At 35.6% G+C, this 72,089-nt stretch overlaps 6 protein-coding genes across 6 annotated transcripts in view; 4 read left to right on the top strand and 2 right to left on the bottom strand.

Moving 5' to 3' along the window:
* Window positions 1-1,130, bottom strand: part of LOC132190399 (4-coumarate--CoA ligase CCL1-like) — a 6,636-nt gene extending 5,506 nt beyond the window's left edge. The window contains exon 1 of the mRNA XM_088510313.1: window positions 36-1,130. Within this exon, the coding sequence (XP_088366439.1) occupies window positions 36-1,016 (981 nt within the window). The 5' untranslated portion in view covers window positions 1,017-1,130. The remainder of the gene's footprint in view (window positions 1-35) is intronic.
* A 15,346-nt stretch (window positions 1,131-16,476) lies between these two features.
* LOC132189115 (Galactosyltransferase family protein) lies at window positions 16,477-18,355 on the top strand. The gene is made up of 2 exons (XM_059603647.2): window positions 16,477-16,812; window positions 17,741-18,355. The coding sequence occupies exons 1-2, from the start codon at window positions 16,477-16,479 to the stop codon at window positions 18,353-18,355; spliced, it is 951 nt and encodes a 316-aa protein (XP_059459630.1).
* A 23,186-nt stretch (window positions 18,356-41,541) lies between these two features.
* LOC148583862 (uncharacterized) lies at window positions 41,542-43,362 on the bottom strand. Its single transcript, XM_088510799.1, has 3 exons — window positions 43,084-43,362; window positions 42,316-42,543; window positions 41,542-42,084 (listed from the first exon to the last, which is right to left on the bottom strand). Exons 1-3 carry the CDS (start codon window positions 43,360-43,362, stop codon window positions 41,542-41,544), a joined length of 1,050 nt encoding a protein of 349 aa, XP_088366925.1.
* Window positions 43,363-44,663: 1,301 nt separating this feature from the next.
* Window positions 44,664-53,966, top strand: VDAC4 (voltage dependent anion channel 4). Its single transcript, XM_059605068.2, has 7 exons — window positions 44,664-44,754; window positions 46,526-46,606; window positions 47,918-47,985; window positions 50,287-50,397; window positions 50,571-50,657; window positions 52,009-52,217; window positions 53,509-53,966. Exons 2-7 carry the CDS (start codon window positions 46,558-46,560, stop codon window positions 53,816-53,818), a joined length of 834 nt encoding a protein of 277 aa, XP_059461051.1. The 5' UTR covers window positions 44,664-44,754; window positions 46,526-46,557; the 3' UTR covers window positions 53,819-53,966.
* Window positions 53,967-54,865: 899 nt separating this feature from the next.
* Window positions 54,866-57,966, top strand: LOC132189822 (protein YIP4a). Its single transcript, XM_059604625.2, has 3 exons — window positions 54,866-55,440; window positions 57,135-57,209; window positions 57,461-57,966. Exons 1-3 carry the CDS (start codon window positions 54,949-54,951, stop codon window positions 57,719-57,721), a joined length of 828 nt encoding a protein of 275 aa, XP_059460608.1. The 5' UTR covers window positions 54,866-54,948; the 3' UTR covers window positions 57,722-57,966.
* An 8,191-nt stretch (window positions 57,967-66,157) lies between these two features.
* On the top strand, window positions 66,158-68,344 carry LOC132189498 (AAA-ATPase At5g57480-like). The gene has a single exon (XM_059604241.2). It carries the CDS (start codon window positions 66,624-66,626, stop codon window positions 68,142-68,144), a length of 1,521 nt encoding a protein of 506 aa, XP_059460224.2. The 5' UTR covers window positions 66,158-66,623; the 3' UTR covers window positions 68,145-68,344.
* The last annotated feature ends 3,745 nt before the right edge of the window (window positions 68,345-72,089 follow it).

The raw sequence follows: 72,089 nt of genomic DNA, 5'->3' as shown, positions 1-72,089 counted from the left end.
AGTGGAATTATATATGTAAGAATAAAAGGAATTACCTGACCAAGTTTGGCATTAGGAAGCTTGGCTCTAACGGCATCCTCTAGTTCTTTCCCCATCGGCGCTGCTCCGGACATCACCGTCCGGATCGACGACACGTCGTACCATTGGACGTCTGGGCTCTTGGCGATTGCCAAAACAATCGGAGGAACAAACGGCGCGATTGTCACCTTGTATTGCTGAACCAGCTCCAGCAATTTCACAATCTCGAACTTCTGCATAATCAGAATCGCCGCCCCGACCCGCAACCCGCAAAGAAGAACCGAATTCAGGGAATAGATATGGAACAACGGCAAAACGCACAGTATCACATCCCCGCTGTGAAAGTACAAGTTTGGGTTTTCACCGTCAACCTGCTGCGCCACGCTGGTGACCAGCCCCCTGTGCGTCAACATGACTCCTTTTGGAAGCCCGGTCGTGCCCGACGAATACGGAAGCGCCACGACGTCGTCCGGGTTGATTTTCACGGCCGGGATATCGTTCTCGTCGGCCTGAGTCAACTCGGAGAAATGCAAAAAGTCGTCCAGGGGAGAGTCAATGCACATGACCTTCACGCCGTTTTCTTTCGCGAAGTCTTTCACTTTGTCGGCGTACAAAGCTTGGGTAATGATGAGTTTAGCGTTCGACGCCTTCGCCTGCTTCGCCACCTCCGCCGGCGTGTAAAAAGGGTTCGCCGTCGTGCTGACGGCGCCGATGTACGACGCGCCGAGGAACGCGAAGGCGAATTCCGGACAGTTTTGGAGCAAAAGCATGATCACCTCGCCTTGCTTGATGCCGAGGTTGTCGAGGCCGGCGGCGACCTTGCGCGCGGTGAGCTCCACGTCGGCGTAAGTGTATGTGAGGCCGTTGGCGCCATTGATGAGACAGGGGCGGTCTTTGAATTGGGAGAGGTTTTCGAAGCAGTAGGTGTGGAGTGGGAGGTGGTTTGGGATGTAAATGTCAGGGAGCTTCGACCGGAAAATGAATTCTTGGGGCTCCATTGATGTTTGGTGGTGGGAAAGCGGAGGAAAATAGAGATCAAGGTGAGAGAACAGGAGAAGGTGAAGGTTTGGTTGAAGTTTGGGTTAATCCTTTCTCTCTTGTTTGGTTTGAGTTTTGGTTGAGAACTAATATATATACAACAAGCAGGTGATGGTAGGAGGAGACCATTATTATTTTAAACGATCAAAATGCTATTTAGTTAGTAGTAGATGGGTAAATGATTGAGATTAGTGGCATTAAAAATTAAATGTTTAGTAAATCTTTATATAACTAATATAAATACAACCAAGATAACACGTAAGTGAATGGAATCAACCATTTGATCAATGCTTGTACAAAAACAAATCAAGTACTAATTTGCATTCTCACGTCATGTTAATTGTGGAGGACATAAATTAGTTACCGATGGTTTATAGTTAATTCATACAAATCAGTCTAATAAAGTGACATGTGTTCTTAAAGTATGTGAATAAAAAAGCATGTGTTTCTCATATGCTTTAAATCATTTTATTATACTATTGGACATAAATTTTCTTCAAACCAAAAATTTTATTCAACCTATCTCTATAAGTGACAAGTGTCATCTCTCATATATATTTTTTAAAATATTTTTAAGAGTAATTTATTGACATTCTACTAATCTAGGAACCTAAACATTAATTTTTAATAAGCCTTAAAATGTTGAATAACATTTTTCACTTATTGAAATAGGTTAGAGGATCCATCAAGGATGGTGGTTCAATGGCCCAAGAAAATTCCTAAAGTGGTTAGGCATGTACTAGGGCGTGAATTCGAATCTCCGCAATGGAGAATCCGTACCTATTCCTGATTAGTATTAGTCACCTTAGTTCTCATTGATATCCTGGTGGAGCTAGGTCAGGCTATGACTTAATCAGATTTGAGGGAGCGCATGCGATTTTCACCGTTTAAGCCCATCTTAGGCGGTTCCTAGTGGATAAGTGCTATTATGGTCACGTCCAAATAAGATAGGCTGAATAGCCACAATTAGTCTCCCCAACGAGTTAGTAACTAATTTATGTTCTTAGGTTACTAAATAGCTTTACTTTTTGAGTAATTTTAAAAATCCTTCTTGTATCACTCTAAAAATGATATAGTTTTTAAAATTATTATTCGATCAAAATTCAATAATAATTAATCACAAACTTAATGATAATTTTAAGAGCCAATTCATTAGAGAGGAAGTTATAGTTTACCATGTCTAAAGGGTAAAATAGGAATAATGAGGTCGTACTGCGATGGGCTTCGTCAAAGCAACTGAGCTGTTCCCAAGAAGTCCTCGACGACAACCATTTATTATTTGACAAGTACACAACTCTTGGCCTTTCACTCACATTTATGTTGCCCATTTGCTTGGTCCTGCAATAATGGATATCATTATCCTGGATGGTGGTGTCTAATAACTAATAAGCCCTCTGTGATTTTGGGCGTAACCTAATCTTCATTCTTGCACGTTTGGGGTTGCCGGGTTGGTGAGGGATAAAAATAATTTGGGTGGTGAGGAAAATTTTGGATTTGGTTTGAGGAAATCTGGGTTTGACTGAAAGCCACAATTGCGTGCCACGTAAGATTCTCCACCTAACATAAAAGGCATTACCCCGTTCCCCAGCGGGTGATTTTAGTAGAAGACACCATTCACCTACTACAGCTGCTAATCAGTTTTCATGCATAATTTTTGTTAAAGCGTGAAGTGACGTCCCAGTGAGATCAACTTTGGCTTGCTTGTTGGTTTTCGGCTTGGGCTCTTGGCGGCTTAAATATGCATGGCTAATTTTTTTCATGAGTAAGGTGTACCTGAAATTATTATTCTATTAAAAATAGACGAAGTTTAATGAAATAATTATTCTTATTTATTGAACCGATCCACCTGGGACCATCGAAAAAGTTGGCTCAAAAGCTTATTGCCAACTAAGCCAAGCCAGCAAAAGACATGTGGCATCACTATCACTTTCACCGCCCAGGTCCACGCAAGCAAAACGTAGCATTCTCACCAACCCTACCCACTATTGCAATTTGATAAGCCTACGGTGGCCTCCAGTTTTTTTAATGAGAAATGCTTTAGTGCAGTAAAAAAAATTATTTTTAGATTATAAAAGTTTTTGATGGTAAAGGTTATAGGCTCTATTCATAGTTATTGTGGCTCTACCTATTGATAAGCTTATGAACTCTTGTCATCTAAGACTTTTATGGGGCAAAAATAATCTTTTTATTTTTTATTTTTTGAAGGAAAATTGTTTTGTTATTGCGCTATAACATATCTCTTTTGTAATTGCCATGAAAAATGGGATCCGGATCCCTGGCAATAGTTGGGAGTTGCCCATCATTTTTTTTTTTTTTTTTTTTGGCCTTTGAATCTCATTTAAGGGTCTACAAGTCACCACGTGTCCCAATAATTAAAAAATTATATATATATAAACAAAATAATTAAAATATTAAGAAAAAAGTATGGGGTGGCCGAAGCCACTCCCATGGCCCTAGGGATTGGTTCAGCCAATCTCAAGGGCCAAACCCAAAAATTCCAAAAATCAAATTTTTATTTTTAGATTTGGTCATTGGGGTTAGGAATGGCCAAAGTCACCCCTATGGCCCAAGGTGAAGGTCATGCGAGGTGGCTCCATGAGTGTGATTGTGTGAGCATTTGGTGTTAGCAGCATTGTGCGGTAGTGCACAGTTGTGTGAGGTGGTGTTGTGTGTGGGGTTCTGCTATCGAGCGTTGTGATTATGTGGGCGATGGTGTCTATGTGAGGTATTGTTATGTGAATGGGACTAGGAATGTGTAACTAGCCTTAAAATAGGCAAGGTTGCAGGATCGAATTTTCTTGAGCTTGCCCATGATGATAATCAATGATAAATATTTAGATGGCGGTAGGATAATTCGAAAACCCTAAACTTTTCGAAACAACTTGAGAGTTGAAATACTAAATACTTATATTATTATTCATCATACTCCTTTAAAAAAAATTTTCCTTTTCCCCCTCTCCCGCTTTGAATAATAAAAAAATTAAAAAATAAAAAACTCCTTTTTAAATAAGGGTTATAAGACACTGTTGATAATACCAGAGTAGAGGAATTGCATTGAGTGTCTATTAATTTAGGGATTTATACTACTTTAGTACCTAATGAGGATTGAGGAGACACCCTCTTATTATAGAATTTTTCCAAGGAAGTATCTTCTCATTCTTGGAGTCCTACAACATGACTACTCTCCACTCTCCATTGTCGAGGCTTAAAACCTGCAAAAGAGTTTCTCTAGGATTTATACTTCACTAAATGAGCATTTGGACTTGAGTTTCCTCCGCTAGGAACATCATGTTGAGGCTTATAACCTGCAAAAGAATTTCTCTTAGATCGATACGTCACTAAAAGAGCATTTGGAGTTGGGTTTCCGCCGCTTTGAATATCATGTTAAGGCTTATAACCTGTAAAATAATTTTTCTTGGATTGATACGTCACTAAAAGAGCGTTTGGGCTTGGGTTTTCGCCGCTAGGAACATCATGTTGAAGCTTATAACCTGCAAAAGAATTTCTCTTAGATTGATATGTCACTGAAGGAGCATTTGGACTTGGGTTTCCGCCACTAGGAACATCATGTTGAGGCTTATAACCAGCAAAATAATTTCTCTTGGATTGATATGTCACTAAAACAAAGTTTGTGCTTGGGTTTCCGCCGCTAGGAACATCATGTTGTGGCTTATAACTTGCAAAAGAATTTCTCTTAGATTGATACGTCACTGAAGGAGCACTTGGACTTGGATTTCCGTTACTAGGAACATCATGTTGATGCTTATAACCCCCAAAAGAATTTCTCTGGGATTGATACGTCACTGAAGGAGAGTTTGGACTTGGGTTTCTGCCACTAGGAAAACCATGTTGAGACTTATAGGCTTTAAAAGAAAATTTATGAGATTGATACGCCATTGAACGAGTGTTTGGATCAATGGCCAGACCCGAAGGAAATAAAACGATGGTAATAACGGCAAGGAACAATGTTTTGAATAGCTCCATTGTTCTGCAATGTCCCTAAGGTTTATTTGACTTGTGCAATGTTTCTAACTTGTGACAGATTCATATAATATATATAAATAGAGAGAGAGAGAGCGAGAGAGAGAGAGAGAGATCACATGTCTTCTATGCAACAAAAGAGTATAACTATTTGTCTTGTCTATTTTATGGTAAGACATTTGAGCAATAATGGGTTGAAATGTTTTTGCTTTAATACTCTTTAGTGAAAGATCCTTTTGGATGCTACCTCTCATTTTACATTAATGAATTTCCACAAACTTCATGATTATGGTACTTAAATGGCTTATAAAATCCCATAAATAAAGCTGCATATCAACCAGTTTGTTTGCAAACTCACCAAGGATTGGCATGTATGAGCTCAAGTGTGGCTTATTTACGTAATATATGGGTCATTCTTAAAGGACATAAATTTTCTCTAAACTGGTATGGAGAAAATGGATTCGGCTTAGGTGCAGTAGTGCAAAACTACCGCACCATGCAGTAGTCCAAAACTGCACCGTTTGGTGCAGTTTTGAGAAGGAAAAATTCAAAACTGAACCAAACGGTGCAGTTTTGGGCTGGGAAAAAATAGGTTTTTTTAAAAAATATAACAAACAATTATTTAAGAATTAAAAAATATAAAAAATTAATAATTAAAAATAGTTTTCATTTTGGCCAAGAGGTGGCTCCACCCCTTTCATTTTTTTTTTCTCTTCTATTTTTTTAATACTTTTAGTTTTTAAATATTTTTCTTTTTCTTTTTCTTTTTCTTTCTTTTTCTTTAAAAGAACTATTTGTTTATTGCCCAAAACTGCACCAAACGGTGCAGTTTTGGACTACAGCATGGTGCGGTAGTTTTGAACTACCGCACCTAAGCCTTGCCCGGAGAAAATATCCTCCAACCCATGTAAAATAGTGTCAAATGTCTATAAACATTTAAAAATGTATATTAAATTTAGTCTAAAATAATAAACTGCTATTAATGAGGTTAAGAATTTAATGTGCATTTTAAATGTTTATAGACACTTGACACTATTTTACATAGATTGGAGGATATATATTTCCTCCATACCGGTTTGAAGGAAATTTCTGTCCATTCCTAAATACAAAATTATGTTCAATTATTAAATAAAATATACTTATTAAGTACTTATTAAATATTTGATAAGTACCAAACTTACGAAGATCCCTAATTATGGTAATTAAACAAGTAATTAGATAATTAAAGCATTAATATCATTTGATTCTCTTAAGAACTTAATTTAATTCAATAACATTAAAACCTGATTCTCCAATTTCCAACGTTTCATTCTTGAAACAAGACAAAAAAGTGATCACATATAATCCGTTGCGGTAGACAAAAAAAAAAAAAAATGGCCAAGATTTAACCTAAACAATTTCTAACTAAACTATGTCATATTATTTCTAAAGCTAACATTTGATTTTGACGCCGTCTAATTCTGGTTGATATCTCCTCTAACCTTCTTTTCCAGAGCTTCTCAAAACTGAGCAGTTTCATTGATCTTCTATTTCTTTCAAAATTTATCATGCAAGGCCAAGTTTTGGATTGTCATTTTCAAATTAATCTCTATCCAGAGATCGCCGGAGGGATGGTGCCCATCAGCCCTAGAGATTTCTCTCTTACCACCTCCCCTCTCTTCTCCCACTTTCCTTCATATCTCTCTAGCTCTCTGAAACCTCCCACCCGGCAACCACCGTTGCTCTAGGTGGTGCAAACAGTGGCCGGAGTTGCCGGCCACTCTCTCCTCCCTCAATCTTCTCCAACTCTCAACCCATCTTTTATCTCTTAAATCTCTTCCTTTCTCTCTCTAAACTCATTATCTCATGCTTCAAAATCCATTCTCAAATCATGACCAAATCAACACCCATCACAACAGAACGACAGAATACAAAATCACAAAAAAAAAAAAAAAAATTCTTTTACCTTGTTTCTCCTCTTCACCTTCATCTTCTTCTTCTCTCTCTCTCTCTCTCTCTCTCTCTGATTGAAAGGCAATAGAAGGAAATGGGTTTTGCAAGACAGACGGCATTAAAGAGTGTTAAATCTCAACCTTTGTTTTTTTTTTTTTTTTTTTTTTCTATTTAATCTCAACCAGCGAGAGATTGAACAGAGATTAAACAATATTAGATTCATTATTGCATTAAATGCTAAGAAGATAAGAAAAAAAGAGAAATGATTAACATTTTTCTCATATTTTTTTTCTCCATATTATCATACAAAATTATAAATTTAATAAATCAACTATTAAATTTGTGGATCTACCATTAAATTTGTATCCGCTTCACAGAAGTTGAAAAATATAATGGCTCATGGTTTTTTGATACTACATGGTCAAATCTCATTGGGTGAGATTGGGTCTATTTCAAAGTTGCCACACCACCTTCTAGAAGGGTTTTCAAATTATATTGCCAAGTTTGGGCATGGGTTGGGCTATATGGGTACTTAATGGGCTTTGTTTTACCTCATTGTAAGCCTTATTTTGGTTTAAGAAAATTCCTATTGGTTCCAAACGGTCCCTTATTTTTTGGTAAGCCTAAAATTGGTTCTTAAGTCTCATATGGTGCAAAAATTTTGTCCAAAACAATTATGGGTCGAGAGAAATTAACCATTAGATTTTTGAACTTATGTGAAGCCCATGTCATACTTAAGCCCATGTCAACTTAGATTTTTCAACTTATTGGAAAACAATGGTAAGTTTTGGAAAAATCATTGGCTTTTAAGAGAGATAAATTATAAATTCTATCATGTCATATTTAAGGCTTGTAAAAATTATGAAAAATCACATGTTCAAAACATGAAAAATGAATAAGGTCCAAGGTTTACCTTAATGAAGATAGAACAACACCTTCTCTCTCAAAGATTGGGATGGTTGAGGTGCATGGGATGAACGAGGCCTAAAGGGGCATGAGAGATGTATTTATAGGAATGTGTGGAGTGGATAAGATTGAATGACGTGGCTAATAGGTTGAATTTTCTTTTCATGCTTTTATCGAACGTTCGGTGTACGGTTCTATGGTTTCACCCGAACGTTTTAACAAAAATCGAACATTCGAGTCTATGGTTTACTTCGAATGTTATAGGGGGACTTCAAACGTTCAACCAGGGTTCACAAATATTTTTAAATAGTTTTGGGATTTTTGGGAAAGACATTTCGTACGTTTTAAATTAATAGTGTTGTTTTCTATATAACTTGATCGAGTTGGATTAAATGTATTTTATTCTACATTATTATTTCGAGGTATTACAAGCCCGCTCCTTTTCGGTGGCTTGATCCTCTATAACCATTTTCCAATTCAATTAGAGAATAATAATCTCCAAATCAATTATGTAATTCTCTCCAAAACAATTATGTAATTCTCTTTCCATTTTATAACCACAACCAACTTGTGTAAAATGCTCTAAATCTATAAGATGTGTGTGCAATCAAATTCTATTAAATTACCTTCTTCTTTTTTTATTGCAAACTATTTAGTGATGGTGGAGAGCATATTACGGATGTTGGCAGAGATGAAAAAACAAAATTTGCAATCCGAAGCCAGCTTTTTAATGACAAGGATTGTGTTAGGAAACCCAATTTTTATTCATTTTATTATATTTGGAGGTTGATCCACTCGAAGTGATCATTTGGAGCCTCAATGCCATAAAAAAAATGATTTATCTATTTATATTTTGATTTACTGATTTTCTAGCAATTGAATGTTGGGATTGCGTAAAATTCAAAAAATTTACTTTACACAGCGGAAACAAGAAAATTCCCAAGACCTTGAAGCTTTAAAAGAAACATGGCAAAATTTAAAACAAACATATAAGTTAACGTTACTTAAATGTAGCTTCTACCTCTCCTAGGTGTTGGGGCATAAGACTGTGCATCCATTTTTCAAGAAGTGCGGCTCATCCCATCGTGTTCATCATCTTCCTTGTGTTCTTTGTGTTCTTGGTGAACATGAAGAACTTCTTGATAATCTTCATAATGTTCTTGAAGAACATCTTGATAATCTTGAGATTCTTTAAGAACTTCAAGATATTTAAATAATTGAGAACACAATTCCTCAATTAGATCTTCTTCTTGATGACTGACTCTCTTGTGGGGGAGTGGAAGTATATATTGCTTCACTATGACACCTCTATATATAATACTGGAGTCCTTGGAGAAGTAGGAGAGTAAACCATGTAGGATTGTGATTAGAAATCCCAGTCCTCATGGAAGTCGGCCAAGGAGGGTAGAAATTACTCCCCTTGCCAGTTGCCACTCCCAAAAACCGGTCATGGCCGGGGAGAATATTATCTCTCCATGCTCCTAGGGCTAGGGCTTTAGCCCAATGCTCATTTGACTTAAGCTTAGACCTGTAGAATTAATTCTATTGAGCTCAAAGCTCATGCCTAAGTCTATATAAGAATTAAAACCATAAGTCCAAGGCTCCTTTTAATTCTTAATCCTACATGAATTAAATTATGGGCTCAAAGCTCTATATAATTCCCCCAGTCCAATTTTTTCCAATTAGCCACTTAGATTAATAAATCTCTTTGGCTCATGTTTTATTAAGTAAAACATCCCAAGTAAATAAATATTTAACTAAAGCCAAATATAAATATTATTAAATTTACATTAGCTCAAAGAGAGACTTAAAAGAAAAAGAAAGGAAAAGAAAAGGAAAAAAAAAAAAAAAAAAAAAAAACCTATTAGCTCTAATATGCCTGAGACCATGTCTACATCAATCATGTCACACGACTCTATTTAATCTCAATTAATTTCACTAAATAATTGTAATTACACTATAATAAGTATTTTTTATTTAATCAATTAATTCTCATGATGTACTTATTTATTGCATGCTACCCTTCCATAAAATCATTCTGGTTGAACTAAAGTCTATGTACTGTTACTTTGTTCGCTACCTCTTTTCCTTGTGTCATTGATTTAAATTCATATCATCTTTATATACCTTTGTTAGAATACATTTTACCTTGTACATATATAAGTTTCAGTATACCCATTGAAACACTCAAACTCGAGTTTCACGATAATCTTTTTCATTAAATCTAAAACAAGGAGAATATTCCTTGTCACTTTGTTATTTGACAAAGAATTTGGATTCCTTCTCGATGTGAGTGTTCCCACAATGCTACATACGATTATTCAACATATCGAGTTTATTTCAACTGATGATAAGTCTCACTTTTTGATACATCAAAGTAACCTATATTTCACATCTGAATTCACGAACTCTTCAGAATTTAGAGTAAATGGGAGCTATAAGTTATCATGCACGTACATCATTCGTTATAACAACATTTATAAAACAATGACGACTCACTTGGTCTGTTTAGTGGATGGCACAACCCCGCCAATACCTCAATATATCAACCCGAAGCTAACCCACTTCTCCTAACCAAGATAGGTCATTAAGGTTCGATATGTTATAGTCTAAATGAAATTCCCAATTGCATTTACAACTACAAATATTTTATTTTATGGGCAACTTCACTTTAGGCCCATGAATTATCACGCAATTTGACAAGCTCTTCCCAAACTTCAAAGCTTCTCAATTTAAACCTTAAACTTTCAATTGCAATTAATTTAAACCTATTCGTCAAATTTTAAACGTTAAAAGTGAGACAATGAAGTTTTTACCCCTAAATTTTTTATAAAATTTTCAAATTTACCCTTAATTCCAAATAAAAAATAATAATAAAAAAAACGAAAATCATGGATATTTTGGTCTTTTTAGGTATTGCCGTTAGAAGTTAACAGCTAAATCTGACAGAGTTCAAATTGACTGCAATTGAAAGTTTTGGAGTTCAAATTGAAAAGTTTTGAAGTTTGGAGGGACTTATCAAATCACGTGGTAATTCAGGGGTTTAAAAGTAAAGTTTTCTCTTTATTTTATAAGTTGCAAGAACTTTTGACTACAATCTTATGTGTGATAATTCCCTTTTCCACACTATAGCTTAAATACAATGCATTTTAGACATCTCACATCCATGTAATTGAATAATACACAATCATATATATATATATATATGTGCGCGCGCTATGTAAGAATATAAGTATATATATCCATTGTTCAATAATAATAATAATAATAGTCAAAGAGTAAATAATATCTATCAAAACGGTTGAGGAGTTCTGGACACACCAACTCCAACAAAGAAAACCTTTAGTCCTAATCATGGTGCTGACAAATCAGTTATCGTGTGGTGTAGTAGCAATGTGATGATTATTGCACTGTCTGGGGGGATATTAGGTAGAGTGTTAGATTTTTTTAAAACGGAAATTTTTATTTAAAAAACGGTTAAATATTCTTTTGTACTTTAAGGTTTCAACACTTTTTTTATTTTTTATTTTATTAGAGTTTCATTTTTATCACATGACGTATTTGTGACTTTTATAAAAATTAAGATGGTACTTCCGTTAAAATTTCGTCCAAAACTTAACAGAATACCATATCAACATCAATTAAATATTGTCACGTATCATATAATTAATTTTTGTTAAAAAAATATTTTTAACAAAAATTAAAAGATTAAAATTTATATTTTTTCTTAAAAAACAAAAGAAAAGAAAACTGTAGCCACCCTCGGCCATTTGGGGGTGGCCCAAGGAGCCCAATCAATCTCCAAGCGTTGGCACTTTAAGACACTGATGTGTCTGGTTCTATACTGCCTGAACTTGGACTCTGTTGAGCTGAGGAAATTGTATTTGCAGATGAACAAGCTACCTGGTTCAATCCCTCCTCAAATGGGAAAGTTGCAAAAGTTCACAAGCTTGTTTCTTTGGGACAATTCACTGTTTGGACAAATCCCAGTAGAGCTTTCCAATTGTTCATCGCTTGTGGTTCTTGATGCCTTTGCCAATGGTCTTTCTGGAGAAATCTCGGGTGACTGGTTGCGGCCGTTGCGGGTGGACAGACCAATTTTTTATTTTTTATTTTTTATTTTTTATTTTTTATTTTAAATATATATATATGTATATAATTTTTTAATCTTTTTAATTTTTAAAAAATATTAATTATATGACATCTAGCGACATTTGATTGGTGCTGACGTGGTATTCCGTTAAATTTTGAATAGAATTTTAATGGAGGTATCATCTTGATCTTTATAAAAATCACATGTATCTCTTATGAAAAATGAAACCCTAAGTAGGAAAAAATTAAGTGTTGAAACCATAGGAGCAAAAGAGTATTTAACCATTTAAATAACTTATAAAACAAAAATTTTTAAAAAAAAATCTTATAAAAAGGATTTTTTTTATTTTATTTTAATTTTGCCACTAGTTGGATTTTTTTTTTTAAAAGGATTTTTTAGAAGTTTTAGATCATGTTTGGGATTGCGTTTGAAAAATAGAGTTTTCAAGTCAAAAAGAGCTTTTGGGCAAACTTCATTTTTAAGCTTTTGCTGGGTTTTGACAATTTTTAGGCATTTTGGACCCTTAAAAATGCTTTTAATTTTTTTTACCAAACGAGTAACTTTTTATTCAAACGAACTTTTAGAGTGTTAAAAGCACTTTTAGGCCCCTCAAATGTCCAAACAAGCCCTTAGTATTTTTTGTTTTTATTTTACTAAGGGTAGTTTCGTCAATATGGGGACATTGACAATGTTTTGGTAGTTTGAGAGGGACATTGTGACAAATGAAAGTTTGGGAGAACATTGTTAATTGAGTGGTAGTTTGAGGGGGTATGTGGACTTTCCCCTACAATTAATTTGTTTTAATCAAGATCCCTAATTATGGTAAACAAGTAATTAAAGAAAGCACTAATATCATTTGATTCTCTTTGGAACTTAATTTCATTCAATAACATTAAAAACTGATTCTCCAAGTTCCAAGTTTCATTCTTGGAACAAGACAAAAAATGTGATCACATTAAATAAGATAATCAAACAATATTAGAATCATTCTGGAATATTGCATTAAATGCTAAGAAGATGAAAAGAAAATAACAATAATTCGCGTTAATATTTTTCTCATATATATATATATTTTTTTTCTTCATATTATCTTACAAATTCAATAGATCAACCACTATATTTATAGGTTTGCTATTGAATTTGTGTGCGTTTTACATAAGTTCAGAAATCTAATGATTAATTTGTAAGAAGAGATGAGAAAAATATGGAAGAAAAAAAAACCATGAATCTTATTTCCACATTCAAAATGAGGAAAAAAACCAGTAGCATTAAAAACTGATTTTCTAACATTCCATTCTTGAAACAGGGGTAAAAATCCAAAGCATTAAATAAGAGAATCATACAATATTAAAGCCATTTTTGAATATTGGATTAAATGCTAAGAAAATAAATGTTTTGAGAATATTATTTTTAACCCATATGAGAAATATGAAAATAAAATCTAGTATTTTTGCTTATTTTGCTTAAAATGTTCCACGCTGATTTGTCAACTTCTCATTGGAGGACACAAAAGTTTTAGTGTGCTCCCAAGACCTTATGAAAATTATGTCCTCCCGAATTAGGCTCCCTCTTGGACTTGCAAGGAGGAGAAAGTGGGTACCTTTACGTATAACTAGAAAAACTTTATGGCTAATGGTTTTTTTATACTACATGGTCAAATCTGATTGGGTGAGATTGGGTTTATTTCAAAGTCGCCATACCACCTTCTAGAAGGGTTTTCAAACTATATTGCCAAGTTTGAGCATGGGTTGGGCTATATGGGCCCTTATGGGCTTTGTTTTACCTCATTTTAAGCCTTATTTTGGTTTAAGAAAATTCCTATTGGTTCCAAACGGTCTCTTATTTTTTGGTAAGCCTAAAATTGGTTCTTGAGTCTCATATGGTCCAAAAATTTTGTCCAAAACAATTATGGGTCGAGAGAAACTAGCTCACTATGGTCATAAACTAAGGAAAATTGGTTTTTAATGGTTATGTTCGGTTCCAATGGCCCAAAAACTTTCCTTACAAAATATTCTCTATAACCTCATAAATAAGTTTCACAATTTTATGAGCCCATTTAGTATTCTTTCTCTAATTTATTCATTCAATTAGGTTTTATGAGTCAAAAACTTTCATTTTATTTTATTTTTGGTTTGATGATAATATTTCGTTCAAAACTCACTTTCATGAATTTTTGGATTATATATATATATATTTCAATTCAACGAAGACCATTTTTAACATGTTTTAAGTTTTGAAAAAACAAAAATAAAAATTCATGATTAGTCTAAAATTCTAAAATTTTCTTTTTATGGCTGAATATGTAAAACATCAATAGCTAATTAAAGTAAATGCACCCAAACAATGAGGAAGGTTCATGACAGCTAGGGCCGACAATTTTGACACAATCCGCGAACCCGACACGAACACGACACGAAAAAACAGGTATTGAATTTTGGCTAATCGGGTTTGGGTCGTAATAGGGTCTACCCGATTAAGACTCGAAAATTTCGTGTCTGACAGGTCGACCCGCTAAACCCGGTTTTTATTTTTTTGCTGTTTTTTTCTGCCTCGTGTCACGCGTGAGCACTACTGCACTGAGGAGTCAGACGACAGACTCACGTTTTCACTTTTCAATTACTTTACCAATTGATTCTTTGGAACAAAAACATTTGGTCTGTAAAGCAGATTCTATTTGATTCAATTTCTCTTCTACCAAAATTATCTCTCTTTTTTTTCTTTTTTGTTTTAATTGTTTTCTCCCCCTTTTGTCTGAAGAAATTTTTGGAAATATTGTTATTGGCACTCAATCCGAGTCAATCCACAAGCAGATCTAATAACCAGTTAAGTACTACTGTGAGAAGATTTTCCATACTCTTAAGGCCATTTGTGCACAAACAGATGCATATATATCAAACTTCAAAGGAGTTAAGTACATAATTACCAACAAAAGAGAAAGCCAACAAGAAAATTCCAAATGAGTAATTCTATTCATCAAGTTAACAAGAAATTCTGATTTTCATTGTTTAAATTAATTTTTTAACACTTTTGTTACATGTGGGACTAAATAATAAGTGAACTATTTTAATAAATGAACTTACTTGTTGTTTTAACTTTTAACTTTTAAGTTTAGGTGAAATTATGGGTTTAGTAATTTCTTTTGGAGTACAATTTGTCAATTACGGTCACTTTCCAATTTATTTATTTTTTCTTATCCATTATTAAAGCCTTTAATCTCTTGGAACTCAATTTTTTGCATTAACTATATTGATGTATTAGTATTATTATTAATTTATTACAATTTTGAATTTTAATTTTTTTGAATTTTATAGTTTAGGGTAATCGGGTCGTGTCTACCCGATTAGACCCAGTTAATTTAAACGGGTAAAACGGGTCGTGTCGGGTTACCCGGTTATTTTCGTGTCATAATCGTGTCAAACCCGATTACCCGTTTAGCTAAACGGGTCATGTCTGGGTATAAGCTAATCGTGTAACGAGTATCCGCGGGTCGTAATCGGGTCGGGTCAGGTACCCATTTTGCCACCCCTAAATTGACAGCCGATCTCGATCTAGATGAATAATAGAGACATAACTTTGGTCTAATTTTTCTTTTATGTGATCATTTAAAAAAATATATATGAAGTAATAACATCTTATGTGGTCCTTTTTTTTTATATATATTTTTTTTTAAAAAAAAATGGTATTTTTCTTGAGAATAATGATAATTTTTTTAAAAATAAAATAAAATGACTATTTTTAAAATAAAATAAAAATACAATTTTTGGTTTGTGTTTCGAAAAAAAAATGATACATAAGAGAAAAATTAGACTAAAGTTTACTTATTCTTGATTCAGGTTACTTATTCTTGATTCAGCACATGCAATCACCCAATTATGGCGGTAAAAGTAGCGATACCTTCTTCTTTGGTCAACGCGGCATTTGCTTTTTGTTCAAGAATGGTGAGCATTACGCAAGCTGAAGATATTGAAACCATTCGCCAGGTTCATGCAAAGATACCTAATTACCAAAAGTTGACCAAATCACTTTGCCAATTTGCAAGTAAGACCAGAAAAAAAGTGTAGCAAAATTAGGCCCCAATCCACCATTTATCTCTCACCTATTTATTTTCGTATGCCCCTGTATTGGGGAAATGATGAAGGCGTTAAAAGACTTGAAACTCCTTAACTCGGTTTTCATTGAAGCCATTAAAGAAAGTGCAGATTTCTCCTTTTCTTTTGTTTTTTGTTTTGCCTTTTTTTCCGGCTGCTTACAGACACACCAGCACGAACCCATATTGCCCTCCGTGATGGATGCAACTTCTACAGAAAGGACACAATAGTAAATACAATACAATCACTTAATGCGTTTTCCCCCATAACCTTCCTTTCAGGAAGAAAAGTCAAAATGGTTTTCTCAATACCACGAAATTGACAACTAATGCGTTTCCTCTAAGGAAGCCATGAATTTATTAATAAGCCTTCTTGCACACTCTCCATAGCTCCCAAGGATTGAATAACCAAACTGGAATCATGAAGAGCGCAAGGCCCGACCGGCGAAGCTTTATACTTTCTTCCTTCTTCTTCATCTTGTTCCTCTGCGTCTTAGCTTCCATCAATGAAGTCCGATTCGATAGCCTGCTCAAGTTTGGCCAGTGTGCACTATCCAACACGCCTTCATCAAATAATTCCTCGCCCTCCGCTAATTCTTCCCTGGACGACATCCGGATACTCATCGGCATCCTCACGCTCCCGGACCAGTACAACCGCCGCCACTTCCTCCGCCTCATTTACGGCACCCAGACCCCAGCGGGCGCCAGAGTCGACGTGAAGTTCGTCTTCTGCAACCTAACAAAAGAAGACCAAAAGGTACGTACCATACTTACCATGTTAAGAGCATGTTTAAAATTATATTTAAGAAATATAGTTTTTAAGTCAAAAAGTGTTTTTTAGCAAAAATTTTATTTTAAAGTTTTTGTCAAAAATGTATTTTATCTATTTTTAAGGCATGTTTGATATTGCATTTGAGGGGTCTAAAAGTAGATTTAACACTCAAAAAGTTAGTTTGAAGAAAAAAAGTACTCTAAAAAAAATTAAAAGCACTTTTAATGGTACAAAAAACCTAAAAATGCTCAAAACGCACTTTTGGCAAACGCTTCACTTAAAAGTTATATTTCTCAAATGCAATCTTAGAGCATTCCCAATGGAGGAGTCAAATAGTACTTTTATCTAAAATGACTAATCAATTTATAAAAAACCCCCCAAATTGGATTGGCCAAAAAAAAAAAAAATGCAAAATGGATATTTGATTAGATTAGCCTAAAAAAAGCTACATATAGCAGCACTTTTAAAGTGAGTCAATTTATTTTTTATTGTTTCTCTCACCTATTTTTTTTTTTTCCCCAAAACTTTTCTCACTTTTCAATGGATCATTCTGAGAATATTTTTTTCACAATTTTTAATAAAAATATATTAAAAATATATTTAAATGATATAGATAAAAATATAGCTAATCGGATATAGGAGACCTTTAAAAATTCATTAGTTAAACTAGATAAAGTGAATTTTGATGAGCTATTTTGCATAAAAATTTAGCTCCTCCATTGGAAATGCTCTTAGGCTTTTTAAACCCTTAAAAGTGCGTTCAATTTTTTTTATCAAACGGGTATTTTTTTAACGGATTTTTTTAATGTTAAACACACTTTTAAGCCTTTCAAACATACACTAAAATATGCCTTAAATCGTCGCTTATCCGAAAAGCTTAAACTGAGCATTTAATTTACATATATTTTATTAGGTACTCGTCGCGTTAGAGATAATGCGTTACGACGATATCATAATCCTTGACTGCAAAGAGAACATGAACAAGGGCAAGACTTACACATACTTTTCAAGCTTGCCAGAAATGCTGAGAGACACAGATGAAAATAGCACTACTCCTTACCCTCCATACCATTATGTGATGAAAACGGACGATGATTCTTATTTTAGGCTGAATAATTTAGTGGATTCTTTGAGGGAATTACCTAGAGAAGATTTGTACTATGGCTATGTAATCCCATGCCCTAGCATGGATCCTTTTGTGCATTATATGTCAGGAATGGGGTATTTGATTTCATGGGATTTGGTGGAGTGGATAAGGGAATCTGAAATTCCCAAAAACCACTTGGAAGGGCCTGAGGATAAGACTTTTGGGGATTGGATCCGGGAAGGGCATCGTGGGAAGAACAGGTTCAACGCCAAGTGGTCGATGTACAATTATCCGGAGCCGGCGACGGGGTGCACGCATGAGCTGTGGCCGGACACGATTGCGGTTCATTTGTTGAAGAACCAGGAGAAGTGGATTCGGACGTTGAAGTATTTCAATGTGACTGATAATTTGAAACCATCGAAATTGTATCATATACCTTGAGTCTTGAGGATTAATTAATATACGTATACCCTACAATTTTTATTCTTTTATTTGGAGAATTTAATTTATACAAATCTGGTGGGTGTAATATGATTTTTGACATTTCATGTGACTTTCACCAACCATTTTATTTTATCATGTTTAATGGGAAAAATATTTCATTAGTTTTGTGTCCCGAATTTTTCAAATTAATATATATATTAATTTGCGCCTAGGATGTAACTTTTTGGGGTAATTTCACTTTAAATCATTGAATTGTCACGCGATTTGACAAGCCTCTCAAATTTCAGAACCTTTAAATAAGGGCATTTTAGGAATTTCACACCCTTCCGTTAGGATTTAACAGAAATTCCTAAAGGAATGTGGTAACTGAAACGAAACAAAAGTTCGATACACCAAAATGAGAGACTTTGAAGATTGGGAAGTGTTTGCAAAAGGCGCGTAAGTTCAAGGGGGTAAGTGAAGTCTCCCCGAGCAATTTTATCAATCACCTCTTTAGCTCTTGAAAACTTGTCTCGCACTCGTTCATCCAAACATAGCGAGCGTTCCTTCTAGTCGCCCTGACAGCTTCGAGAAACCTTCAATGAAGCGTCGGTAGTAACCAATGAGTCCTAGGAAACTCTAAATCTCAAACACGTTGGTTGGCCTGGTCCATTCCACTACCGCCTTGACCTTCTCCGAGTCCACTGCTACACTTTCACCAAAAATCATGTGTTCGAGGAAAGCTTGTCCTTTTTCTTTACGAACAGAACCGGCGCCCCCATGGTGTTGAGTTAGGGCGAATGAACCCCTTCTCCAATAGCTCTTGAAGCTGTTTCTTCAGCTCCTTCAACTCTAACAGTGCCATCCTATATGGTGCCTTCGATATAGGATTGGTGCCTAACACGCACTCAATTCCAAATTCCACTTCCCTTTGCGGCGGCAATCTAGAGTACTCTGTTGAAAAGACATTTGGGTAATCCCGCACCACAGGGATATCTTGAAGGTCCTTCTTCACTTCCTTCGCCGGAGCGATAAGGAATGCCAAAAACGGTTGCCCTCCTCCAAGAATGAGCTTCATGGCCCAAACGGCCGAAAATAGTGGGAGGTAAGGACCTCACTCGTAATCCAACGTGCTTAACTTCTCCTTCTCCCCATGCTTTGAGCGTCACTTGCTTCTGAGAGCAGTCGATAATCGCTAAATGCTTTGCCAGCCAATCCATCCCGAGAATAACATTGTAACTATTCATAGGGAGAATAACTAAGTTTGCGGGAAGTACTTTTCCACATATGCTGACAGGGCATCCGCAAATTACAAGCTTACAAACTACAGTTTTGCCTACCAGGGGTTGTTACGGCAAGACCAGTTTCCCCGACCCATCCTACAGAGTCCCCAATAAACCCTTTTGCACTTTTGGCACAACACTGGCATCTGACCCTTCTGCTGCTAAGCTTGAGTGGTGTTCGAGGTACGTCATTGTGATCTCTAAGGTGGATAACTTCTCACTACCATCCTCTTAGCTGGCTCGGCTCCTCCTGCCGAAGTACCAAGTCCTTGAGCCCTCATCTTTTGGTTTGCATACTCTACCGCATTCTCCTTCAAACTCTCTTCATAGATCAAAGCCCAATCAACCAATTGGGAGAAATCGTGGATGTCAAAGCAAGTCATCATGGTTTGAATACGGGTGTTCAGACCCAGCTCAAACTTCTTGGCCTTCTTCTTCTCATTCGGAATGAGGTACATGTCGAACCTTGACAGCTGAAGAAACTTCGCAGCGTACTTAATCACCGACATACTTCCCTAGACCAAGTCCGAGAATTCTCGTGCCATCGCTTCGTGTACGACTCTAGGAAAGAAATGTCGATTGAACTCGTGCTTGAAGATGTCCCAAGTAATGGCAGTCTCTGAACCTAAATTACCAGCAAGCACGACCTTCTTGTCTTGCCACCAGCGTTTAGCCTCCCAAGTTAGCATATAAGCAGTGTAAGCCACCTTTAGCTCATTGGTGCACCCAATAGTAGTTAACAATTCCTCCATATCATTCAGGCAGTTCTCCGCACTGATATGATCGCCCCTTTCATCAAAGCTATTCGAATTATGACTACATAAGTCCTTTAAAGAACAACTAGGTCCTACAGCTGACTGCCTTGCGACCTTATCTTGATCTAAAGCCGACACCAACCAGCCAATCGCATCCATCACTTGATCTTTTCTTGGGGGTGCTGCTTCATAAATTGGAATGTCCACTAGTTCAAGATGAACATCGTCTTCAGGGTCCCCGATCTTTATCGCTTTAGGTCCTATTGCTGGGTTCCTTCGGGGCAGCATCATCTGCAACGAAAAGCAGAGTTAGAACCGACTCGATTAGAACCAAGCGACCAACCTATAAGCTAAGTCCTAACAACTTTCTAGCTTATACTCTGGCGTGATCATTGCCTAGGCTTTCTTTTCCTTTTTATCCTACAGTCCTTTCAGAGCATAAGGCTCTGATACCAACTATAATGACCCCAACGAAAAAATCAATTAACGAGTAATTGATTCCACAGTTCATCTCCCAGCCCTATCCTTCACGGGACAAGACTCATGGATCTTAACCTCTCGTAGACGAGATAATACAGCGGAAGACTTTTAAAATATAGGAAGAAAAAGAAACAACCAGATATCACAAGTAAAATCACTAGAGTAAAGATAAACCTCATAACATAAATAGATCATCAAATGTACTGATCAAAGACCAATCATCAAAATACAGGTTACAATCCAAAATATAATCATTGTCTAGAAATAAAACAACTAAACAGATTGATTCTTAATCTTAAGCAATGATAGGGAGATAAGAATCTCGATCATGTCTGCTCGCACGGTTCCTCCATCATTCCACATAGTCTTCAACGACACCGGGTCCTTGTCCTAAAAAATAACTCTAATCAAATCCTAAGCTATCACCCAAGTCTGGTCCGTAGGCATCTTCTATACTAGCTAAACCGCGCAATTATTCATAGTGGGGGGGGGGGGGGGGGAGGGAAACATAAAAGCAAATGGGTAAGTTCAAGGATCTAATAAAAATTAATGCACATAATACACATGCCATTATTAGTGATGAACTCCGTTTGATAAAGAATACAACAGTTTAATCGTGACAATTATCCATGGATGCAGTATAGATATAGTACATGCTTATAATCATGAGTAACAGTGATAGTTCAACAATATGGTATACCCGAGATATTACCCATTCTCAGCAGGGTTTGCACTATCCCAAGGAACCTGTAATACAACACCGATGCCTTGGATATTGTACTCTATCGTCCACATACTAACAGCCCAACCGAGTCCGACCTTGGGTGGCACACGCTACTAATGATGTATATCCTGTAGTGACCGCTCGTTAAGGTTATACCGATCACGAAACAACCATTAGATCGAAGGCCCATATATCATATACACATTTGGCCATAAAGTTAACATGTATATCCTGTAGTGACCGCCCGTTAAGGTTATACCGATCACGAAACAACCATTAGATCGATGGCCCATATATCACATACACATTTGGCCATAAAGTTAACATGTATAATAGGCTCATGGCCGTTATCCCACACGTACCGGTGTACCATGTCATATGGTGCAATTAATCTTGTCTGTATTTTACATGCATGTTTTTACAAGTCTCGATACCATTATCTCGTTAAGTAGCACATTTTCACAAATAATGGAGTTCATGTGCAACAAGCTGTATATCGTGAGAGTTGTAAATATGCATGTTTTGGTACACAAAATAGACGTGTAATTTTGGGAAAATAAATTGCGAGTATTATGTGAGTTAAAATTTACCTGAGTCGAAAGATTCTCCGAGTATCCTTCTACATGGTCCGGGTTCTCCAAATCTATGGAAAACCTACCATTAGTCCTAAATCCAACTAAAATGAACCTAGAGCGTGAAAACAGAGGCTATCGGACGTACATGCGCACAGAAAGTTTCAGGTGGAACATCATTTGTTCCAATGTCATCCTATCCTCCTAAACCGGCTTTTCTAGGTTACCAAAAGGTTTCAAGGACCTCCTATCTCAAAGTGATACCCCTATGCACAAGAAAAATCCATTGATAAAGGAGAGATACTAAATCAACTCAAATAAAGGCTAAAGGGAAACTACATAACTAGAAACTCAAAACTATAACAAAGCTAGCTATGAAAAGCATTTAAACAACATAACAACTAAGGAACAAGTTGCTTAAGGATATTACCTCCTTAAAGCAAAAACCTTCAAGAATCACTTCTCATTCACCAAGAATTCACAAAACTCACAAAAAGACACTCACACAGGGTGATTTAGAGAGCCTGGGGGGTGGAAATAAAGCTTAATGGTCACAGGGAATGGGGTATTTATAGGTGAGAAAATTAGTGTATGTACGGTACTATAGGGGCGTACATACGGTATTATAGGGGCGAACGTATGGTACTATTTACCCATGGTCCAAAGGTTGCATTGTACATTCAGGTATTATCCAAAAAGCAGCGTACGTATGGTACTATTGGGACGTACGTAAGGTGAGAAAGTCTGTAATTCCTAAAATGCTCATTTCAGCTGTCCCTAGTTACCTAAAACCCAAATTAACCCACCTAAGCTTAGTTAATTATTTGAGTCACTACAATGTCAATTAGAGCCTTAACAGGTGATTTAGTAGAGACTACATTGTCCACAGGAGGGCCTGCAACGAGGATTCGCCCTTCGGATCGGATAGCTGGTATTTGTCATTTTGATCCCATAAAAAACACTGGCCCAATACACATTGACCTAACTTAAGATGAATGTCCAACTAACACTGCTGTAAGAAGATGGCCATTAACTAGGGGTGGTGCAACTGTAGCAACTAGAAGTAGGGGTGGTGCAGCCAGATGTGGGGCAGTCAGGGGTTGTGCAGCCAGAGGTGGGTCAACTAGAGGTGGTGCAATTGCTTCTTCATCATCAGCCCAGGAGAAAGGCAAATGCATTGTTACAACAATCCAAAAAGGAATTGAAATGATAGAATTTACGAGGAAAAGACTAAATCCAGATTTGAAGCCCTAGCCAAAGCTATGTTAGACATGTAAATTTTGGAATGTTTTAGACTTATAATTATGCCAATGGTAGTTTTAGTATGTTTTGCGTTATGTAAAATGATATGTAACTTTATAGTTTTGGTATGTTTGGTGGTATGTAAATATTCATGCAATCTTATAGTTTTGGTATGTTTTTGCAGATTTTATAATATTCAGTAAATAATTTTGTAAACACATATTCTTTCTTTGGATTGGTAAATCTTAACTAAAGATAACCAAATAGATTGGTAAATCACTACTAATATTAATGAAGCTAGCTATTACATACTCCTTGGAAGGTTGTCTACACATTAATGCAAAGTAGGGTCTTTAAACAAAATAAATCCCACATAGGACTTTTTTTGTAACGCCCTGAAAATTAATTAACTAGTAATTAACTCAACGGTTCGTCTCCCAGCCTTATTCCTCACGAAACAAGACTAAGAGACCTCTACTCCTCAAAAAGAGAGGATACTAAGCAGCGGAAAGTATTAAGATTCAATAACATCAATCATTACAACCAGAGTATCTACCAAGGATCATCAAAGTAGCTGAAATCACACTATACAAATCGTCTTTACAAAGGATCTCTGCTATATCTTAATATGCAAGCATGCATTAAAGCTCTTAAGTCTACAACATAACCCAAAAGTACTAATTACCATGAGCACCCGCCTAAGCTCGCGATATGTCCTCAAGCGTCTCCCAGATCGAATCCTCCAAGATAATCAGATGCTTCGCGGTATCCATTTCCAGCTAAACTATCTATAACAGCATAGTTGTACATATGGAGAAAAAGGAGAAAGAATACAAGGGTAAGTCCAACGACTTAGTGAGTATAAATGCACATGACGTACCCAGCATTAAAAGGTGAACTCAGTTATTTATCAAGCACATGCAACATTATGAGATGACCGTTTATCATGGATGTAATATAGATATAATATATGCTTATAATCATGAGTAACAGTAATAGTTCAACCGTATGGTCTACCCGAAAGATTATACATTCTCAACAGGGTTAGCGCTAACCCAAGGGACATGTACTACAACATCAGTGCCCTGAATATTGTACGCTACCGTCCATAACATTAGTGGCACGACCGAGTCCAACCTCAGGTGGCGTACACCACTAATGATGTACGTCCTGTAGTGATCACCCATTTAGAAATGGTTGAGCCTGGTCATGAAACCATTGGATCCAAAGGCCACATACACACACATTTGACCACAAGCCCATGACCGTTATCCCACATATACCGATGTACCATGTCATATGATACAATTAATCTTATTCGTCTTTTACATGCATAGTTTTACAAGTCTCATCATTATCATATTAATCAACATACATTTTCACAAAAGAGTGTTCACAGTAGTTCCAAAATGTATTTTAAGAGAGTTGTAAAATATGCAAGTTTGATATATATAAAATAGAGGTGCAATGCGGGAAAAGTAACAACAAGCATCCATGTGAGTTTGTACTTATTTAAATTGTAAGGCCCCTCTATAAAATTTCATTCAGGCTCCATAACATCGAATACTGAGAAAAAACCCATCATTAGTTCTAAACCCGAGCTAAAACAAACCTAGAGCAAAAATAGGGCGAGCGCTCGACTAGAGATGTTTAGGTGGAACCTCATTTGGTCCAACGATCCCCTTAGGCCTCCTCAACTGGTCCTAAGGCCATAAAATGGGGTTTCTAACACTTCCTTAATCAAAACAACGTCTCCAAATGACAAGATTAAGCCTAGCGAAAAAAGGAACGACTAAACAAGTTTAAAGCTTAAAACTCTCTACAATAACCTAGTAAGCTATTAGAAACAAGAATCAAGCTAACAACCTAATAACTTAACGAAAAGGGTAGAGATTACCTCAACGAGCAAGTAGCACCTCCTTCCTCACCAAAAGCACACAAAACCTCACAACACTCACAAAACCAAAATGACAGAGTTTTCCTAGGCTTCTAGGGTGTAGAAAATCGAATGGGGTGGGGTGCTATTTATAGGGGATGAGTTTGAGGGCAAAATGGTAAATATTTGGAAAGCAATGATCATTCGGTATACTATAGGGTCGAGCACTCGTGTACTGTTCACAACAGGCCAAAAAATGCTTTTCAGGTGTAGCAAAAGAATCTCTGAAAAGATGCGAACGCTCGGTGTATTATAGGGGCACGTGCTCGTGTACTGTAGCTCAGAGGGGTCAGAGTTGCAGGTGGCACGCGCGGATAAAAACTAGCGGTCAACAAAAAGTCAACGAGCACTCGGCCTGGTCCCCACACGAGTGTTCGTGTATGACTGTTAAGCGAACGGTCGTGTGTGGTCCTCCACACGAGCGTTCGTCTATTGTAGTTCCGAAATTCAAAAATACCATAAATGTTTCTCCAAGTGTCCTTAGTGACCTAAAGTCCAATTAACTTTCTAATTAAGTTGTCCTAAGCCTAATCAATTATTTGGGTCACTACAATTGTTACACAAAATAAATATCACATGGGACTATTGTCTTTAAACAAAATAAATTTCACATGGGACTAATGTCTTTAATCAAAATCATTCCATATATGACTACATAATGTAAGCAGGAATAACAACTTCTAGTATACTACATATTGTTTACAAATACAACACAAAACCACAACAAAAAACTACAGCAAGATCCACCAACTCCACCATGACGGGCAACCGCATCACACGGCCTACTTTGCAAACATGGTGAAATTTAGTGGTGTATCAGAAGAAGAACATGCACAATGCAAACAAAATTAAGATCCATGAACACACAATGATTGTCTAGTAATTCTTCTTAATTGCATATAGTTTTATCTCCCCAATCTCGATTTGTTTATGATACTGGGATATTTCATTCACCATGATGTGGTATTTTTGTGACAAAAAATATCAATAATAAAATTACCACTCGCAATAGGACGAATCTTTGTAGGATACGGCTATAGAGAGGGTGTCGAACCTCAAGGACTGCAGGGGTTTTATTATCAAAATTTAAAAGATTAAAATTAACTTAATTAAAAAGAGATTTGTTTTGATTTTCTTTAAAACTAGAGTGCTTGAAAATAAAAGAGATTTAAAATAAGAGAGAGAGTGTAGGGTATTGACTTCACCTCTATCCGCACAACAATGGCTAATTATAATTATTCCCAGAAATTCATTCTATACATGTTATAAATAAACAAGAAACTACCTTATTAAAGAATAAGCATAATCTATCTTCGGTTGGCACGGATCGTCCACCTAACCACTAAGATGCGGTACGACCCGTCTTTCCTAGGTATAAATTATCAAAATCTTTAACAAGATACATACAATCAATGAATAAGTGTAACCCATCTTCGGTTGGCACGGACTGTCTACCTAAATTACACTAAACTAGGGTGTAGTACAATCCGTCTTCCCTAGGCATGGCCTATCAAATCCTATTGATCATATGTCAATTAAACCCATTGTATAACCATCATCCTCATAATCACAGAAAACAAGAATGATTTGAGATCAATAAAAGTAAAATACTTTCTAAGACAAGAGAAGAATTTCACAAATATTGATTTTGGAATTTAAGAACAATTGCATTTAATATGAAGAACAGAAATCAATTGTAGCAATCCTCATAGTTATACAATCAACATGCATAAATTGAAAATCTAGAAATTAAATACAATCAAACCATTGTGCTTGGATAGGGTTACATCAATACCCCACAAAGGGGTTTAGCCGCTCATAGGGGTGCTAGGATGGCCTCTTGCCATGGATTATCTCCTCTTCAACTTGTCAAGCCTCCAAGAAGATTTTTGTATCTAAAACTAAGCACACCTTCTCTTGAAGGTTAAGGGTCTATTTATAGGGAGTAATTCAGTCCTAGAAGCCCTAGGAAACCTAGAAATTTCGGAGATTTAAGTCCAAGTCCAATTAGAATAAAGAAAACCTAAGTCCAAATCGGAATAGGATTCGCCCAGAATTGCGTTCCAATCTTGCGGGGCGATTTTGGCATTGCGGCACTCCGAATTAGGAAAATGCTATTTCACAATTATTTGTAGAAATTTGAGTTAGGTTTCCAGTGCCGCTTGAATCACCTCAATCGGATATTTGAGCTGAAAGTTATGGCCAAAATACCGAGACATATGCAGAATCCAAAATTGAATCCAATCCGATTTTGACTCCAATTTGAGAAATTCCGAATTAATCTCTTCCTTTATTTGATTAAACTTAACCATGATTGGTTAAGCTTAATCATATCTTCTAGGTCTTCTCAAAGTGTGCTTTTAAGCCCAAAATGAATGGAATTAATTGCATCTTTATTTATAACCTGAAAACACAAAAACAAAACAAAATCAAACAAATAACAACGCTAAGGAATTAACATATGCAAATTAAGGGGCTTGAATGTGCAACATTCGGCGCTTATCACACCAGTTCTGCCTTCATTTGCCGAGCTTCAATCTCCATTTCTGTCTTGTGCTACCCAGTGTTTTTCTCATTTTCTCCCTTCACCTTCCCAACTTCAACCTCAACCATTGTTTCACATCGTTTTACTTGAACCTCCAAAAATGCATGCCTATGTCACAAACGATGTGCCATCGTCTTACCAAATTTACACATTTCAAGATCAAGCCATTCAAAGAAGCCACAATCTTGGTTAATCTACAAAACACATTACAACTAATAATCACCAACCTAAATAAACTAAAAAAAATAAAAAACAATGCACAATGAAGGTTCATATCCTGATTGTATAAAATATCAAGTGCTTGCCTTCCAATTTTCGTAACTTACAAACCTCCTTCCAAAGTTTTTCTCAGTGTTGGTGGTTTTGACAACAGTGACCGCTCGCAAAAGCAAAGGCATTGCATTGAAGATGAAGCACCGATATGAGCTAAACCAAAAAAAGCTTGTACCTTCATTTGAGGTATCCATTATGTTCTAATATTATGTTCATATAGAGGTAGAATGTCAATTATCAACCATATCAAAAATAATATTACTACGTATAGAGGTATAGAGGTATTATGTTCAGTGCTATTACATGTTCAGTGCTATGTTGAATGCACTGAACATAATTAGTCTACTTGCACATTGATTAAGAGCAAGTCATTGTGATAGTATTATCATCACTATTCTTAGATATGTAAAATATTATGGAAGTGTACAACATGGTCACATGCTGATATTGCATGATGTTTGTTTTATGAACCTGTATTACCGCTGAAAATGGAGTACACATATGTGCTTCAATTTTAAGATCATCTTTTGAATAGTTACATAATTATCTAGATAAGATAAGAAGGATTTCTGTTAAAAAAATTGTAGGGTAATTTTCATAGAGTTTCTTCTCAACAGTTTTGGCAATCACTAGAAGCATCATGTCAATTATAATATGTTGCATTGTTAGGTTAGGATCAACAATAATAATAACGATTCACAAATTTTACTGAAAAACTTGCTGTAAGGACAAATTTTACAAATTTTACCGAGTACTATTTGTTTTATTGTTGATTACATTTAAAAGCAACCAAACTACCATCATTTATCAACGTCACAGAAAGCCCAAAAATATACAAGTAATTTCACAAATCGAAATTCCAAAAATCAAAGGCAAGTACTAAACTATACAAGTAATTTAAGAACTACACAACAAAATAAATTACAAGAACCCACAATATCCCCCCAAAACCCTCAATTTTACTCAAAACCCTAACTTTAACTATTGCACGAAAATTACACGAAAATGAGGTGATTATAATGTCTTGGGCATACCTCCTAAGAAAGCCAACTTCACGACAATTTATGTACTCTTGGTCGAAGAAAGATGAGAACCACAAAGAAGAAAACGATGCTTTGTCCTCAACTTGGGTTTGTTGTTGTCATCGCTGTCGAGTGGGTGTTGTTGTGTGGGTGGGTTTGCAAACATACGGAGCTTCACAACTTTATTAAAAATAGGCATGGGTTTTATGAGGGGGACTGTTGTCATTTCATTCAGTGGGTTGGGTACAATATGGGGAGACTCAGCTTCAAAATATCATGTGAGACGCACGTGATGTATTTTTTGACGGAGGGTTTTAATTGTAAAATTTTGAAACATTAGGAGGATACATTGTAAATTTTTTAATATTGTGGTTCAAATTGAAAAATACCTTAAACTTTAGGGGGGTAAAGTGCATTTTTCCCAAAAAATTTATTAAAAAATTACAAATGGAGAGAAAAAGTTCAACCATCCAACACAAAAAATCGGCATTTAATTTAATTTTTTTGGCATCACTTGCATTAAACAACTTTAATTTATGTTGTTAATGTCGTTTATTGATAAACTACAAAAATTTAATGTCGTTTACTTATAGCATTCATTGTAGCCTAACCAAAACTATTTTTTTGTTATTTTCGTGAGGCAATTTAGCAAAAGTGACTAAAATCCTCCATTTTCAAGCTCACCATTTTATCCGAAAATAAATGGTGAGTGGACAATACTCATTATCTTTAGTAAGTACTATTCACTTACCAAATGAATAAAAAATAATATAAATTTTCTCACTCCTTCCATATTCATTGAAAAAGTAAAAAATAAATATAAAGAAGTATTTGAAAAGGAATATTTAAATGGAATAGTGAAAGTTGATAGTTAAAATAGTGAGACTGCTAAGTGTGTTTCAAAAAGGTAGGTAGTTAAAATAGAGAAAAATGTAATAAGTGCTAAAAAAAAATTGATTTAATGTCAGTTTTTTTCTCAATGTTAATATAAACAACACATAATGTTAATGTTTAAATCGTCTTTTATATATGACATAACAATTTTCATTCTTTAAATAAAAACAACGCCATTAAATCTCTTCTTTTACAAGGACATTAAAATGTCGTAAATGCCTTGAGTTTACGTCGTTTGGTTTAAAGGACCTTAAAATATTATAAAAAATAGTCTTTTTTTACTGAAACGCGACTCTAAAAAAAAAATCACTTCAGTTATTTATTCAATTTAGGACACTAAATTCTGCAAAAAAAAAAAAAAAGCGTAATTTACACATTAAAAAAACGACACATTTTTTATTTTTATTTTTTTTGAAAAAACGTGTTGTTATGCTCTTATTTTTTTCCCTTCCCCACTAGTCCTTCTCACTTTATACATCAGTCTCTTAAAAGAATTGGTCTCTCGCTCTCTCTCTCTTTCTACCGGTGAGTTCCCAGCCTTCTCACTTGTCGTCAAACCTCCATCCAGGTTCTCTTTCTTTTGGAAACTAAGTATGTGTGTGAGGTTAACATAAAGGTGGAGGGGAAATCTAGGGTATGAATCACGGAAAGAGCCAGAAATTATTTTGGGTAGGAGAGGCCAAAACAATTTACTGCTAGGGCCAATACCTTATAAGTTTTTTTTTTTTTACCTTACAAATTTTGTGTTAATTGGAATTGAGTTAATAGTGGACTTCACAAATCTAAGAAGTGATCTATTAAATTTATAGAAGAATATAAAAATATATATATGGGCCAATTATATTGACACCAATTATTTCGTAGGTTTAATAACTCATCAATAATCATCATACTTTTTTTTTTCCCGAGCAATTTTTGCCTGAGTTTAAAGCGGTGAAGTTTTCGAGACATGTGTCATTTGGAACTTTCCGCAGTCTTTCTCCAGCAATTGGTTTGCACAAATTGTCAATATCCTCCACTCACATGATGGTGACCTAAGTAATTGCCTCTGTCCAATCAAAACTAAGTACTCGCTCGCTTGTGAGCGATAGAATCAGCGCACGAGTCCACCGCTTTTGACACTTTTTTTCCTAAACACCACACACACGCACTCCTTCTCTTTAGCATAGGCGCGCTGCCATATATAAGGAAACATAACATAGCTCTCGCCTAAGGTGGTCGCTTGAGCTGCATTAGGGTTTTTTTTTAATTTTTTGTGGGCGTGATTCGATTCAACTCGACAACTCCCTTCTTCCAAAAACTACATAATTCTTCTCATTTCAACTCATTTACTTTCTCCTTTCACAAAGTTTTATTTTGGTTGTGCCTATGCATTTTGATTGTTGCATAAATATCGCTTTTGAATTAGATGGAGTTTGAATTTCTGTTTTTCTTTTGATATCAGTAGTTTGGAGCTAGTTAGATATGTGTCATTAATTGAATCTATTGTTTGATTTATTGAAGTCGAGTTGCTTGTACGCGTATAGAATAGGAGAGAAAGGTAGGAGTAAACCAACTGGTTTATGGTTGCTTGGTCAAAGAATACCAATCAATGGGGGTGCCTTTCTGTGATATGGAAGCTTTTTCTGATTTTAATGTATTGTTCTTTATTAAATTTCGTGTTCAATATAGATTTGGTGTTGAATTTTGTCCAAACGAATAGGACTATACTTGGGGTGCTTGCTATTTCGGCCTTTCATCTAGTATGCTTATACATACATTACTTCTAGTCAAAATTTTTTCTTTTATTGATTTTAGAGCATATGTTGTATTGCTCTTGGAAAACGAAAGGGTGTATTTTTGTTTACCATTTTGTAAGAATGGTAGTTAAAAGTCAGAAAACATGAGGAGAATGTTAAAAGAGTAATGGTACTCTCAATACTCTTTATCACACCCAGACATAAGGGTATGTAATGTTGTAGTTTTTTCCTTCTAGGCGGTTGCATGTGTTTTCGTCTGGGATTTCCTTTCCTTTTTTTTTTTTTTTTTTTTTTTTTTTTTTTTTTTTGCTCATTTTTAGGTGTTCCTTTTATATACTTTATGTGTACTTAGGGGGTGCCTTACAATTTTAGTAACATTTGTCAATAACTTATCAAAAAAAAATTTACATCGACAAACAAGGGCGGAACCAGGAATTTTGTCTTGGAGGTCTCAGGTCCGAACAATATATATGTAGATCCTACATAAGTTAATAGTTGACCTCACAAATCTAATGATTGAGCTATTAAATTTGTAAAAGAATATAAAAAATATATATATGAGCAAATTATTTCTCATGTTTAATAAATCATCAATAATCATACAACAAATTTTTTTTTTTTTCTTTTTTCGGATCAAGTTTTGTCTGAGCTTAAAGCAGTGAAGTTTTCGGGACACTAGTGCCATTTGGAACTTTCTGCAATCTTTCTTCGGTAATTGGTTTACACAAATCGTCAATATCCTTCATTCATATGACGGTGACCTAAGTAATTACTACTGTCCAATCAAAACCAAGTACTCGCTCACCTGTGAGTGATAAAATCAACGCACGAGTTCTCCTCTTTTGATACTTTTTTTTCTGAGCACCACACACACACACTCCTTCTCTCTAGCATAGGCGCGTTGCTATATATAGAAAAACATATCACAGCTATCGCTTGAGGCGGTCACTTGAGCCGCATTAGGGTTTTTTGTTTTGTGGGCGCAATTTGATTCAACTCAACAACTCCCTTCTTCCAAAAATTACATAATTCTTCTCCTTTCAACTCTTTTACTTTCTCCTTACACAGAGTTTTCTTCTGGTTGCAACAATGGGTTTTGATTGTTGTATAAAGATCGCTTTCAAGTTGGATGGAGTTTGAATTTTTGTTTTTCTTTTGATATCAATAGTTTGAAGCTGGTTGGATGTGTGTCGTTAATTGAATCTATTGTTTGATTTATTGAAATCGAGTTGCTTGTACGAGTATAGAATAGAAGAGAAAGCTAGCAGTAAACCAACTGGTATGTGGTTCCTTGGTGAAAGAATACCAATCAATGGGGGTGCTTTTTCTGATTTTAATGTATTGCTCTTTTTTAAATTTCGTGTTCTAGATAGATTTGGAGTTGAATTTTGTCCAAACGAATAAGACTACACTTGGGGCACTTGCTATTTCAGCCTTTCATCTAGTATGCTTATACAAAAATTACTTCCAGTCAAAGTTTTTTCTTGGGGAAAATGCAGTTTACCCCCTGAAGTTTCAGGAGTTTTTAAATTTTAACCGTAAAGTTCAAAAATTGGCAATCTATCCCCCTGAAGTTTCAAAAATTGGCAATTTATACCTTCCGTTACTTATTTCTGTTAAATTGGAAGGAAATTTTTTTAAAAAAGCCTGAAGGTAATGATATAATTTCATTTATTTCCGTCCATTTAGACGAAAAAATTAAACGGAGGGTTTAAATTGCCAATTTTTGAACTTTTGGGTTAAAATTGAAAAACCAGAGGGGTAAACTGCATTTTTCCTTTTTTCTTTTATTGATTTTAAAGGATATGTTGTATTGCTTTTGGAATACGAAATGGTGTATTGTTGGTTACCACTTTGGAGGAATGGTAGTTGGAAAGTCAGAAAGCATGACAAGAATGTTAAAAGAGTAATGCTACTCTTCATGCTCTTTATCAGGCCCAAACATAAGGGCCTGTAACGTTGTAGTTTTTTCCTTTTAGGCTTTTGCAGGTGTCTTTGGCTAGGATTTCCTTTCCTTTTTTTTTGGCTCCTTTTTACTTGTTCATTTTATGTACTTTATGTGTACTTAGGGGGGTGCTTTACGCTTTTAATGATATTTGTCAATAACTTATCAAAAATAATTACATCAACTGACATGGCTTGTTTTAAATAGCTTTCCGTGTCAATTACTTAAAAAACAAAAATACAAAAACAAAACCACTAAAAGCACCCCAAATCAGCCGTTATGAAGTGGTGTGAAAAGTAGCATTACTCGGAAAAATATTAGATGCTACGGAATGTTCGGAGCATGGCTCATTTTATGTATCAAATTACAACTTTTGACTTACTAGGTGTAGGTGTTGATGACATGTTTTCTCATTGGTTTTAGACTTGACTCATACCAACTCCTATTCGAGACTTCATAATGTGTTGGAACCAAAGATGTTGATTTTTCAAGGGTAAATTCTTATTGAGTGTTGCCCCCTTTTGCTTTATTGTGGTCTAGGAGGGGGAGGCTTGGATCATGTGATTACCATTTTGGTGTCTCAAATTTCCAAGAAAACATAATTGTATTTCTCATAAGGACTAGACCTTAGGGCTGTATAAACGGTACAGTTAGCGGTTATTGGCTATAACTGCTAACCACAACCGCCTTGGGCGGTTATCAATTTTTAATAACCACAACTGCCTAGGCGGTTAGTGGTTATCTTTTAATCGGCAGTTAGTGGTTTGGTTAGTGGTTATCTTATAACCGGCGGCTAACGGTTATTCAAACCAATAATCGGTGGTTTTATAACCGTTTTTTTTTTTTTATATGGACTTTTGGGCTTTTTAAGTGTTTTGAGCTGTCATTGGGTCTATTTTTTAGGTTTATTTTAAACGCTTTGGGTCAACGTGTTCCCAAAAAGCTCAATTCTTTTAAGAGACCAAAGTATAATGATCAGTTTGACAAACTTGTTGGGTGATGTTTCTCCCAATTTTTGTTCTCCTTGCTTCTCTAGAAAGTATCCTGTTGAGCCAAGAGAGCTTAAGGCGAAAGAATCATCATCAGATATTTTGAGATGAAACCATATTTGCATGAGTTTCGTAATTTCAGATATTAGCAATTAGTAAATGAATTTATGATGTGGCAATATGTTTAATAAGAAATTATTGGTGTCAATATTTTGCCTGTATTTCTCTCATATCAATGATAAAATCTTACAAATCAACCATTAGATTTGTAGATTTATGTAGACCCCACATAAGTTAATGGTTGACCTAATAAATCTAATGATTGAGCTATTAAATTTGTAGAAGAATATAAAAAGATATGAGCAAATTATTTCTCATGTTAATAACTCATCAATAATCATCCAAAGAAATGTTTTTTTTATCTTTTTTTGTTTTTTTATTTTTTTTTTCTGAGCAATTTTTGTTTGAGCTTAAAGTGGTGAAGTTTCCGGAACACGATATTATTTGGAACTTTCCGCAGTCTTTCTCCAGTAATTGGCTTACACAAATCGTCAGTATCCTCCATTCACATGACAGTGACCTAAGTAATTGCCATTGTCCAATCAAAACTAAGTACTCACTCGCCTGTGAGCGATAGAATCAAATCACACAAGTCTGCCTCTTTTGACACTTTTTTTTTCCTAAGCACCATACACATGCATTCCTTCTCTATAGCACAGGTGCGCTGTCATATATAAGGAAACATAACACAACTCTCGCTTGAGGCAGTCGCTTGAGCCGCATTTGGGTTTTTTGTTTTGTGGGTGCGATTCGATTCAACTCCACAACTTCCTTCTTCCGAAAATTACATAATTCTTCTCCTTTCAACTCTTTTACTTTCTCCTTTCACAGCATTTTCTTTTGGTTGCGCCTATGCGTTTTGATTGTTGTATAAAGATCGCTTTCGAATTGGATGGAGTTTGAATTTTTGTTTTTCTTTTGATATCAGTGCTTTGGAGCTGGTTGGATGCGTGTTGTTAATTGAATCTATTGTTTGATTTATGGGGAAAATGCAGTTTACCCTCTGAAATTTCAGGGGTTTTTCAATTTTAACCTTAAAGTTAAAAAATTGGCAATCTACCCCCCTGAAGTTTCAAAAATTGACAATTTAAACCTTCCATTTAATTTTTTCGTTAAATTGGATGGAAATTTTTTTTAAAAAAAGCCTGAGGGTAATGATGTAATTTTATAGATTTTCGTCCATTTAGACAGAAAAATTAAACGGAGGGTTTAAATTGCCAATTTTTGAACTGTGGAGTTAAAATTGAAAAAGCCCTGAAACTTTAGGGGGGGTAAACTGCATTTTCCCTTTGATTTCTTGAAGTTGAGTTGCTTATACGGGTATAGAATAGGAAAGAAACCTAGGAGTAAACCAACTAGTTTATGATTGCTTGGTCAAAGAATACCAATCAATGGGGTGCTTTTTCTGTGATATGGAGGCTTTTTTAGGTTTTAGTGTATTGTTCTTTATTAAATTTCGTGTTCAAGATGGATTTGGTGTTGAAATTTGTCCATACGAATAGGACTACACTTGGGGTACTTGTTATTTCGGCCTTTCATCTAGTATGCTTATACATACATTACTTCTCGTCAAAGTTTTTTCTTTTACTGATTTTAGAGCATATGTTATATTGCTCTTAGAAAATGAAAGGGTGTGTCGTTGGTTACCATTTTGTAGGAATGGTAGTTGGAAAGTCGGATTGCATAGGAGAATGTTAAAAGAGTAATGCTCTTCATACTCTTTACCACACCCAAACATAAGGGTTTGTAACGTTGTAATTTTTTCCTTCTAGGCTTTTGGAGGTGTCTTTGGCTGGGATTCCTTTCCTTTTTTTTTTTTTTGGCTCCTTTATAGGTGTTCCTTTCATATACTTTATGTGTACTTAGGGGGTGCCTTACGCTTTTAATGATATTTGTCGATAACTTATTAAAAAAAAATTGCATCTAATGACATAGCTTGTTTTAAGTAGCTTTCTGTGTCAGTTACTTAAAAAAAATAAAATAAAAAAATAACTAAAACAAAACCACTAAAAACACCCCAATTAGCCGATATGAAATGAGTGTGAAAAGTAGCATTACTCGGAAAAATATTGGGTGCTATGGAATGTGTGGAGCATGGCTTAATTTATGTATCAAATTGCAATTTTTGAGTTAATAGGTGTGTGTGTGTGTTGATGACATATTTTCTCGTTGGTTTTAGACTTGACTCATAGCAACTCCTATTCGAGACTTCATAATGTGTTGGAACCAAAGATGTTGATTTCCCAAGGGTAAATTCTTAGAGTGTTGCCTCTCTTTGCTTTATTGTGGACTAGGAGGGGTATTGCTAGGATCATGTGATTACCATTGTTAGAATATTTGATATTATTCTATTATGTTGCCTTATATATTATAGGATTTAGTCTAGGGTTTATTATTTATCACTCATAGCCTTTCTATATATAGATGCCTCTATAATCACATATCACATCATATCATTATCAATACAATGTAGTCCATTGTTTCCTTCCGCTTTCCCTCTTCTCTCTCTTATGCTTCCGCTCCAATATATTCACAATATATTTAACATGGTATCATAGAAATTTTCTGTGGCCTCCAATAAACGTCTTTGACGTTTTCAAGTGCTCCTTCCGTTGATCTCCCTTTTTCCAGTCGTTCGCGCGCCGCCAAGTGGTCATCCGCTCAAAATCTCTTCCATGCCTTCATCGTAGTCTCATATGGGAAAATTAATCCCAGATTCTAGCTTGCGAGGCACATATCTACGGATCTGTGGAAGATCCGCCGCCATCGGCCCTTCAGCAACACCTCTACCACGCCAGCACTTTCAACCTAATCCAAAACGGTCGACCCGGTCCAGTGGGTTAGATCCAGATCCACGGATCTGGCAATCCGATTTGTCAACTCGACCAAGATGGTCGACCTGATCCAGTGGGTTAGACCTAGATCCACAAATATCCACGGATTTGGCAATCCGATCTGTCAACTCGACCAAGCGGGTCTCAAATCCAGTACGGCCCACTGGGTTTTACAACCCGAACCAAATCCATCCAAGGCACTCTAACCCAGTCCAAAACCGGTTTCTAACCAGGTCATCGTGTTCAAATCGAATCTCTAACCCGGTTCAGCCAAATAGGCCAACCGGATCAATCCATCCAACCCGGTCCAAACAGTCAACCCAGTTCACTGGGTTAGACCCGGGTCATATCATTTTCGGGTCAGACCATATGGCCCAGTCAAGTCTCAGGCCTAGTCCAATTCGGAATTTAACCTATCCTATAAGGCTCCAATTCAAGTCTCAGGCCCAGTCCATGGCCCAAATCATTCACTGCCATTAGCAGCCACCACCAGCTGCTGTCCTCTGCCTCCAGCCGCCACTTTCCGACCACCTTTCTAGCGACTTTTTCGACGCCAAAAAAAAAAAAAATCCTTTTATTTTTCTAACCTCAATTTTATTCATTGAGTTTAAGAGGGGATGTTAGAATATTTGAAATTATTTTATTATGTTGCCTTATATATTCTAGGGTTTAGTCTAGGGTTTCTTGCTTATCACTCATAGCCTCTTTATATATAGAGGCCTCTGTAATCACATATCACATCATATCATTATCAATACAATGTAGTCCATTGTTTCCTTCCACTTTCCCTGATCTCTCTCTTATGCTTCTGCTTCAATATATTCACAATATATTTAACCACCATTTTGGTGGATTTTTATTGGTTTGGTGTCCCAGATTTTCAAGAAAACATAATTGTATTTCTCATAAAGACTAGACCTTAGGGCTGCACAAACGGTACGGTTAACTATAACCGCTAACCACAACCGCCTTGAACGGTTATCGATTTTTAATAACCGTAACCGCCTAGGCGGTTAGTGATTATCTTATAACCGGCAGTTAGCGGTTATTCAAACCGATAACAGTGGTTTTATAATTGCTTTTCTTTATATGAGTTTCTGGGCTTTTTAAGTATTTTGAGCTGTCATTTGGCCTATTTTTTAGGCTTATTTTAAACGTTTTGGGACAAAATGTTCCCAAAAAGATGAAAAGAACATGCTTTTTTTTTTGTCAGGCAATGTTTTTAATAAGGTTTGGCCCAAAACATCACATACCACATTATATTTCACATACATACAGTTTTGGATTTTTTTTTTTTTTTTTTTTTTAAATAACATTGAATAGAACCTTTTCGTTGGCCTGTTTCCTCTGCCCCACTTAGATGTTTTTCAAACAGAGTAGTCACGTGCTTTTTCCTTTTCTTATACCGTGCTTAGGTTTCAATGGTTTACTAAAAGCATTTTTGGGATTGCGTTTGAGAAATATAACTTTTAAGTCAAAAAGAGCTTTTGGGCAAAAACTTCATTTTTAAGTTTTTGCTAAAAGTGTTTTTTTGGCAATTTTTAGGTTTTTTGGACCCTTAAAAACGCTTTTAATTTTTTTACCAAACGAGCACGTTTTTCTTTAAATTGGCTTTTTTAGTGTTAAAAGCACTTTTAGGCCCCTCAAACGCAATCTCAAACAAGCTTTAAAGGTCTACCATTTTGATTTTGCTTTATGTTATTAGTTTTAACTCTTTTTGGACTTGTTGCTACTAATGAAAATGGTTATTTACTTGTCAAATATATATATATATATATATATATATATATATATATATAATGGTTTACCAGCAGTTTTTAGTTTGTGCGTGTAATTATAAGATTTTTTTTAATTAGTAAGTTACACCACACCTAATGGATTTTAAATTCACAACTTCACCCTGCTTCCAAGGAAGTGCAATTTGAGTAAGAGCTTATTGGCTTAATTATATAAAGCTATTTGTAGGAAAGAACATGAAATGAATGTTACAATGTTATGTATGACACCTAGATCAGTTGATGATACTATTAGGACACAAACATGAAGATAAAGGATAATTAGTCATAGGAGTGTTCGCGAGAAAGCTCGGGATCGGTTCGTATAAACTTAGCTCGTGCTCGACTCGATTATTAAATGAGACGTTTCGTGAACACAAATTCTTGCTCGAATATTAAACGAAGCAAGCTTGACTCGACTCGGTTAGGCTTGCTAGCGCGCTAATGAGCAAGGCTCGTATAAGGCTTGACTCGCTTATTATGCTCGACTAGCACATAACCCGCGCTATGCGCGAGATTCTTCATTATAATTTAATTTAAAATTTAAACGCATCTTCATTATGTCACAACGATTATCACATAAACGATTTTTTCTTTTTCTTTTTTTCTTTTTTCTTTTTTTATTTTTTTTATCTAAAATCCAATATATATATATATATATATATATATATATATATATATATATACATCCAAATCCTTATTGGATTTGGACATTAATAATACTTAATTTATTAAATAATTTATATATAGAAAACTCTTGAAATATAATTAAATGCCCTTAATTACGCAAATTTAATAACCGGTTTTTTATGTAAAAATCGGTTCACTCTTAAAAACCGATTTAAAAATTATACCTTAAAAAACCGGTTTAGCATTTGAAAAAAATTGGTTCACGCCACATGTCGCAATTCTAGACTAGTTCTAAAGAGCGATTCGGCTTATATATATATATGACTCGTATATTTTTTATTAAGTAACAAATAACAATATATAGTCAATATTACTCGATAATAACAAATATACTAATATACTATATAACTTATTTTTATTTTGTTACTTATATATGTGTCATTTGTGTGTGTGTCTATATATATAGGGAAAATTACAGTTTACCCCCCAAAGTTGACAATGTTTTTCAATTCGAACATCAAAGTTTAAAGTTTTGCAATTCACCCCTACAAAGTTCCAATTTTTTCAATTCGACCAATATTATTCCAAAAGTCTCATATTGCCCCTGATTTTTTTTTTTTTATGAAAAAAAAAAAAAAAAAATTGGGGGTGCAAAAATGGTCAAATGGCAGCCACCCCGAATTTTTTTTATTATTTTTTATAAAAAATAAAAAAAATAAAAATTAGGAGCAATATGGGAAGTTTTGGATACAATTGGTCAAATTGCAAAAATTAAAACTTTGGTATTCAAATTGAAAAATGCTGTCAACTTTGGGGGATAAACTGTAATTTTCCCTATATATAAATATATATATAAACACATATAAGAAATATAAAATATATATAGTAAATAATAATAAATATTTGATATAATCATTAATCATTATATCATATGACATAATCATATGGTATAACTGTATAATTTATTGTGCCATTAGCTATTTAATCAAAGCATTATTAGATATTTTATACTTAGAAAACGTATATCACATGATCTTAGATCTAAGATAATATTATTATATTAATATGTATTGTGATTTGTGAGATAATATGATCATATAATTTAAGTATGAGTGTATGACCATTAGATTAGCAGGAATTTAGGACTTAGGAGTTTGAGCATTACCATTAGATAATAAGTTCAATTCAAAATAAAAATAATAATTTAATATGATAATAATTTAAATCATTAATCATATGATATAATTTAATGTGATCATATGATTATATAATATCAAATTAAATAATTGACATTGGATTTAATAATATGTTACTTTTTTTTTTTTTGGTGAAAAAGTCTTACTTCCAATATTATTAAAGTAAACCTTGCACATCAACAGCAAGTTCATGAATACATTCAGGAAAGTGCTCTAACCAAAGCTGGTCTACACGTGATTCTATAGCAAATTTTGAAAGTCTGTGGGCCACAGTGTTGGCCGTTCTTCGAGCATGTTGAAGCTGCCATTCCTATAAGCTACGAAAAAGCTCCTTAGCCTCCTGTATCACGACCCCGTAGCTCCCCATCCACATCCCATTAGAGTTGAGTACATTTACAACCTCAAGAGCATCCCCTTCTGCAATCACCTTCCTCAACCCCAGCCTATGGCTCAGAACCGCCACATTCCAAACCGCCAGAGCCGCAGCTGATGCAGGGTCTGAGATGTAATGCCGCGATGCACACCAGGCCGCCACTACATCTCCCTCATGGTTTCTGGCTACAATTCTCATACCCATCTTGTCTTCTGCTTTATCAATGGAGGCATCCCGGTTTAATTTGATGAAACCCGTGGGTGGCAGCTTCCAAACCTCTTCCAGTTGGTATTTCGGAGTTGGGGGATCTAGCTGTTGGGTGGCCTTGTGATAGGACTCCAATTGTTCCGATGCAAGTCTAAGGATCTGTTTTGGAGACATGAACTCCCCCCTAAAGACAACCTTGTTCCTTCGGAGCCATATATGTTGTGAAACAGTTACAAACAAAGTAAATTCCTCAGTACCCAATATATTCAGCATCTGCTCTATTATGTCAACAAATGTGTCAACATAGTTGGAGCATTTCTAAATTTTTATTGGGCAATCAGCCCACACATCTTGTGCCGAGGGACAACTCCAAAGTATATGCCCTAGCGTTTCCGCCTCCCTTCTATAGATTGGACAGGTTGAGTCTGGTAAAATCTTTCGGCGACATAAGTTCTTATTGGTGGGCAAGATGTTGTTGCACACCCTCCATAGGAACATTTGTACCACTCCAGGGGAAGTCATCTTCCAAATTTTCTTCCACATTTCTGTCCTAGGATCATCATACGAGCACGATGCCTTCTCTTGCTTCTTCAAAGTTAGCACTAAATGGTACGCACTTTTCACTGTAAATTCCCCATTCTTTGTCGCAGCCCATACAAATCGATCAGGTTGACGCCTTGGACAAATGACAATACTCCCAATGCCCTGTGCTTCCTCCTCTGTGAACACTTGCTGTAATAGGGGGATATTCCACTAGTTACTGTCAACATCGAAAAGGTCACAAACTCGTGCTTCCTGGGGCAAAAGACGAACAGGTGTCTGGACGGTGAAAGTATGGGTGAAAGGAACCCACTAATCATGCCAAATTTTTATCCTTTTTCCATCTCCTACATGCCATATCATTCATTTGGACAAAAGGTGTTTGGCATTCCAGATGCTTCGCCAAGCATATGAAAGCTTTGAACTCAATCTAGAATCAAGAAAATTGTTGCTTGGAAAATATTTCTCTTTCAGGATTTACGCCACCAGGGATCGAGGGTCTCTTATAATTCTCGCCCCCTGCTTTGCCAACAAAGCCTAATTGAAGCACTCCAGATCACGGTACCCTAGTCCTCCTTATGATTTTGCTCTGCCCATCTTCTCCCAGCTCAACCAAGCTATTCTAGAATGGTTCTCCTTATGCCCCCACCAAAACCTCATCATCAAAGAGTTTATTCTCCGGCACAACATTTTTGGGAGCAGAAAAATGCTCATTGTGTATGTTGGTATTGCCTGGATAACCGCTTTCAGGAGCACTTCTTTCCATGCCTGAGTCAAGAACTTCTCCTTCCAGCCATTTAACTTATCTTCAATTCTCCCTTGGATATTCTTGAATGCTTTATTACGGGATTTACCAACAAGGACAGGAAGCCCCAAGTATCTCTTATAGATGTTGGTAGGGTTCACTCTTGCAGCAGAAATAATAAGGTCATGGGTCTCTTGAGGTGTGTTTCTAATGAAGAATAGAGAGGTTTTTTTCCCTATTAAGCCATTGTCCAGAGGGCCGTTCATATTCATCAAGCAGTTGTTGAGTTGTGTGCCATTCCCAGATGTTTGTTTTGTAGAAAAGCAGGTTGTTGTCCGCGAAAAAGAGGTGACTTATTCTAGTCCCACCACTTGAGATAGGTAGACATGTAAACTCTTGTGCCAATTCTGCCTTTCTCAGTAAAGAACTCAACCCTTTAGCACAAAGGATGAACAAGTATGGGGATAGAAGGTCTCCCTGACGAATTCCCCTGGATGGTATGATTCTGCCATATGCCTATCCATTAATCAAAATGGAGAAAGTCACTGTTCGTATGCAAGTCATAATCATCTGAATCCACCGATTAGCAAACCCAAGCTTGCGCATCACCTCTTCTAAATATTGCCACTCAACCCGGTCATAGCCTTTGCTCATGTCCAACATCAAGGCCATGAACCCCTCCCTTCGTTTCATTCTCCTATCTATCGTCTATAAAGCTTCAAAAGCCACCAAAATGTTATCACTGATAAGCCCTCTAGCAATGAATGCACTTTGGTTCAGTGCGATTACATGAGGCAGCACCTTCTTTAGTCGGTTGGCAAGGACCTTTGAAATGAGTTTATAACATACATTGCATAGGCTTATTGGGAGATATTCTGTGACACAGACAAGATTTTGCTTCTTGGGAATCAAGGCGACAAGAGTGGAATTTATGGTGAGATCAAAGTCTCCTCCGTTCAAAAATTCCAACACTGCTCTGCCCACATCACCACCAACCGTGTTCCATGACCTTTGATAAAAACAAGCCGTAAATCCGTCCAGCTCGAGGGACTTCAAAGGGTGCATTTGTCTCAATGCCAATTGAAGTATGTTACTTATAATCACAATTTAAGTATTAATGTATTTTTGAACAATATTTTTTTTTTGTTTACACGTCCACACAAGGGAATGAGAAGGATGATTCGAAATAGTGACTTCCACTTTATAAGGCATGGTCAACCATCGATTGAGTTACCCATTGAGGACGTATTTTTTGAAAAATGTTTTGACTATTTTTTTAACCATTTGTAACAATTTTTTAAAACTGAACCATATGACATCATTTTACAATTAAACCATTTAAAAAAAAATAAAAATTAATTGAAGGCCAAACTAGGTCGTTTTGCACTTCTATATATTCACCTCTTCTTCTATACCCTAAACCTAAACGAAAATCACTCAGCCTCTCACCGTCTCACGGTCACGCTGTCACTCTGCATCTCTCTCCCAGTCTCTCGCCCCCGGCTGTCTCTTCTCTCGTCTCTCTCTCGCTGCCGTCCTCGCCTCGCCGTCTCTCGCCGATTTGGTGGATCTCGACGGTAAGGTCCACCAGCTCCCCTGCTCCATCAAGTACGACGGCCCTTCCTCTGTTTCCCACTATTTCAAACCCAAACCCACTGGTAATCTCCACCATCCCTCTCTCTCTCTCTCTCTCTCTCTCTCTCTCACTCTCTGCTTTTGTTAGATTCTCTGAAATTTGTGCTCTTCGGTAAATGGAAAGGGATTGAGGTGGAGGGTTTAGAGCTGCAGGAAGCCTATTTCAGAGGAAGGAAGTTGCAGGGAACGGTCATTCCAATTCCACAGGGGTATTCTGTTCTCGAGCCCAAGCTCGAGCAGGGTTCCAATCCTGTCAAGCCGAGCTCCATTTTCAGGCTCGTGCCAAGCTCGAGCCTGAGCCTGAGCCTAATCAGTCAGATGTTTATTCCACCATTCTGGAAAAGTCTACAATATGGAAGTTCTTCTTTTGGGGAGGGGGAGGGGGGGGGGGGGGGGGAGGCTTTACAAATTTTTGTAGCACTTAGACCAATAATTGGCAAACCACATAAGCCACACTCTCCATTAGGCTTCAAGTGGAAGAAGCCAAGCTAAAGAAAACTTCCACTGCTGCCATGGCCCATAGTAGCATGAATTATAAGAGCTGAAATAGTTGTAGGCCCTTCAGGTAACCATACATAAACAGGCAATTGGGAAGATTTAGGATTGGCACCAAAAAATAAAAGGAAAGTGCAGAAAGGGACGAGTAGAAAATTAACTTCAGTGGTAGTGCTGCCCCTTAAGGGAGAGTATCCGGAGTTGTTTAGCATTCAGTCCTCTAATGGCTTTACTTAGTGGGGCATTAATTTGTTAGAGTAGTGCATGATTGGGAGTTGGAATTCTTTACTTCATACTTCGATCAGTTGTATTCCATCAGATTGAGATAGGATAGTAAAGACATGTTTTATTGGATCCCCTCCAAGAGAGGACGGCTTGAGGTTAGCTCGTTCCATGATAGCACTCATTTCCCTTGGAGGTGCATTTGGCAAAGTAGGCGCCTTTGAGAGTGACTTTCTCTTTTGTTTGGCCACTTTAGGTAAGATCTTCACTTTGGATAACCTAAGGAATCGGCATATCAGTATGGTTGATTGATGCTGTTTGTGTAAGAAGAGTGGAGAAACCGTTGACCATCTCTTACTCCTTTGTGAATTAGTTTGTGCATTATCAAACTTTATCTTTGGCTTAGCGTGGGTCATTCGCTTGTAGGAGAGGGAAGTTGTCTGGAAGATGATTTTGCTATGCTTGATGTGGTGTATTTGGAGAGAAAGAAATGATTGAAGTTTTGAAGATAGAGAGAGGACGGTTGCGGAGTTGAAAGCCTTCTTCATTAACTCCCTTTTCCAATGGAAGGCTGCCTATAATTGTTTTCATATTTCTAGCTTTCGTGATTTTTTTTTTTAATCTTTTATATTTTTTTGGTTAGATGTGTCTTTTGTATTTGTCATGTGTTCTTGGGTGCGTCCTTTAATTTTAATGAAATTCAATTATTTTAAATAGAAAATTACCTTATTTATTGTAAATCAAGTTGTTGAATACTCCAAACACCTGCAACTAGAAATTGCTAGTTATCCATTGAAAACAAGTCATTTACTCTAGAGGGTATAGTTTCATCAATCATCCTAAAGTTACTTTTAGTAATGCTAGGTGCTTTATTTCTAATTGCTTTGGGATGCACTGCATCCAGTGTGTGTTAATTTTACGATACGACACTCGAATGCATATCATAGTACAAACATATATACTTATTTTCTGGTAAAATATTATGAAATGAGTCATGTTACTTTTATTGCAATGCACAGTATATTTGCTGTTGTGTGAAACTGCAACTTATGGTTTATCATCACATTTGTGGCACAGGGTACGGATCTATTCTTTCTTTGTAATTGAATATGGCCAGTGGTCCGGCATCGTTTTCAGATATAGGCAAAAAAGCAAAAGGTATCTCCTCTATGAAATCATTATATATGGTGTATTGTTATGTGTGTGTCGTGGGCTGAATATTTGGTGATATGGGTGGTAGAACACTTTCTCATTGGATTTTTACTTCTGTTTCATTTCTTTGCAATTTACCTGAAGTTTGGACAAACATAATTTGCAAGTGCACATGCAGTAGAACTTTTTTATAATGCATTATTTACCATTTTCTATAAATGTTAGATTTGTGGAGATGAGGAGCATCTTAAATTTTTGTTTAGAAGTGACTGTAGGTTGCAACAATGCAAGGGTAGCAGCACTTTGTAACAGTGATAGTTTCGGCAGCATATTTTAAATATTTTATTGTGAGGATGGCATTTATATTCTTCTCAGACTTCTCTGGTTGGCAAATTTTTTTTCTTTTCTTTCTTTTTTCTTTGGGGTTGGGGAGCAATGGAAATGATAATCTGTCAATAGTAAACCTCCCGGAATGTGGTGACAAGACTAAATGTGATCAGGTATTGTAATTTACAGATCTGCCCATTTAGATAGTACGCCCTAATCAGGTCTTATGGCTCTTATCCATTTTGTCTAATTTACTGCGAGTTGCATCTGATGAACAGCTGACATATTTGTTTATCAAGTTGTGACTAGAAAGACATGTCCCTCTAAAGCTAAGTAGATCTGCAAGGGTTTCAACTCCTGACTGATGTGAAGTACCCAAGCTTGAAATTAAGAGTTTAAAATTGCTGAGCTTGTTTCTGGAGGTTTTGTTCCAGCAAACAAGTACTAATATAAGTGGGAAAGTGATGTAAATGATTGGTACGTAAATTGTGGTGTAGAGTTTATAGAAGTTGACCCCATATAGATTTGATTAAGTGATAATTACTTGAAATGGGGAAAGGAAAAAGGAAAAGAAAAGTTTAATAATTAAATATTTTTAACAAGGTCTGAGGCCTAGCAATTATGCAATTCTTATTTTGAAATATGTCACATAAAGTGATTGGGGTTATAAACTTTGGCACTAAAAACATGTCTAATGAATAGAAGGTGGTAAGTTACATATTTGAAAACTTCAGATTAAGTTATCAGTGTTTCTATTAAGTAATGAGAGTTATGCATCATGGTTCTTGATGAAAACCATTGTCAAAGAAACTTGAATATATTTTTAGATTATGCATCAACTTGAAAACCTATATGAAGGAACCATCATTCCACTATCAAGAGCCTTAAATCTACATTTGTGTTTCCATGAAATTTAATGCAGAAGATTTAAAACTTTGCAGTACCGTGCTTTGTCAATTTTAATCTTGTTAAATTTTGACCTCTATGCAGACCTACTGACCAAGGATTACAACTTCGATCACAAGTTTACCCTGTCATTGCTGAGCTCCACTGGGCTGGTATGTCTGATCCTACTTTCTGTCTTTAGGTTCCCTATTTAAAACCTACACTTTTGGTTATGGTAGTTTGACTACTTTACTAGGAAGATTTGACCTCTCTGCTTTAATTTGCTGTTGGTTCTAATTTTTTATGCAATGATGATGCCACTTAAGTTCTTGGTTTTCTGTTTTTGGGAGGAATTACCTAAGATCCATTGTTTCATGTATGTGTTTATTTCTCTCTTGTGGTGATCAGAAATCAATTAAGAATTAAATAATGAATCTCATGATAATTTCCTGGGTCTGCCTCCTTTTTCCATCTCCCATTCATATACCCTAAGAAATCCTTTTACACTGTTGTTTCATGTAACACCCCTTTATAACGCCCTAGAAAAAAGTGCTAACCGCATCTGCCCTATCACCCCAAAAGAACTTGTCATTTTGAAGCTTTCCTATAATTTTATAAAGCCCAGTTTTACCTAGTAACTAGGCAATGTGAGACTTTCCGCTCATGACTATCTTTATAAACCACCCAGTTTCACCTAGTAACTAGCTTTCTTAGAATTTCTTATAAAGCCCAGTTTCATCTAGTAACTAGGCAATGTGAGATTTACCACTCATGATTCTCTTTATAAACCATTCACTTTATGTGTGCTATTCATATTTCCAATATGAGGCCGGGGTGTTACATTTTAGGTGATTGATATATTTAAACTGTCACAGTCCATATTATTGTTAGTTTTTGCTCTAGTTTTGGAGTCTTAACCATGACAGGACAATTTCAGGCTAGGACTAGAGAAATAAGGTGCTAAAAATCCAGTGAATTTGGCTTTTAACTGGTCTACTCTCGCTCCCTATCTACTGAGCCAGAAAAAAGAAATTATGGAACAAAATTAGTTAAATCAGAACTTAGAATTTTTATAAGAGATGCTGATGTATCTTTTATTGTTTCTTTTAATACCAGGATGTGAGATTTTGTGCATCCTTCCTAAGATGATAACATGGTATTAACTTTTTGGCTTCTTAGTCAATTATTCTTTTGTATATAAGTCTCGAGAAACATGGTAAAAGATTTGGATGGTTGAATGATTTAGGTCATCTAAAGAGATTGGACATAGCATCCCTGATGCTGAGTTCTGGCATAATAAAGGAAAGTGTGAACTTCTCAGACGCAAGAAGATTTGAAGGGAAAAAAAAAAAAAAAAAAAGAATTGACAAAGGGTTGCTTTACTTGTCATCATCACTAAATGTTGGAAGATTTTGGCTTTCTATGTCTTTCCATTTTAATGACTTAAAAATAGTGACGAGGAAAATGCTAGCTTTTTATGTTTTTTTAAAAATATATACTTATCAAAAAATAGTGACGAGGAAAAATATAAATGCAAACAGTAGGTCGAATTTTACCATTATAATTCCAGTTTCAGAGTTAATCACTTTTTTTTTTGGTGATCTTGTCTTGAATATTGAATAGTAATCTATGATTCGAGAATATTCAGTGGTTGAAGCATAAAATCATAATGTGTTATATTGGATTTCACATGTAGATGTGAATCTGTTATACGTTCTTATGCTGTTTTATTTTTGTCCTTTTTTAGAAAAAACTGTACTGTGCTCCACACATATGCTACAACAAGAAGACCTTTTCCAAGGGTCGGTTCATTTTGTAACTTGATTAGTACTCCAGAAATATATTAATTAGGTGTTTTTCAACTTGAAAATTCTCAGATTTCAAGAGGACACAAGTCAGTATTCTGGTTTCCTCGTAGGAAATGTGTGGTGTATATAGATATTTTACCTTCCAAGTTTTAAAGCAAATTCAATTGCAGAATGAAGTTCAAATGCAAAGTATACTGCTTTCATCTGATTGTTCTCTTGGTGTTTTGGTTTCTTTTCCATTGTCATTTTTTTTTCTCCCTAAAAGAATGTTGGCCCTTGTTGCTGGCGTATACCTTGTGAAGGACCTATCACATTATTGGTATTATAGGGTTTATATAAATAAATAAAAAATGTAGTAGTGCGAGTTTTGATTAATGAGGTAGGCCTTATCTGTGATTTATGTTATTAGAGTTCACGTTTAACATGAAAAGATGAAAGCCCTCAATTTGAAGTAGATACTATAGAAATCACGAGTTTTTCTTTATTTTCCGTGATAGCACCTTGGCATCCTAATTTAGCTATAGTCATGCTGTATGTAAGTTGAGGAACCCTTCGTACATATCTTTTGATGTCTGTAGATTTTTGCAAAAGCAGTGTTTAATCTACCTCCCTCTTGCTCATAATGTTGTCTAATGGAGCCTATTTTTGTTCTTAATTTTTTGACAGGGACTTACAGCTACTGGTTTAAAGAGGGACCAAATTTTTTTTGGGGACATAAATACTCTGTACAAGAGTGGAAATACTACTGTGGATGTGAAAGTTGATACCTATTCTAATGTAAGAGAACATTCTGCCGTGGAACCTTTTTTTTTTTCATGGTAAAAGTCGCTAATATGCTATTGTTGTCAGGTTGCTAGGTGGGCCCCATGATTTTCCCATGTGGCGTATCACTAATATCTGTTGCATAACCTCAACAGCTTTAATGTATTCCTAATTTACCTTTTTCACAGGTGTCTACAAAAGTGACTGTGAGTGATATCTTCCCGAGCACCAAAGCAGCATTTAGCTTCAAAATTCCTGATCACAAGTCTGGCAAGGTCAGTGAAATGCAATATTTTGGAAAAAAAAAAATTGGCAAACAATTTTGACAAAAAAACAAAAACAAAAACAAAAAACAAAAAAGATAAAAAAAAATGATTGTGGTCATGCTGCTCAGTGAATAATAATAATAATAATAATAATAAAATGAAGTAGTAGTGGTCATCCCTCATATGAGAATTAGGGTTATTATATGGTCTCTATTTTTTTTCCCTTTGAAAGTGTCTCCAGTGAGGTTTTTCTAGCTCCCAACAGTTGGTCTTTTTTATAACTCCATTGATCCCAACCAAGATTCTTAAATTGGGAAGTGAGCAAGAAGCAATATGTGCTTTAGTCTAACCGTACAAGTATAACATATAGCATTAATTGCTCTTTTGACCATTCCAGGCTTTTTGATCAGTCGATTTATCATTAGGTCAAGGATACAAGGGTTTTAATCTGGCAATTATGATGACTAAAAGTATCATTGTTTAACAAACTTGGGATGCTAACAGGGTAGTCCAAGATGTGGAGCCATACCCCAGACCCTGTCTGTGAAAAAGCCCACTTCTTTTCGTATTCATCATTATTTGTGATGAGAAAGGGATGGCACAACCGTACAAGTATAACATATGATGCATTAGGCTAGGGTCTTGTTGGTGGAAAAAGTTCCAATTAGGTTTAGTTCACCCACGGATTGTGTTATTCGTAGATTTATTACTGGTATGTGATTGTTAAGATTCTGTGTGAATTTAATTAGTTCATTTTTTTCATTTGTTTTTTTCTTCACGTACCTCCGTGATGTTTTCCAATATGACATTTTATGTCAAAAAAGTTCGTGCAGTTTTAGAAACCTGTAGAAAGAGGCTTTAAGAAGTCCATTTATTTTGGCCAAAGGGTGTTATTTTTTTTTGATAAGTAATAGTCAAGTTTTATTACAAGCGAAAGGCTCCCCTATGTACACTGGAAGTATATAAGTGAAAACACCTAACTAGAAAAAGAAAAAAACAAAGCTTACCCACATAAGAACCCCAACAGACCCTCAAAAACAAACACCTAGAGAAGCCCAAAAGCCCACAAAACCCACACGAATCGTTACAACAACCCAAGAATCTCAAATAACACTCACAGACATACATAAAAGGCCCAAGCTAAAGCCCAAACTAAAGCCCAAAAGAACCAAACACAGCCCTAAAAACCGCATTTTCGATTGCTGAAAACAATGATGTCCCAGCTTGTTACAGAACTTCAGATGTTCTCTATTACTCGGATAACTTTATTTCAGAAGTTATGATTGTTAATGTTAAAACATAGAATTCAGCTCCAAGGTATTCTGAAAGTATCTCACATTTTCTCTGCATTTTATACCAGCTGGATGTGCAGTATCTCCATCCTCATGCAGCAATTGATTCCAGTATTGGCCTGAACCCAAATCCTCTTTTGGAGCTTTCAGCTGCAATTGGCAGCAAGGATCTCAGTTTGGGGGCCGAAGTTGGATTTGATACAGCTTCTGCTTCTTTCACAAAGTACAATGCTGGGATTGGCTTGAACAAGCCAGATTACTCTGCGGCCCTTTTGTTGTAAGTGAAGTGAAATCTTTAATTTCTTTCCAGCGTTCTTAAATGTGTATTTATTCTTATTTTTCATTGTTTCATATTTTGTGTGTGCTTATGTGTTTCAACGTGACTTTTTTCTTTTTAAGTAAACGAAATATCATTAAAGGCGCAAAGGCGAAACTCAAGTACACGGGAGAAAACACCTAGTTAGAAAGAAAAAACAAATCAAGAAAACCTTGAAAACTAATAAGATAAAACTATAACTAATGATAAAGTTGTGAAAAGAAAGACTTTAGTTCTCACTGTCTTCAAAATTTCTATCATTTCTTTTCCTCCAAAGACACCAGACTAGACCATCTTTAACATATTTGTGCTCTGAGAATTGCCTCCCAACCATCTCCAGCATGCAAAAAGGTCTACTACTCTCTTAGGCATAACCCAAGCTAACTCAACCTGACTATAAATAGCACTCCACAAGGCATTGGTGATCTCATAATGAAGGAGATGATCCACAAACTCCCCACTCTTACACGTACAACATTAGTCAACCACAATAACACGTTTTCTAAAGTTATCAATGGTGAGGATCTTCCCTAGAGTGGCTGTCCAAACAAAAAACGAAACTCTCAAGGGGACCATGTTTTGCCATATACTCTTGCAAGGGAGGGGACGTTATAGAACGATCTAACGTCGAACTTCTCTCTCTTGAAAGGAACCCAATGGAGCTTGTCTTCATCTTCTTGCACAATTGGATTGTGCATGTACAACCTACCAAGAAATTTGTCTTAGGGCTAACTTGGACTCCTTTTATTTTTGTTTTCAGAAGTTTTAGACTGGTTCAAAAGCAAGATTTTGGTTCTCAAATGTTAATGATTCACTTTTAGCAATTGAAAATGAACTGTGTTATGTTCATTATGGCAAGCCCTCAATCAATGAGATATGAACTACACCTTAACAGTGAGCCGGAAATGGGAGGGAAAACAACTCTTTAGACAGAATGTTGAATATCCATCACTACCTTTTTTTTTTCTTAAATGTTCATTATGTCTCCACGTTATAACCCATAAAATTGGAATATTGTCAATTGGCTTCCACTAGAGAAGTCCATGCTGCTGATTTGATCCACACAGGTTTCCATAGAGAATTAAGTGAATGCTGTGTTTTATGGTTTAAGAAAGGTTGTGTCGATTAGGTGGAGTGAAGTAGGACTGTCTAAGGAGGATTTTGTTGTCTTTTTGGAAATGGAGCAAAATTCAACTTACAGTTATAAGAAATCAAGTGTTTGTGGCCTAAGAATGTTTTCCTGTTTATGCAGGACGGACAAAGGAGAGACGTTGAAGGCATCTTATGTTCATTTTGTGAATCCTGTGAATGGAACAACAGTTGCTGCTGAAATGAGTCACAGATTTGCCAGCAATGAAAACTGTTTTACCATTGGAAGCTCTCACGCAGTTGACCCGCAAACTTTGGTAAAAACACGATTCTCTGACAACGGGAAAGTTGCAATGCTATGCCAGCGTGAATGGAGGCCGAAGTCACTGATTACTGTTTCGGCCGACTACGACTCCAAGGCCAATAATAAGGCTGGCCCTAGGTTGGGTCTTGCCCTTGCCCTCAAGCCATGAGGAATTGAGATGGGCGACTGTTTTGAATTTTTAATACATTTCTTTCCCAATTGCATGAGGGTATTTATTATTACCCTAATTATATTTGAAACCCAAAGAACTAGGTGCAAGGATGAAATGTTTTGAAGCATTGGCGCGGGGGGGGGGGGGGGGGGGGGAATTGGACCCATGTTTTGGAGAAAAAGAATAATATAATGATATTTACATTTTTTTTTTCTATTTTATTTGATTTCCCGGAATGCCATAGAATGTGAGGGTGCATACTTTTGAGGCGGAATTGGGGTTTTACTCCCCGGGGGGATTAATCTCTTAATTTTTGTTTTTAAATTCCTGTACTTCAATTTGAGTTTTATGTCATTTTCTGGCATAATTTGATAAATTGATGAGAAATGTTATTCTTCATGCTCATTTCACGTTGATTCATGGAACATGTTTTACTTGGTTAATAATTATCTTTTTATTGAGAAATAGTGTACTTATTTATTACTCATTCCACACCGACCGATATTATTTTTATTTTTATAATATTTGATATAAAAAGTCACTTTAAAATAAGTGATAAAATGGGTGTGAAGTTTCTGAACACAATGTGTATACCAAAAGATTGCTATAATTTGTGCAAGCAAGAGCATACTCACTCACTAACATTATATGGCCTCTAAATCTATATCATCATTATACAATCTGACTACTAAAACGGACCCTTTTCCTCCCATATTAATTAGAAGAAAAAAAAAAAAAAGGAAAAAAAAAAGATTATTAAAACAAATTAATTTGTCTATGAATCAGATAATCATAATCAATTAACTTACAAATTAAGCCCATCGAGTCATCGACTGACCTCATTTTCACTCGCCTCCTAAGCGACGACGTTTAGATGACTTGTAAATTAATTGACCTTTTAAAAAGTTAGAAAATTAAAGTAATTGAAAAGGAAGGTGACGACGATTCTTTTAAACCAGACCTAGGCCATGCAGTTGCACTTGTGTCCTACCTTAATTACCAAAAGAACCCCACAAAAAAAAAGAAGAAAAAAAACGTTTCTTTTTATCTTCTCTGATCTCTCCTCAGATCTACTCTCAAAACAGATCTCGTTCCTACACTTTCCCGGAAAATCTAAAAAAGAAAAGATGTCGCACGCCGACACGATACCCCTCCACCAGTCCTCCCAGTCGGACATCGACGAGATCGAGAATCTGATCAACGCCAGCGTCCAATCGGGCCCCGCCACGGTCCTCCCGGCCCGGCCGCCCAGCCCGCCACGCGCCTCCATCCCCGTGGTCTCCTCCTCCCCCTCGCCATTCATACAGTCGCATCTGCCTCCTCCTTCTGCTCCTCCGCCGCCGCCACCACCCTCCTCCTCCACCTCCAGCCAGAAGGTGCCATCCGTGAGCATCGGGGTGACCGGGTTCGGGCCTGCCGCGAACACGCTGACGGAACCGGTCTGGGACACGGTGAAGCGGGATCTGGCGAGGATCGTGAGCAATCTGAAGCTGGTGGTGTTCCCCAACCCCTACAGAGAAGACCCTGGCAAGGCTCTCCGCGATTGGGATCTCTGGGGCCCCTTTTTCTTCATTGTCTTCTTAGGCCTCGCTCTCTCCTGGTCTGCCTCCGTCAAGAAGGTCTGCGAGCCCAATGCCTTTTTCCTTTTTCCTTTTCTTTCTTTACTTTTGATCTTATGAAAGAACCGCAAATGATGCATCTGTGAAATGATTGAGATATCGACAGGACAAGATTAGGAAATGATAGTACTAATGAGGATTATTGAAAGTTTAACCAATTCGTTGATTCTTGAGCAAAATTTGCATCACTAGCATTTCCTATATAACTCTTTATAACTCGTTTATCCCCAGATATATGTCAATTTATACTGTGCACCCCAGAAAATTAGTCCCATATTATGTGAGGAGTGCGAAGGCCATATATGGGTGCTGATAAATCGCACATTGATTCCTTATTAGGGAAGAGTTTAGGCTATAAGAGCATTCCTAGTGGGCAAGGCAAAACCCATTTTTAGCCAAACTGAGCTCAAAATATCCCCTGCAGCAAGCTCGGTAGTACTGCAGTAAATTTGCCTCTTGTCAGAGTGTCTCGCTACATTTTTGGGCATTACTATATTCAGAATACTCTGTTCTCTCTCTGTCTCTCTCAATAATCTCAAACGGTCAGCTTCCTCCTTTTGATCTACTTCTTCTTCTTCTTGTTTAGTCTTTGAGAGTCTTTGTTTCAACCTTGTTCACGCAAAATCTGAATTTCAGTTCAGTCTCTAAGAAAAACTTTCTTCAGCAACTGGTTATATTTTCTGGAAAAAGTTTTTGAATTTTGGCTGATTTGTAGATCCGAATCCACAAGACTTGGGTATTAATTTGAGTATCAGGAAAGTAAATATAGGAGGAGGATTGAGGACATTGATGGAATCAGATTGATTTGGGTTTTGAATTTTGTTGCGGGAGAATTGGGTTTGTGATGGTTTAAAAAATTGTTTGAAGTTCAGAAACTATTCGTGGGTATTATGGATATGGATTTGATTGTTGCGAGGAGTTCAGGATTGAGTTTCAAGGAATTGGGTTTCAGATTCTTTGGAGAAGAATATTTTTTTGACTTGGAGAATTGGAAATAAAGAAAGAATATTTAAATAAAGTATAGAAAGATTAAGAGAGATTAATGTGCGGTGTTTTAGGGAAGTGGCTATCTAAAATATAAAAAATGGATGTTTTAGGTAAAATTTAGTGTTTGCCTAGTTCACTAGGAATGCTCTAAGTGACTTTGACTGGTCCAATTGGACAAGTATGGTTAGCACATCTCTAAGTCATGACTTATATTTAGCAACTATTCTAGCAGACCGATAAAGTATTGTAGATTAGTGCTGGTACCAATGTAGCCTTTTTCCACTGAATACATCTCTCCTGGAATTGTTTTAGCAAAAAATGGCTTGGTTTATTTTTCCCAGCTATGGTTTCTGCTGTGGAATATTTTGGATTACATGGAATTTAACTACAAGCAACTCCCTACTTTTAGTGGCTATGTATCATCTGGGATCGCTGCATTTGATTAGCATATGGAGCCTGTAATTTTGTCATGAATTTAATAGTCTAAATACCTCTCTGCCTCATCAATTTGCATTTCAGTTGCAATGCTACTCTAATTGACCGTAATATTCAATGAAGATGAAGAAAGTGAATGACTGATTATGTATCTATATCTATTAAGAGGCTTTTTTTTTTTTCCATTCAAAGTGTTTTTCATGTTATTTATTCACTTATTTTTGTCTCTTTGAGTCTCTGCTCATCATCGTCATTTTTTCTATAATCTTCAGTCTGAGGTTTTTGCTGTTGCATTTGCGCTACTTGCTGCTGGTGCTGTGATTCTGACCTTGAATGTACTGCTGCTGGTAATTCCCTCGCTCTCATACATACTTAGCATTAACAATTCTTGAAATCTAGTCTACAATTGTGCATACACAACATTATGAAAATACCCAGATGCTGTTAGATTGAATTTTGGAGATGCAAAAGTCTGCATACTTTTCTTCTATAGAATATAAAAATTCAAAAAAGTAAATTAGAGAAGCACAGGGAAAAAAAGTTTTCATACATAGTAAGAAGTGGACTTTGGCTGAGGTTCTTGTATTTGCCATGTTAGGGGGGACATATAATCTTCTTTCAAAGTCTGAGTTTGCTTGGTTATTGCTTGTTCCCTCTGGACGTTGGAGCCATAATCTGTATGTTGAAGGACAATGTGATATTGAAAGTGATTGTTGTATGTGTGACGCTGGCGTGGAGCTCCTGGGCCGCATATCCTTTCATGAGTTCAGCAGTCAACCCAAGGAGAAAAGCCCTTGCGCTCTATCCTGTTTTTCTCATGTATGTATCTGTTGGTTTTCTCATAATTGCCATTGATTAAATACACCAGCAGTGCCCATTATAGAGATTCCAATGAGAGAGCATCATAAAGCATTTTCTGTTACATAGAAATTTCATGTAATGATTAATTTTCGTCTCATGTTACTGTATTTTTTGATGTCTGCGTTGATACTTCTGGAGACAATTCTGCCTATATGCTAGTTGTATGAAGCAGTCTACTACACGCTGCTTTATCCTCAATCTGATATGTATATTGACTAAAAGATAAAATAGTATTTACACTTATCCTTTAGTGAAGAGTACTTGCAATTTAGAAAATTCTTATTAGTTTTCAGCTTAAGTGTAATTATTAGTTGTCTTTGAGAAGAAAAAGTATAAATTTTCAAGTCTTATCTAAGAAAAAAAGTTATCATACTTGAGTGCTGGGTTTAAAGTCCTTGTAAGTCCAATCCATTCAAAATGTTGTTCTAGGATGTACAATCCCTCTCTCGCATTTTCGGCAGGCATAGAAGGCCGTAATATAAGGAGCATCTGTTTTATTAGTTTGTGAGGGAATATGTTTTTATTTGTTGTGGAGTTGAAGAGAAGTGAACATATATCAGCTTCAAGACTCTAATAAAGTAATATGTGTCTTTTAGCATGTGAGAAGTACATGTTTTTTTAATAGTATTAACAAAAAAACATGTTCTACTTGCATGCTTTAGAAATACTCGTCACTTTATTAGATTAGTTTGTATGAATTAGTTAAATTAGAAAAGACTTCATTTGATGACGCATACATATTTGGGTTATCTTGTTATTGTCGCATTACCTACTTCAAAACTCAAATGATATATATCACACAAATATGTTATAAGTATTTCATTATGTTAAGTTAGCTGGGTGTAGCAGTTTTTGTATTTACATTTATATAGAGAAATGATTCACATCAATATTTTTCTCATCTCATTTCGTCTTTACAAATTCAATAGATCAAACCATTAGATTTGTGGGACTCACGTAGACTCTATACAAATTCAATGGTTCATCTATTCACTATAGAGATGGTTAAAAGATGACTGAAAAAATAATGAATTCTATTATTTCTCATATATATATATATATATGGTTAAAGCTAAGAAGAAGGGTCATTTGCTGGGTAACCCAGCCATTGTGGCTGGGTCAAGCTGTTGTTGGGCAACTAAAGCATGGTTAGACTGGGTGATAGCATAAAAACATGATTGTGCATTCTCTCTTGAAAGTTTGAAACCTAAAGGCTTATTGATTACTTTATCAAAACCTATGAATGCACCTAAAGGCTTCTTTGATTACTTTATCAAACTCCCCAACTTTACTTTCCATCAACTTATCCTCACTCTCATAACCAACCCATTTAATCACTCGTTACTTCTTCCCCCTTATGTTGCTGCCCTCTATTCTCGAGGACCCAAACTTTTTTCTCATGTTTAGTACAAGCATAAGTAGCATGTCCAAAGGCATTGCCAACCCTACACATTTCAAAGGAATCCATCAGACAAAAATTAGTTACAAACCAGTTTGTAACTAATTCATACGAACCAATCTAATTCATACAAACAAATCTTAAAACATGTGCTTCTTATTAATGCTAAAACACGTGAAAAACATATGCTATTAAAAAAAAAATATGTACTATTACATGTTAATGGACACATGTCACTCTATTAAATTAGTTTGTATGAATTAACTATAAACTAGTTTATGGCTAATTTATGTCCGTACTCAACCCCTATAGTAACACACCGTCCATTTTTGTTTCTAGCTCAAGCTCCTTTTGGAAGCTTACATCAACATTGACTTCTACCAAGACTCTAGCCAATTTTTCAGCTCCACTTTCGAAGAATCATAGGCTTATTGGCTATGTGCCATATTTTCTCCATAATAGCATCACATCATCTTGAAATCTGAAAGCATACAATCCATTTTCCAGGGTGAATATGTCAACTTTGTCATGCTGCTGCTTCCATATTGAATCCAGTATTCGCTTCATAGTGAAAAATGGAAGCGGGAGAAATATTATACTTCTCAAAATTTTTTTTTTAGAAGTTAGTTTTTAAATGATGTGTCATCATCACATGAATTGATGACACACATCTTTCAAAATAATAAATTTCATGTGATGGTGACAAATCATTTAAAATTTGAAAAGTGTAGCACTTCTCCTTCCATAAATTGGCCGACCAAACTAGGTCGTTATTACCAAACTAGGCTTAGTAATAATTTTCCCATCCTTTTTCATCGGCTCAAAGTAGTGTAATTTTCCAAAGGACTTAGAGTTTTGAAGAAGTTCTTTCAAAACCTGTTGAAGCACCTTCAATCCTATACTAAATTATTCTTCGCATTTTCCTTTGACTCAACTATGGTTACATTTACTTCTAAATTACCCTTGGAGAATAATTCTTATAAAGTTTTCGCACAAACCAATCATTTTGTGCATTCTAATAAAAAGTAGACATGTCAACTTGAAACAAGAAAAGCAAATGCACCCAAAACACGGGATCTCACCTCTTGGATCCCTCATCCATGAAAAAAAATAAAAATACTCTATGGTTTATCTCTATCACTCATCTATCTCTCCGTTTAGAAACTTGCAATTCCAAATCCTAACCTTTACCACCAACACACTTAAGTGTTTAAAAAGTTACAAGCCATGTTTTGATAACCAAAATACACCAATACTAAAAACTTAGCAAACTCTCTCCTGGGCTATTTGATGACAAAAGCCAACAAAAGCAAAATACATGTAAATGAATTACAACCGCAATCAAAGCCTATCAAACCATTAGACTTTGAATGATTGAAAAAAAAAAAAAAATCTTATACTACATTTTTACCCATAATGCTGACGTGACATTGACAATTAATTTTTAGTTTTTTTTTTTCTTTTTTTTTTTAAATATGACTAATTTAATTAAAAAAATATTAAAACTATTCCCACCAATCCCAGCACATTTGGACAGCCAAATTGTTAGTTGGGTTGGGCAATGAGTGCTTGATGGCATCATACGCGGAGATTTGAGGAAAGTTGGGTGGTTGGGACTACTACTACTGATTTAAATATTCTTAAAATCATCTATTAATTAATTAATTAACGTCATTCATGAGGGAAAGGAAAAGAAACTGTGGTCCGTACAAAATGGTGCCTTAAATATCTTTTAACGCTGACATATGATTATGATGATGAAAATGATAATTTTCTCGGGAAAATTATTGAGTTGTCAGATATGCTCTCTACTCTAGTACTCTACTCTACTACTCTCTTATCTTTCCACCATCCATAGCCTGTATAGTCATACACACGCACAGTCTCTATCTCTCTCTCCAATGATGTGAATATTTGAAGTATTTGCGTGAAAAATAAAGACTTTTTTATTATTATTTTTAATTACCGATTATTCATTTTTCACCATCACCATGACCATGCGACGACTGAATATACGTGCCGTGCAGCATATATGCAGAAGCAAAAGGACCAAGTGGCCTGCAACTCATGACACACTTTTATCGTTACTATTGTTTTCTTTGATTTACCTGGGCAGACACTTGTACGGTCAATCGTCCGATATATTCTGTCTATATTTATTTATATATTTGTAATATATATATATATATATTGTGGTTACGTGAGGATCGAATTTGTACGGCCATACCGCAGAGGGAGAGAGTGAGAGGTTGCCTTTACGTGCGGGTTGAGTTTTTGAGCATGCAGGTGACCCAAATCATGGAAGAAGAGTCAGAGAAGGATTCTCTTAAAAGAAGGTGTTTAATTAAATTTAAATTTTAAGGTATATATTTTATTTTATACTTTAAATTTTATTCAAAAGATTATAATTATTATTTTTTTTAAAAAAAAATTTATATATATATATATATCATAAATGAATAAAACTGTGCAATTCATTCAAAAGATTATAATTATTTTGGCATTCCCCACCATCCCCTGGCGGTAGGTCCTTTGCGCCTCCGCCTTGTGTGTTGCTGTTTTTTGAACTTAGATTTTTTTTTTTCCTGCTTTCTGTCTTGTATTTTAATTCTATTTTGTTGTTGTGTTGCTTTCTGTTTAACTTGAACGCTTCAGACTTTGTGTCCGTGTAGGGTATTTTTTTGGGTCTCCTTCTAATTTATAGAAGTGTTAGTGGTCTGTCTATATTGAGTTTTTAAAAATAACCCAAATCGGTTGGGCCTCAGACTCTGTCTCTGTGAAGGAAACCCTCTTTCTACTGTTTTTCTTTAGAAACTTGTCAAGATTTAAGTTTTTAAGAGTTTTCTTATTCAAGATGATTTTATCCATCATTGAACGCTACGACTTTAATCGACTACATTCGCTAGTACCTTTCTCCTTTCTTATCTCCTACCAATTCACCAGTCTGTCATGTTTTAATTATCAGATTAACTTGTATTTTGTTTCAATGTTGTAATCTATTTTGAATGGATGGAATGAATGTTATTACCCAAAAAAAAGAAAACTGTGCAAATAAAGGGCTTGGGGCAAAGAGCCTTTGAGCTATTTCTCTCTCTCTCTCTCTCTCTCTCTCTCTCTGTCTACTAAATAGTCACTTCTGAGAACCAAACAAAAGAAGCCAACAATTGAAAAGAAACCATGAGACCCGACGAGAGGATAGACATTGATACTCATCATTATCATCCCCTGATATTATTTAAGTTAGAAGAAATTTTATTTTAATCCCCTGAAATTTCACCTAATTTTATAAATTTCCTCTAAATTTTTAAATTTTTCATTTTTGATTCCTGAACTTTCAATTACTTTCAATTAGAACCATTTCGTTAATTTTAGCAGTTAAAAATACAAAAAAAAAATATCAAAATGTCCTTAATTTTCTTTTTCTTTTTTTTAAATAAAAAAAACTTTTTGGAAGTTAAAATTTTATACAAAAGTCAGGGGTATAAACGTCATGTAACGTTTAAAATCTAACGGAGGAGTCCACATTGAGAGTAATTGAAAGTTCAAGGGTCTAAAATGAGAGATTTGAAAGTTCAGAGGAAGTTTGTAAAATCGAGTGAAAGTTCGAGAGACCAAAGTGAAGTTTACCCTTTAAATTATTATATATTATGTTACGCATTCTATTCATTGATGAGATAAAACTTGATTACAACGTTCAACAATTACAATATCATCAATAATAGATGAGCATTTCCAATGTGAATTATTACTCTTCCTTAAAAAAGCTCATATGAGCAATCAATTAATATGATAGCGTATGTCTTTATTTTAGGAGACCTTTTATAAATTATGGGCCAGCATCCCCAATGACCTCTCCAAATATGATGTTCTGACAAATTTTGGTTAAAATTCACATAAACCTTCATTTATCAACCTCTCTTCTCATTCTCTATTTATAAGTCTGATCATATTTGTACTTTATATTTGGATAAACAATCTTCCTTCCTATCTTATTTTTATATTCATTTTCCCATTATCCCCCTCTTTAGAGAGTTTATTGTGTGATCGTTTCGGAAAGTTTGCTAGTTAAACAACTTAAACTTAAAAATGTGAGTGTTTTAGTAAATTTTAACTAAAGTATTGAGAGTTTAATGTGAATGATCTTAGACATAGGCCTAATTTACCTTACTATTAAACCGACCCTAATAACAATTTAGGGACTAATTTTTTTTTTTTTTTCCTTTTACTTACCCCTTTTCACCTAGGGATCACCTGTTGCTGGTTTTAGACTTTTATTTATTTATTTATTTATTATTATTATTATTATTATTATAAGGACTTTCTCTGTTCTTCTGTTTAGAATTTCATTAATTTTTTTTTTTTAACAATGCTCAGCATTTTTTTACTGATCCGAAAAATAAAATTGTGTAAATATTTTTTAGGAGAAACTTCACTTTAAACTCTTGAATTATTATACGTTCTGACAGGCCCTCAAACTTCAAAACCTTTCAATTTGAATCTCTGAACTTTCAATTGTAGTCAATTTGAACCACTCTATCAGATTTAGCTGTTAACTTCTAACGGCGATACCTAAAAAGACTAAAATATCTCTGATTTTTATTTTTTTAAAAAAATAGAATTAAGGATAAATTTGAAATTTTATAAAAAAGTTAGGGGTATAAACGCCATTGTCTCACATTTAACATTTAAAATCTGGCAAAGATGTTCAAATTAACTGCAATTAAAAGTTAAAAAGTTCAAATTGAAAAATTTTAAAATTTAGAGAAATTTGTCAAAATACGCAATAATTCAAGGGTTTAAATTGAAAATTTTCCTATTTTTTAAGTTAAAGTAGAGTTATTGATAATGCACGTGTGGACTGCCCAAATATGATCCAAATAGTATATGTTCTCTAACCCTTTATTTAATTAGATAATTAGTCCACGCAAATTTACGTGGTCTAGCATGCTCATTATCTACGACCATCTCTTTTTGTACTCTTTTTAATTAGCATATTTTTTTTCTTTCTTTTTTTTTTTTTTAGGTGATGAGGGCAGTAGCATCTTATTCAATGCTGTAGTGGTTGTGCCTCTTTATTAATCATCATCATCATCATAAATACCTGCCCCCTTATTATAAAACTACTTATTTGGGATTTGGGATTTGGCTTCAGAGAAATTAATACTAAAAATAAGGCGCAATTAAGTGGTCTGCCTCAGACGTCTCACAAGTCACAGCGGCCTTGTGTTGCACACAGACCATCATAACAAACCTCCACATTGATGACTTCTACCTCTACGAGCCTCACCTCGGTAAAGGATTTTTTCATTTTAAATCTTTTAGTGTATTTAGAAGGTTAATATTGTCTAAAAAATTTAATCTCAACAAAATTTGGACGATTTTATCCTTATAAATGCATTAACAAGAGAAAATAGTCTAATAAAAGGGATTTGAAATGAAGATGATCATTTTCCCCTCACATCTAAGCTCAGCATCAAATCAATTATTGGCTCCAATTACTAATAATTTAGATAAATACAAAATATTGAATTTTTTTTTTTTAAGTTCAATTTCTATCGATTTAGTGTATCATTTTTTTAATTATTTGTAATATCGCCGGTCCATTAACTTTTTTCCAAAATACTCCTATTTGTTTTAAGAAAAAAAAATGCAATGATTAAGGAATTAGTTCTAATTTAATAGTATTTACAAAAATATCCATGCCTCAATCTTTACAATAAATTTTAAATATTTTTTCTAATAAATATGTATTTTGAGAATTTTGTTGGGATTTAACAGAAAATCCGAACGGATTAAGAATATTAAAAAAAAATTAAAAGTTCGATACACTAAATTGAGAGGTTTTAAGCTTTGGAATGGAGTAAATGAAGTTTTCCTTCCCTAAACAATTTTATATAAAATTCACCGATAAGTTTTTGAATAGCCTAAAATTTAATTAGACAAATAAATCTTGAATGAAATTTTTCATATTAACCGTCTAAATTACTAGCTACGACTTGAAATAGGATTGGGATCATCAATATATAATTTGAATATTTTAGGTAGCACATTAATATAGAGCTCGCGTGAGATTTATTTACCTAAATAAATTTTAAGCTGTCCGAATGCTATAAATCTTTATGAGTAATGCTATAAGTTTTTCTAGAGTCATCTCAAATGTGATGTGACTTTTAAAATTACTAATAAATCAAATCAATAAATCACATATCAAATTCAACGGACTTATAGTATTACTCAATTCTTATACTTTTTAAATGTTTTTGGAAGAAAAGTTCCTTAACCCAGCTTTAGACCTCATAAAAAGGCCTCCAACAAAGGTCAATTCTCCAAAATTAAAGCACCCAAAGAATTCATGTAGGTCATTTTTTTTTTTTTGTCTTTCTTCCATCTAATTATTATTTTTTTAAAAAAATCAATCATCAGGTTTATAAGATTTACATGGGTGAGGGTGTAAATCCTATAAATCTAATGATGTACTTAAATCATTAAAGAAGTTGTAGGAGAAAGAATGGTAAGAAGTTGTCATTAGAGATATATATAAAATTGATTAGTAAAACAGGATTCTGAGTGTGGTAAGATTTTTTTTTTTTTTTTTTTTTTTTTCAACTAAATCACGCAACTTGGCGAATAGCGATCCAGTTGCAATCTATCTCTATTTCTGAGAAAAAAAGGAAACTTGAAATCGTAGAAGCATACGTCGATCTGACAAGAAGCCCAAAAGATGGATGAATATAGATGAATGGGACCCACGACAGCTTCCATCTTTGCTTGCCCATTATTATTATTATTAAATATTATTATTAATTTGTCTGTCTGAGTTTGTAATTTTTATTTTTTTTTAAATAATAAAAAAAACCTGCAAAAATTCACATGACAAATCCCTGTCAGCTTCTCCAAATTGTTGACGCTGTATTTGTATATATTTTGTATATAATTTCACTCAACTGATTCTCCTTGGACTCTATTCGTTTGCAGCCTCTGCACGACTGCACCACTCAGGACAGCAGTGAAGCCTTCACACACACAGTCTGTCTCTCTCTCTCTTTTTTAACCCAATTCAATATTCATTGTCCCTTTCTGAACATCTTGAAATTATCATCATCATCATCTCTCTTTCTCTCTCTCTCGCCTTTCACTCTCTCCGCCCCCCTCCCTGTCCATCCTTCCAAGTAGCAACCGACTTATATTCAAATCCTCCATAATAGTGCACAGGAAAAAACTCAATAAAGCTCCAACAAAAACCTCTGTAAATAGGCCCCATCTCTGCACTCTCATCTCTTCGCAACTCATAAATCCAAAATCCCTTTTTGTTTTTTTCCCTCTTTCCCCCTTTTTAAGCTTTCCCCCCCTATGCTTTATTCCCAACCCTCTCTCTCTTTCTCTCTCTCTCCTCTGTCGACAAATTTCCCAGAAGAATTCCAAAGCCCACTAGTTTCACATTCTCTATAAATTGAGCAACACCCATCATCTCTCTCAAGTCTCAGTACCAAAAGAAAAAGAAATGAAAGAGTATTGGACCTCTTTGGCCTCCCTTCTGGGAGTTTTGGCCTTCTGCCAAACGCTCCTGCAAGTGGTATTCCCGCCGGAGCTCCGGTTCGCCACTTTCAAGCTCTTAAACCGGATCTCCAACTGGTTCTCCTCCTACTGCTACTTCGACATCACGGAGATCGACGGCGTCAACACCAACGAGCTCTACAACGCCGTCCAGCTCTATCTGAGCTCCTCCCTCTCCATCACAGGCAGCCGTCTCAGCCTCACCCGCGCGCTCAACTCCAGCGCCATCACCTTTGGCCTCTCCAACAATGACTGCATCGTCGACTCCTACAACGGCGTCACCGTCATCTGGGAACACATCGTCACCCAGAGGCAATCACAGACTTTCTCGTGGCGCCCTCTACCGGAAGAAAAACGAGGCTTCACTCTCCGAATCAAGAAGCGCGACAAAAAGCTGATTCTCGATTCGTATTTGGATTACATAATGGAAAAGGCCAACGAAATGCGGAGAAAGAACCAAGACCGCCTTCTCTACACGAACTCAAGAGGCGGATCCTTGGACTCCAGAGGACATCCATGGGAGTCCGTACCGTTTAAGCATCCGAGCACATTTGAGACGTTAGCCATGGACCCCGTCAAGAAGGACGAGATCCTGAAGGATCTCGTGGATTTCGCCAACGGTCAAGGATTCTACCAGAAAACCGGCCGGGCCTGGAAGAGAGGGTACCTGCTATATGGGCCTCCGGGGACCGGAAAATCAAGCATGATCGCTGCCATGGCAAACTATCTCGGTTACGATATATACGACCTGGAGCTGACGGAGGTGCACACAAATTCGGAGCTGAGGAAGCTGCTGATGAAGACGAGCTCCAAGTCTATAATTGTCATTGAAGACATTGATTGTTCTCTGAATTTGACCAACAGGAAGAACAGTAGTAATACTTACTACGACGTGGCTGAAATGCGAGGTGGGTGTGTCTCCGGCGAGGACGGCGCCGGCGGGAACAATACGATAACGCTTTCCGGGTTGTTAAATTTTACAGACGGGTTATGGTCGTGCTGCGGGAGCGAGAGGATTTTCGTGTTCACCACGAACCACATTGAGAAGCTGGATCCGGCATTGCTGAGGAGCGGGAGGATGGATATGCATATATACATGAGCTACTGTTCGTTCCCGGCGTTGAAGATTCTGCTGAAGAATTACCTGGGGATCGATGAGGATGATTTGGATGGCGCGGTGTTGAAGGAGTTGGAGGACGTCGTTGACAAGGCGGAGATGACGCCAGCGGATGTCAGCGAGGTGCTGATAAAAAACCGGAGGGATAAGGAGAAGGCGGCGAGGGAGTTGTTGGATGCGTTGAAGGTGAGGGCGGAGAGGCGTGCGAAGAATGCGGATGAAGTGGAAGAGGAGGAGCAGGAGAAGCGGGCATTGGAGAGCCCCAAGCAAGGCTGTGAGTTTCCGGAGGAGGAGAGTTGTAAGGAAGGAAAAGGAAACGACGAGAAAGATGATAGTACGATAGAGAAATGAGAAGGTTTTAGGGTTTTTTTTTTTCCTTTTTATTTTTTTTTATTGCCCTTTGTGTTATTTATGGTGCAGAAAGTTTAGAGCTTGAAATGATTTTGGTGAGCTTCTGAGTGAAGAGGAGAACTATAGTCTATAGGGAAAAACTTGGCATCCAATTTAAACATGTTTTTATATAAATATATATAATATATTTGTGTTGTTTTTTTGTTGGAATAATGAAGAATGTGATCCATAAATAAGCATATTAATTAATTTTACATGTGATGGGTTGGACATATCATGGGACATCTTTTGTGTTACATTACAAATATCAATTATCATTGAGGTGGTTGGTGGTACTTGGTCGAAAATGAACTTGCTAGCTAGCTTAGGCTTTTTTGTGACCACCTGGGAAGCACATGGCCAAATCTATTTTTTGATGCGACATGTTTGGCGTTTCAAAAAAATACACATCCGGGATCAAAAATGATAAAATTATCTCTAAAAAAAATAAATAAATAAAACTCTCTTTTAATGCCATTCTGGGAGGGAAGAAGGGAGGAAGGAAGTAGGAAGACTGTGTTAGTGGATAGGTTTGTGTGAAAAAGAAGAAAAAAGAAGGAAAAAAAAAAAAAGGTAAAAGAAAAAAAGATGCCGGAGATTTTGTGTTGGGAAAAAGTGGGAAAAAGGAGGTGGAAAGTGTTTGAGTTGTGAGTTATAATGAGAAAATGTTGACATTTTTTGTTGGTGATTTTGATATTTGAGTTGGAAAGGGGAATGGGCGGGTTGTCAAGGCTCTCGATCGGTTGGATATGGACGGGGGTACGTGGTGGGGTGACAATGACTAACAACAACCTTTTAATCTTTCTTTTTTTTACATGGAAAACATGCATTTCTTGACGAAGCTGGAACACTCTTCTTTTGTCTGCACTCTTTTTACCACCTTCTTTTTTTCTTTTTTTTTTTGGGGTTTGGTTTGGTTTGGGTATTAAAAGGGAAAAACGCGGCTGACATGCATGGCCACTCAATTGTACACACTTTTCATGAACCAATCTTTGATTTTTGATTTTTGATTTTTTTTTTATTGGATGTAACATCTCAACAATATGAATCAAATGTAATTACTATTATGTTAATCAATTTTATGAATAATACTACATATAATTTTACGCTTACACTCTTATTTTTATATGTTTAGACGTGATTTTTAAAATTATTATTGAATTTTTTTGATAAAAAATAAAAAGTGTGAGAGTGTGCGTATGTGGGTAGCATTATTATTATTATTCTAGTTTTACTAATAGTCTTAGTGTTGAAAGGATTTTTTTTTTTTTTTCAAAGCTTTATTAATTTCAATATAGCTGCATATATGCATGTGCACATCAATTTCATGAGAACTTTTTGTTAAACATTTTTATTTAAATTATGCTACATTTTATCAGCAAGTTAATGTTACATGCGTTAATGCTCACTATATATATATATATATATATAGAGAGAGAGAGAGAGAGAGAGCAAAAACCCTGGCTGCACACTCCTTAGAGGTATTTTTGTCACAAATTGTAATTTTCTTAAAAATAAAATCCTAAACTAATTTGGACTCAAAACCTAATCCTATTTGGAAAAGAAAAGAAAACCCTAAACTTAAAAAAGACTCCTTATAGACTGAGCCAAGTCAAGCCGAGTATTGAATGTTCAAGTTCAGTTCATTTTATCTTATTTTGGTTACTGAGCTAAATAATCTATCAAAGCTTGGCTCATCTCAAGTTTATATGTATGTTTTTATAGTACGTACGTGCGTGCGCGAACACACATATATATATGTGTGTGTATTATATATATATATATATACATACACTCATGTTCACACAAACACACATGTATATCAAGACTCATAGTAACAATAATTTAAGCTATATCTATCATATTAAAAAGAGAAATTTATTTTACTGAAATGTTCTCATTAAAAAATTGAACTAATGCCATAAAAAATAATAAAAATAAACTTATACGAGTCGAACCGAATTTATACAGATATAGCTCATTTATTAACAAACAGAGACTGATTCAAGCCCATACTTATTTGTGAGCGGTTAGATCTATTTGTTTACAATCCTATGTGCATGCAACATAAGCCCCATCTCTCCCAATTTTTTTTTTTTTTCACAACTTTATCTAGTAGTACATTTTCTTTAATTTTAATTAGGTTGAAAGTATTTGCTTGTTAAATTCTCTAGAGTATTTCAGTCGCTTTGAATTTTATAAAAGGAGCAGTTTGCGTGTCAAAATTGAGTACATTGACAACCCCTGAAGGCTATGTGCAAAAGGAGGACGTTCAAAAGGTAGAAAGAAAACTAGGAATAATGGAATATGAACTTGAGTATAATCTTGACTATCTCTATTGATTCTTCTTCAAAAAGCTATGGGAATAAAGTTAGTAGTGTCTGAAATAAAAACAAAAAATTAAGCCTAACTTTTTTTTGTCTATGAAATTGCAATGCCAAACGCATCCTTAATCTGTAAGTCATTTTATTATTTTGTATAATTTTTAAATATAATATTATGTTGTCTTTGTCTAAAATATATGAAGTTATTGCACCAAACCAAACTCATATTTCTAAATATAATGTTGTCTAAAATAAAAATATGATATAAATTCCTAAATAAATCTGAGCAAGAATAATGTGAATCTCCAAAATTCTGATTTTGTGAGCTTAAACTCTAAATAATTCATAATTTTGGATATACATAAAAATCTTAATAACCAAACACGCACTAGCCAGCTGCCTAGGCTAGGGCATGTTGGATAAGGGAGTTATTCATAGAAACGCTACGATTTCTCATGGTGTTCTTCTGTTAAATTCTCTTTATCCTATGTTTTTTAATGGTGTTTTTCAGTTAATGGGTTAAAAAATTCCAAGCATCTCGTATAATTACAAAGAGAAATCCCAAGTTAATTACTTCATATATTACTTGATGATCTTAATTACCTCCGCAGGAAGACCTGTTCGGAAAACAAACTGCCACGTACTCAAAATGAAAATGAACAAGAATCATGCATGCATTATTAAAACTGGCCTTGGATGGTGGCTCTGGTTGTAAGCGGATAAGGTGAGACTGGGACAGGTCACAGGTCTTATATTCACTTCTTGTTGAGGGGTTGAGGGTGGGACCCAGATCTTGACGTAAATCCAACATGAAACTAGCAGGTTAAAGTTGAGGTAATGTCCGTTTCAATTAAATGGATCGGTTTAGGATTAATCAATATAGTCTTATATTCATGCATTAACATGACCTGAATCCGACACGTGACATCTAGGGCTGACAATTTTTTACACGAACCTAATACAAGATTAACGGGCTAGAGTTGAGAGGTCAAACCCGTCTAATTAAACAGGTTGAGTTAATGTTAACCTATATAATTTTATACTCATACTTTGATAAGACTCAAACCTAAAACCCGAACACAAATTGCTACTCCTAGTTGTGGGGTTAACAATTTTTTACACGACCCACTAACTCGACAAGAACTTAACACGAAATTCGGAGGTTAAGTTTGAAAAGTCAAACTCGTTAACTAAATGGGTCAAATTAGGATTAACAATATATAATTTTATACCCATGTCTCGATACGATTCAGATCCGACACACGAACAGAAATTACCAACCCCGATTGATGGAAGTAAGATGCCCACAACATGTACATCACTATCCATACTAAGCAACAAAGATTGCAGTCATTTTGAAGATCAAAATACAAAGATTTTTATTCCTATGGTTCCCCACTGAGGCATGTAACATGTCCCACACACATTTAATAGTGTGCTCTTCCAACCTCCAACAATTAGTCCTAAAGACAGAATAATTTCAATGGTGCCGCCTTACTCATCCAGGATCTTAGACCATGTTATATTAAATCATTCACAACTGGCGAAGTCGACTGCATGCATGTGATAGTCCAAGATTTAT

This window comes from Corylus avellana, chromosome 9 (assembly GCF_965113065.1).
Source record: "Corylus avellana chromosome 9, dhCorAvel1.hap1.2, whole genome shotgun sequence".
Taxonomy (NCBI): domain Eukaryota; kingdom Viridiplantae; phylum Streptophyta; class Magnoliopsida; order Fagales; family Betulaceae; genus Corylus; species Corylus avellana.
Note: the sequence above shows the minus strand (reverse complement) of the source record. Positions and strands in the feature narration are given on the sequence as shown.

What these genes read in the sequence shown, in the direction of transcription:
- LOC148583862 (XM_088510799.1), bottom strand. Translation starts at nt 43,362, where the DNA reads ATGAACGGCCCTCTGGACAATGGCTTAATAGGGAAAAAAACCTCTCTA. An exon ending in TCCTGAAAGCGGTTATCCAG is followed by an intron (nt 42,544 to 43,083) that starts GCAATACCAACA and finishes CCCCTATTACAG; the next exon opens with CAAGTGTTCACAGAGGAGGA. An exon ending in AGATGACTTCCCCTGGAGTG is followed by an intron (nt 42,085 to 42,315) that starts GTACAAATGTTC and finishes ATAATAGAGCAG; the next exon opens with ATGCTGAATATATTGGGTAC.
- LOC132189498 (XM_059604241.2), top strand. Translation starts at nt 66,624, where the DNA reads ATGAAAGAGTATTGGACCTCTTTGGCCTCCCTTCTGGGAGTTTTGGCC.
- LOC132189822 (XM_059604625.2), top strand. Translation starts at nt 54,949, where the DNA reads ATGTCGCACGCCGACACGATACCCCTCCACCAGTCCTCCCAGTCGGAC. An exon ending in GGTCTGCCTCCGTCAAGAAG is followed by an intron (nt 55,441 to 57,134) that starts GTCTGCGAGCCC and finishes TATAATCTTCAG; the next exon opens with TCTGAGGTTTTTGCTGTTGC. An exon ending in CCTTGAATGTACTGCTGCTG is followed by an intron (nt 57,210 to 57,460) that starts GTAATTCCCTCG and finishes TTGCCATGTTAG; the next exon opens with GGGGGACATATAATCTTCTT.
- LOC132189115 (XM_059603647.2), top strand. Translation starts at nt 16,477, where the DNA reads ATGAAGAGCGCAAGGCCCGACCGGCGAAGCTTTATACTTTCTTCCTTC. An exon ending in TAACAAAAGAAGACCAAAAG is followed by an intron (nt 16,813 to 17,740) that starts GTACGTACCATA and finishes ATATTTTATTAG; the next exon opens with GTACTCGTCGCGTTAGAGAT.
- VDAC4 (XM_059605068.2), top strand. Translation starts at nt 46,558, where the DNA reads ATGGCCAGTGGTCCGGCATCGTTTTCAGATATAGGCAAAAAAGCAAAA. An exon ending in CTGATCACAAGTCTGGCAAG is followed by an intron (nt 50,658 to 52,008) that starts GTCAGTGAAATG and finishes ATTTTATACCAG; the next exon opens with CTGGATGTGCAGTATCTCCA. An exon ending in TACTCTGCGGCCCTTTTGTT is followed by an intron (nt 52,218 to 53,508) that starts GTAAGTGAAGTG and finishes CTGTTTATGCAG; the next exon opens with GACGGACAAAGGAGAGACGT.